Below are 72,089 nucleotides of genomic sequence, written 5' to 3' on the forward strand. Positions count from 1 at the left end.
AAAGCAGCCATCACATGTGAGAGTGAAGCTTCAGAAACTCCCTTTGGGAGGTAGGAGCAAGGCAAAGATATGCCCTTCTACCCTTTCTATGCAACCTCTGGTAGAGTTACCGGCTTGTGCAATAATGCAAGAAAATGAACTATATGTGGAACAATGGGTCAGGAATAAGAGGAAACCGTCATTCTTTAATGACACTATGAAAATCTACATTTTAAAAGGTCATAACAAATAAGAGAGTTCAACTGGACACAAGACCAGTAAACAAAACTATCGGCAGTACCCAACTCATAATTATAAAAAGCAAACGATTTCATTTGACATCAACAAAAGTTATCAGTTACCTAAGAATACATCAAGTAAGACAAGTGTAATAACTTTAGGAAAAAATGAAAATATCAGTGAAGAATATTTTTAAAGATGTCTATAAATGGGGAGGTGTGGTGAGACCTGCATAGTAGAGTGATCAAGTCTCCCCAAGGAAGGTGACGAGTTCGATGCAGTTCCCACCAAGCACACACCCATGGGGACACGTTCACATGCATCTGTTTACGTGTTTTTTAAAACTTGACTGGCTGACTCCAAAAACAATACCGGGCAAGAATAACCAAGATAATTTTAAGGGAGAAAAAGTAAGTTCAGGATACATTATACCAGATATAAACACACCATATAAATCCATTGCAATTACAGCCACATGATATCTTTGTAGAAGAGACAAATAGACCAACAGAAAAGAGTACAGAGCACCAAAGAAGACCCTCTTATGTGTCGAAACTTAGTCTATTAGAAAATAAATAAATTGCCCAATCGTTTGGGCAACTGGCTCTTCATTTGGAAAAAAGATACCTTTAGATCTCTTCTTCAAGACATACACAAAGGTTATTTTCAGGTGGACTGAGAAACTTTATAAATATAGCAAGACTCTTTATATGAAAGTATAAGAAAATATATTTTGAATACATTCCATGGATTTCACAAAATACATAGAAAAATCACATGATCAAAAGATTAATAAAATTGACTAAAATTTAATAATAAATCTATAATAAATTTTTAAAAAATAATAATAGAATCTAAACTTTCCCTTCCACAAATGATACGGAGACTAGGGTAAGGTATTTGTAAAACATCATGTGAACTAAAGATTTCTATGGAGAGCACTTAACGATTTGTAAGTGACGCTGGCTCCCGTCTTACTATCATCTGCTTGACGGTCAAACAGGTTTCCTCGTATGACTGAAGTGCTGAGTGCCTTTTGCACTCCCATTCTCTCACAAGTGTGCAGAGGCAGCTGGCGTGTGATGTCACTGCAGACTGAATACAGAATTCCACATGGGAAACTTGTTTCCCACGAGCCAGGCAGCAGGAGCGTTCACACATCTAAACGATGCTACTCCTGTCACCAGTTTCTAAAGAAAATATAGTTATTTTCATAACATGTTATGTTATGAACATAACATAATCCATTATGTTAATTAGCATAATGGATTCATTATTAGTTTTCGCTAATTAGTTAATTACTTAACGTAATGGTTAATACTGAGTGTCAGCTTGATTGGATTGAAGGATGCAGAGGATTATTCCTGGGTGTGTCTGTGAGAGTGTTGCCAAGGGAGATTCACATTTGAGTCAGTGGACCTGGGAGAGGCCCAACCACCCTCGATCTGGGTGGGCGCCTTCTAATCAGCTGCCAGCATGGCCGGGATAAAAGCAGGCAGAGAAATGTGGAAGGCTGAGTCCTCCAGCCTGCATCTTTCTCCCATGCTGGATGCCTCCCGCCCTTGAATATTGGACTCCAAGTCCTTCAGCTTTTGGACTCTTGGATTTATGCCAGCGGTTTGCCAGGGGCTCTCGGGCCTTTGGCCACAGACTGAAGGCTGCACTGTCGGCTTCCCTAGTTTTGAGGTTTTGGGAATCAGACTGGCTTCCTTGTTCCTCAGCTTGCAGCCTACTGTGGGACTTCACCTGGTGACCGTGTGAGTCAATACTACTTAATAAACTCCCTTTCATATATACATCCATTAGTCCTGTCCCTCTAGAGACTAATACTCTTAAGATTTTAAATTGTTCTCCATTTTCATCTTTAACATGGTAAATGTCAATAGATAAACAATATTCATTAGGGTTCTCAATTACTTTTTGTTATTTTTTTAGTTGACACAATATGGCACATATTCGTGGGGTTCACGGGGATGCTGCAGTACATAGAATGAATCAAGGATTAGATCACATCTATCGTCTCAAACGTGATCATTTCTCCTCCTAGCTATTTGAGACTATGAATTATAGTTAACTATGGTCACCCTACAGTGCCAAAGAACCATAGGACTTATTTTTCCCACCCAGCTGTAATTCCATATCCTTTAAAAAATCTCTCCCTATCCGTCCCCTCTCCCTCCCCTTCCCAGCCTCTAACATCCTCTGTTCTACTTTTTACTTCTATGAGATCAACATTTTTTAAAGTTTCCACATGTGAGTGAGAACATTCAGTATTTAACTTTCTGTTCCTGGCTTATTTCACTTACCATAATGTCCTCCAGTTCCATCCATTTTGCCATGAATGACAGGACTTTGTTTTTTTTACAGATGACTAGTATTCCACTGTGTGTATATACCACGTTTTTTATCCAGTCATCTGCTGTTGGACACCTGGGTTGATTCCATGTCTTGACTATTGTGAATAAACATGGGGTTGCAGATATTGGTTTGATATACCGATTCCTTTCCTTTGGATAAATGTCCAGGAGTTGGGATTGCTGTATCTTATGGTAGTTCTGATGTGGGGCAGGTGAGCCCCAAGGTGGAGTTTAGTCCGCAAGGGTTCTTGCCTTTGCCCAGGAAAGAATTCAAGGGCAAGCCAAAGGAAGAAGAAAACAGCTTTATTTATTTGGAGATGGAGTCCTGCTCTGTCATCCAGGCTGGAGTGCAGTGGAGCGATCTCGGCTCACTGCAGCCTCTGCCTCTTGGGTTGAAGCGGTTCTCCTGCCTCAGCCTCCGAAGTAGCTGGGATTACAGGCACGCACCACCACGCCTGGCTAATTTTTGTATTTTTAGTAGAGACGGGGTTTCAACATGTTGGCCAGGCTGGTTTTGAATTTCCGACCTCGTGATCCGCCCACCTCAGCCTCCCAAAGTGCTGGGATTACAGGCATGAGCCACTGCGCCGGCCAAAAACAGCTTTATTAAAGAGGCAATGTTACAGCTCTGAGACTGTTCCTGCAGAGCAGGGCTACCCTCTGTGCCCTGTAAGAAGAGAAGAGCAGCTTGGGGCAGTTCTGCAGTCAGGTTTAATCCACTTTTAACTTCACACGGATTAAGGATTCTTTATGCAGAAATTTCTAAGGAAGGCATAGCAACTTTTGGGTCATGGAGTCATTGCCATGGAAAGGGGCGGTACCTCCCGGTGTTGCCATGGCAATGATAAACTTCCACGGCACTGGTGGGCGTGTCTGATTGAAAGCTGCTTCCGCCCCAGCCCTGTTTTAGCTCGTCCTTAATTTGGTCCGGTGTTCGAGCCCCACCTCTGGAGTCGAGTCCCACCTCCTGCTTCAGTTCTGTTTGTAGTTTTGTGAGGAACCTCCACGCTGCTTTCCACAGTAGCTGTACTGGTTTACATTCCCACCAACAGTGTCACGAGTTCCCTTGGTTATTTTTTGTCTTTTTGATGAAAGCCATCACAACTGGGGTGAGATGATACTTCAGCATTGTGGTTTTGACCCTGAGAGGAAACAGTTTGAGCATCTGTGGTGCTGGGAAGTTCTTGAATGCCACCCTCAGGAGTTCTAGGATCACCCTTCTGAGGACGACAGGAGTCACGGAAGGGCTTCCAGCAAGGGGCAGACCTCACCAATGAGTATAACCTGGCAGCAAGAGGACGCACTCACGGCAGGTGCCCTACCTGCAGACGCTGCAGTCCTCCCCGCGCTCCAGACCCACTGCACCACAGGGCACAGCCTGGCAGACTTCTCTCAGCCACCGTCCCACTCAGCCCCTCTTGTACGTGTGGAAGGGGCTCCATGCTCTGCAGAGGAGCAGAGGAAGGGGGATGCAGGGAAAATAGAGGGAGGTGGAAAACGGGGTGGGCCACAAAAGGCCAGGATCTTCCCTCCACCATTGTGTGTGGGCTGAGTGGTCACAGTGTCCTCAGAGCCTCGACATCTGCACCTGTGAGATGACACCTGCCTGCCCACCTCTGAGCATCCCAGATGTGCCCACAGCCCTGGGTGAGGGCAGGGCCGAGACTTGTGCCCAGATTGCTGTACTGATGTTGAGTAGACCTGCTGGAAAGGGTTCCAGACGCCATCACACATGGAGTGGGACAGCATGGGCGTTCCAACATTTCACTTAAAGTCCTGTTTGTATGTAGCTGCCAAACGCCTTGGTGAGTGGACGGTTCTTCCAAGATGGAAACGGACTTGTCCCACCCAAAACGGGGCAGGGCTGTCGTTCAGCAGGAGGCTGTCATGCCCCCAACCCAAAGCAGGTGTGTGAGGAGGGGGTGGCAAAGGGGACGCATGCCCCTATCACAATGGGTTTTCATTCACAGCAGGACTCCCTGGAGGTCCTCAACCAGGTGGCACCTGAGTCAGGGCCTGGGGACCGGCTAGAGTCAGCTGACAGCAGCTGGAGCACACGTCAGAAAACACAACCCACTGGCCTAGAGCTCCCGTCCCTGCCCTGTCTCAATCTGGCCTTTGATGCCTTTTATTTTTCTTTCCTCAAACGCACATTATTAACTGCAGATGCCCAGCTGAGAAGATGAGAAAGTTAATGAAATTACAGGAATGCTTTGCTGAGTTCCCTTTCACACCACAGCTTGTTAAGTTAAAACAGCAGCGTGAAGGGTGTAGCTCTCTGTGAAGTTTCTGGATGTGGCCCTGGCCTCAGGGAGGCTTGTGGGGTGGTCCAGGAAGCCTGGCAGAAGGTAGTTCATGGCAGAGACACCAGCCACATGTGGGCCTTCCTGTGTGGGCATTGCCTGTGTGGGCCTGTCTTTCCCTTGCTGGTCTCCCATCTCAAGTTCTCCCATCCCTGCTCCTCACGTCTGTGGGGCTGACCACTCACTGCTTTGATACACCCAGTTCCTTGCCCTCCAGCTTGGGCTCAGGTGCACTCTCCCACAGGACTATAGGGTCACTTCCATGACTCAGTTCCTGGTTTGCACGTCACCCCCCCACCTCCCTTTCTGCAAATGCCTGTCCTCCCACCTGGTTTTATTTTCTTCATTTCCAGTTTTTATTTCTCATGCTTTTTGTTTATTTTCCCTATAGGACTGTGAGCCTTGCAAGGGAGGAAACCCCAGCTCGTTAGGCATTCATTAGTGTGTGACCTTCAGCAAGTTGCTGCCATCAGTCAGATGGGTAACGTGGTGCCTGCCTTTGGGGCTGTGAAGGGGATTGAATGAGCATAGCTGCGTGTTTGTGAGTGCCTAGATGTGAAGTGTGTTACTCTTAGAGCATCGCACATGGTAAGCACCATTATCGTGACCATTGTCAGCATTCACTGCTGTGTACCCAGCATCTTGCACAGGGCCTGGCACGTGGGAACCCCCAGTTGACAGAGTCCAGTGAAAGGAAGAATGAGTGAGTGAGTGGGTGAGGGATGGTGCCCTGCACAGGGGACCTTACCCAGCACGATGCAACCTGTGCTCTCAGGCCCAACCTCTGTCATTTAGTCACTTTTTGTTTCAAGTTCCCAGAGTCAGTAGTAAATACTTCAACCAGTCAGAGTTCTCAAAAAAAGTTCAGTGAACAAGTGTAATGATTCATTCGGCATTTACTCGGTGCCCACATAAAGTAGGCTGAGGCTAGAAATGGCAACTAGCACATGCACCACGCCCTGGGGATCGAAATACAACAGAGGAGACAGCCGTGTAAAATGAATTTTCAAAGGCATTTGAGACCTAAGAGCTCAGGGAAATGACTGTGGGACTGTGGGATCACTGGCGTTCCTTCCAGATGCTACAGATGATGCCCCGTGGCAGCTCTTCCCACAGTGGGTGACTTTTATGAAGTCTTCAGGGGCTGTACCTCAGCATTTGACAGCCCAGCTTGAACCCCAGCCCATTACTTCAGAGCTCTGAACCTCACTTCTTCAACTGTGAAATGGGAACAGGAATGGCAAAGCCTGCCTTGGAGGCTGCCTGAGGACTGAGGGGCCCAATCAATGCGTGCGGTGTGCGTGGCAGCGCGGGAAGCTGCATACTGTTCACGTCTGCTCCTCTTCTCCAACAGTCCTTATGTTGTCCATGGCATGGGCTGACCAGCACTGGACCTCAGTGCTTCTGACTGTGCCATTTCAACTTCACTGAGACTCATTTTTTCCCACTGACAGCTCAGGTAAGTCCCTTACCTCCCCAAAACAGCACCCTGTGAAATCGCCTTCTTGCAGCCGGGTCAGACAGTTCGCTTTGTAGGTTTAATGAACGATCTTCTGCATTTATCTCAGCTACTGCAGCCCAGTGTCTGGGGAAAGGCTGAGGGTGGTCTGAGGGCTATGCTGGATGCTTTTTCAGGCTGCCAGAGCTTGTTCTTGGGAGGCAGCTGACCTCATCAAAAGGAGTTCAAGCAAGGGGCTGAGGGGCCGCATCTCCCGAGCACAGCAGACCCGGGGAATCAGACTGGCCTTCCTTGTTCGGGTTGGGGACACCTCGCCCCATCACCCATCCCACCACACTAGGCTCTGCATCTCCGTGTCTGCTCCTTTACAACAGTTTACCAGGGAATGCCCCTAGGGATATAGGAGTGCATCCAGGTGAAGCCTGTGGGGGAAATCCTACCACTTCTGCCATTTGCTGACCTTCTCAAAGCTTAGCCTCAGGGCCATTAAGTCTCCCCTGGCTTTGGTGGGGATGATCAGCTTTATGCCCCATTCCCTCATGCCTGGGCATGCGATGGACAGGACACTGACCTCACCATTCCCAGTGCAGGCATCTGGGGGAAATACTCCCTGGCCACCTTTGATTCTCAGCCGGCTGCTCCATGTTGCCCGGGTCTTAAGACCAGGAAATAGTCCATATTTGCCCATTTCTATTGGCCTTTGCCTGAGTCAAGCTTAGAATATGCAAAACCCAACTATTACTGTAACATAATTACTCCTATCCCTATGTCACTGTTAATAAGATCTCCTAGGCCTTTTCCAGGTCTCAGGCCTAATGAAGGCGCTGGAAACGCAGGGGAGAAGTAAGATGCACTGTGCCAGCCTTTGGAGGCTGCGGAGTAAATGACCCTGGAGTGTTCCCTTTTCCGCACTGCGCTGGACATGCCAGTTAAATCACCCTCGGTATGACCTTTTCCACATTGCACTTGACGGAACACCAATTTGATCACTGAAAAGCGCTGAACTGACTCATAAATTTGGGGCAGGTTCCCTACTTTATTTTCGCCTTGGAGATGAGCACACATTTGGTTGGGAAAGCTTCAGAGAAATTTTGCAATAATCAATCATTGTTACTCAGGGTTTCCTGAAATTTCCTGATTATAGAAAACAATTTTTAAAATATTTTTTGTAGAATGATACTAACATTCCTCAAAATACTGGTAATCCACTAAACATGGATCATGGCTACTGTGGATTCAGTGTCAGAGACAAGGAAACCAGGGTTTCTGAGGCAGAATTCACTAGGTTCACCTTGGGAGTCAACTGCAGAGTGAAATGAACCAGAGTGCACTCTCACCCACTCTTACGTCTGGGCCTTTATGTCCCCACCCTGTCTCTGTTTTTACTGGTGTCTGCACACTGTATTTGTGTGGCGTGTCAAGGCACGAACCTGCAGGGAACGTCAAATCAGAAAAGTTCACTCTCTGCCTTGGTGCCTCTCATCTGCAGGAGTGTGTGTGCATGGGGGCAGTGGTGCAGCAAGTGAACACAGCACATTCAGCTTGCAGCACACTGAGATGAGGATGAAGTGACTGTCAAGGTCACAGGAGAGGAGGGCTGCAGGTCCAGTGTTCTTCATGGAGGACAAGGTGTTTGCATGAGGTCCTGGAGGAGACGCACGAGGACCTCTGCTTTATCCTAGTTTGCAGCAGGCTAGAAACACCCAACAGATAACTCCCCAAAAGGGAATAACATGGGACAACTTTGCCCCTTTGATCCTACGAGTAGGTTTTATTTCCAGGGTGATGAGTAAGCATGCTGAACTGTCTTGCAGTTGCCCGATGGGTTCTTCCCACCCACTGTACAGACAAAGCCAGTTCACCGAGACTGTGGTACTGCACTAAAGAAGCGGTTTAATTGATGCAGCTAGCCACGTGGGAGGAGGAGCTGCTACTCAAATCAGTCTCCCAGAAGAATGGGAGGGTTGGGTTTTTCAAGGATTATTTGGTGGGCAGAGGACCAGGGAGTGGGTGCTGTTGATTGGTTAGGGATGCAATCATAGGGTGCACAAAATGATCCTCTCACTGAGTCTGCCTCTGGATGGGGAGGTGGGAGTGCCTAGGACCAGTTGAGTCATGAGCCATGGGTCTGGGTAGGGTCAGTCGGCTGGCAGAATGCAAAAATCTGGAAAACAGCTGAAAAGACCAATCTCAGGCCCTACAGTAGTGATGTTATCTACAGAAGCAGTTGGAGAAGGCACAAATTGTGTGACTTCTAGTCATATGACTTCTGAACAATAAGGAGTTATGGAAACTATGTCTACATTTTAGCAGAGTTCTGGCTCCTCCCGAAGTCCTAATCACGTGGCCTTTCATCCGTTTTTGGTCCCCAAGGAAGGAGGGCTTTAGTTTTAGGGAGGGACTATTGTTGTTCTGTAACTAAATTTCTCCCTGGATCAGTTTAGCCTATGCCCAAGCGTGAGCAGGACAGCCCGCCTGTGAGGCTGGAGGCGAGGTGGAGTCAGTCATGCGTGACTCCTCTCGCTGTCATAAGCTTTGCAAAGGTGGCTGCAGTCTCCCTCTGGTCAGAACACATGGTGTAGCCATCTGAGATCTTTGCAAATGGACAGTAGCAAGAGGGGTGGAGAAAGAGGCCAGAGTGTGGTGGGTCCCACCTCACTGACGGCCAGCAGGGGGCGTGGCTTGGCAGGATCGTGTCCCGCGTGGAGCCCAGGAGGAGCATCAGCAAAGGGGAACCCGGTCGGGAGCATCAGCCATGTGAAATCATAGAGAATCCGTGTTCTCCCACCGCTTCCTGGGGTCTGCAGTCTCCCTGTCCGTCAGACGCTGGCCCTCCTCGTGGCTTGCTGACTGTGCTTTTCCCATATTTTCTGAAGCAGTGGTGAGTCCGGTTCTTGACTCGTTTTGTTTCCAGACGGGTCCCTTCTGTTTTTTTACTCCCCACTTCCAGCGGGCACGTGGGTTTCCCAGGGCCTCAGGCCTTCTGTCTGCTCTAGGGGAAGCTGGGGACGTCTGGACTCTCCTTACGGAAGCGGAGACGTTTTGCTGCGCCTTAGGGAATGGGGAGCAGTGGGAAGTCTTACGGAATCCCTGGTCTCTGCTCCACCCCCGAGCTCCTGCTGAGAGGCCTGCTGTGCGTGTGCCCTCCCTGGGGGTGGCACAGGCAGGATCTCCCCACCTGGCATCCTCGGGGCTCCTGCCTCTGAGACAGGCAGCCCTCTGCTTGCTGGCTGCTCCCCAGAATCTGTTTCTGACCCACTGCGCAAAAAGGACAGGAAAGTTGAGGGTTCCTGCCCAGTGTCCGTCTCCAGGCACAGAGTCTCAGTACCAGCTCTCAAAACTCTGTCTGCTCACCTGGGCAGCTCCAGGAGGCGGGGGAGGAGTCAGGAGCGCAGCAGCCCCTGAAACTTCCCAGGATGGCTGGTTTTGGGGGTTTATCACATTATTTTTCTCCCTCTGGTTTTAGCCACTGCAGGCCAGTTTGTTCACAGATTTTTACCAACTTTGGCTCATTTCATTGACTTATCAGAGGTGGGAATTCTGAGGTCCCTAAGCCAGAGGTTTTCATGGATGTGGCTCCCACTGCCGCTCTGGCAGGGAGGGTGCAGGAGCCCCAGGCGGAGCCTCTGACCTAGAGCCTTTGGCTGTAGCGCCTGGAGCCTTATGCAAGGCTGCCTCTGGGTTTGGCCTCAGGAAACAACCCAGCCTGGAGCCCAGGCTGCTGGTTATCTGGAGACAGGCTCCCCGTAAGATTTCTCTGAGACAATAAGCAATTATGCAAATTATCCTAATCCTGTTTTAAAGAATAGAGAGATTGATTGCAGAGACAAACCATTTATGCAGGCAATGTAGAAGGTGTTTCCATGGCTAATCTGCCTTCAAAGGAGAGGGATTTTGTTTGTAAACTTCAGACCCAGAAAATTGATTGTTCTGTCAACTTTAGATAATTACCTGTCCTGCCTGAGGCCCTAAGCTTAGCAGATATGTTCTTTCTCTGAATCAGTACTCAGCTTTGGATCTCTGTTGGGTTTCCTGTGGAGCGCTAAATCAGAGATTCCCGCAAAGCAGTGGATCAGGAGCCTTCCTCCAGCCATGGTGCCCATCCTGCCTGCAGAAGAATGGACAGAGGGATGGGAGGACTGTAGAGCTGGCACCATGTCCCTGGAGGGGCTGGTGGGGACTCACTGTTCAGGGGACTGGGGAGGCAGGGTCCACACTCGCTGCTGCGCAGGGGTGGGCATGAAGGGCAGGCAGGTCTGGCCTTGGCCTTGTGGTTTGTTTCCAATAAAGACTTTCAAGACCAGAAGGGACCAATGGGGCCGGACTATGCAGGGAGAGAAGAGGTTCTAGGGAACTGAGTTCCGAAGGCTTCGTCTTCTCACTGTGCAATGGGGTTTGCCTATAAAGCAGGCTGCATGCCCTTGGGAGAGCTCATTGCGGAGAAACATCACTGGACAGAGCCCCTCCTTATCTGCATCAGACTCCTCTGGTCTCCCCTGTTCCCTTTTTCTCTGCCCCTAAGGGCGCCTGTCCCTGGAGAGGCTCTCAGGACAGCATCCTGGACACCCCTTGCCTGGACACCCCTTGCCTGGCACAATGTCGTCAGACAGCTCTGCCTGCCCTTCTAGCCCACCTGGTCCAGTACTGCTGGTCCTGAGGTTTGGGCCCTGTGACCTGCCCAGATCCAAGCTGTGGGGAAAGTTTGCTGAGACCAGTTTGGGGAACAGAGGGGCCATGTTGTACCATTTGTTCTGGGCCCAGCGGACCTCCTGCGTCGTCTATCTCCTCCATGAGATGCTAGTTTCAGGGATTCCTTGGGGACACTGGAGAGTAGGGCTGGCTCAGGCAGGGGCCTGACCGTAGTCCAGACAGTGCAGAGCCTACCTGAGGTGCCACATGGGCCCTCATCAGTCTTCTCTTCACACAGTTGCATCACTCCTGCGCCTCCCCTGTCCGCACTCCGTTGAGCCGGGAAAGGCCTGCAGTGGCCAATGCCCACATGTGAGTTTCAAATGTGAATATACCCAGGGATTGCAATTCACCAAAAGGTGAAGGAAAAGGCCTCTCCCAGTACTTGGTCAACATTATTCTGTGGTATTTTTCAGATGAAATTAGCATTTAAGCCAGCATACTTTTAGTAAAGCAGGTTATGTGCCGTAGTGTGGGTGGGTCTCATCCAATCAGTTGAAGGCCTTAAAGGAAGAAATACTGACCTCCCGGGGAAGAGGGAATTCTGCACCTGGACAAGCCGCTCTTCCTTGGATTCTAGCCTCTGTAATCACACTGGACAATTCTGGACATCTCCTCCTCTCTTTTCTGTTTCTCTGGAAAACCCTGACTAATGCAATTCTTGTTAAGCTGCTTTCAAGAATTGTGAAGAAAATATTAAAAAGATGTAACTAAGAATTTTGAGTGGACGATCTAATTATTTCACACTGGCTGAGATCTCCCTGATGTTGACATTGCAATGACACTGTGCACTTCTTGGGATAAGAAAAAGTGCAGTCTCAGTATCCCTCCCACTAAATAGGAAGGCAAATTGCCATTTCCCAAAAAGTCCAGAATACTAAGTAGGTTGACCAGTAACTCTTGAGTTTACATAAGACAAATCAGTTGCAACAGAGGATCATAAACCCCTCGCGTACGGAAGGAAAACAAGTTTGTCAATGTGCAAACTGTAAGTCTAAGTTCCTACTTCTGTAAAAAGTAGAGGTTCCTCTTCAAAGATTTTCCTTCTCATCTCATTAGAAATAAATAGTAACTTCTCTTAGAAGCAAAAATTATTCAAAGACTTGTGCTAACATTCTTAAATATCTGCTAGCCCTAATAAAGAAATCAATGTACCTTATGTTCTTAGCTCCCACAATTTAGCCTAAATATTTGCCCTGGCATGCTTATACCAGTCCAAGCAAGCATTAGGTCATTGCCTGTTCCTCTTCCTTATCTGAAGGTGTTTTTACTTTTTTCAGCATTCCACAAGTTACTTCTTCCTTCCTTTGTTCTCTTCTGCCTTTTCCTCTTTAAAAAAGTTCTAAGTTGCTAGCCAATCGGGACAAATACAGAATGCGAGGTCCCATTCCAGCCACTGGAAAACAGACACAGCAGTAGGGTGGATGCGTCAGGTTATAAATGACCCTGTCTCCTTTGCTCGGTTTACTCTTGTGGCAAAACTGCTGGCGAGTGTACCCTTTCTGCAGAAAGTAAAAAAAAAAAATGGCCTTGCTGAGGAAATTAAATTTACGTTCAAGTGCTATTTCTTTATGGCACCGGGAACAAGCATTACAATTTCAACCCTGCTGGACCGCGTCACGTGAGGACCAGGACGGAAAAGTGGCCATGCCGAAGTGCCCCGGAAGCAGCCTCTGGAGCATGCCTCAGAGTTTCTGGCCATTTCAGCTAAGACTTTTCTTCTGACAGACTAGAAATGAAAAAAAGAATTATTTACTTTGTTGGGAAATGTGACAAAAGGTTAAAATTCTACTAGTTCATAAAATATTTGAAGCTAACTTTGTTTTTGTAAATAAAATTGTATTTACAATTTAAGTTTTAGTTCTCATCCTTGCTGCTATAAAAATTATTCTAAGTTATGTCAGTCTTTGAGGATAAATGTGAAGTATTTAAAATAGTTTATATTTGGAAAACTGAACAATTTTTGTTGTCATGATTCTACTTTGTTTCGACCACATTGATCCCAAAGAAAGTCAAGGTCTTCACCCACGGATTCAAGATTCTGTGGCAGCTGCTAAATTCTTTTCCAACAATGCTTGGGCCTCGTCAGCATCGTATTTGTGCACTACCCCAGCCCCAACCACAGACATGAGTAGGAGGAACGGAGCTCTACGCTGTAGCGTCACTGCCAGTAAGAGTCTGGTTCTCCAATGAAGCATGACTCTTCCTCTGCATGTATTTTAGAATTTCAAAAGCCATTTGGCCTCCCTTTCTTTAGATTGTGGATAAGATCCATAAACTTGTACTGGGGTCACTGTTCCTCCAGCCTCTTTAGCACATATCTGCAGTCTCATTTCCAGGCTGTTTCCTCCATGGCCCACTGCCTGCACAATTCCCAGATGAATCCATTGCCCATTCCCTGTAGCCACATCTCCAAATCCACAGCCGTTCTCAGCAGCTGCCTGCACACTCACATCCCAGAGGTCAAGTTGCCACAGCTGGCGTGTGTTTCCAGCCACTAGGCAACCCCAGGTCTTCATCTGAGCACCCAGGGCCAGAAGTCTCACCCTGTCTCCCATACCAGCCCTTCCCAGCCAGCCAGTTTCCTTCCTTCTGTTGCTCACACAGTGCTCTCAGCCCCAGATGCCCTTCCTGACACTTCCTCCCAAGGAAACCCAAGTCATCTGTCAGGGTCAACCCAAATGTCCACACCCTCTGGTAGCCTGCCCAGCCCCAGAGGCTCCTCTGAGCTCCCTTCCCCCATCACAGCCTACACAGGCAGTGCTGCCCAGTAGACATCTCGGCTCGGAGTCAGACAGAGCAAGGCTATTTTGGCCCCTCTCTTCACTCCATGTGACCCTGAAATGTGCCCTGGCCTTGGGAAACATTCAGCTACATCAGAGAACAGGAGTATGCATGTGGTTTGTATAACACAGAAAAGACATAGTTTTTAGATACATTCAGAATAGATAGTTTCAGAGAACATGCATGTTACATGTGGGAAGGAAGAGACACAAGGGCCAAGAGATACTTAATATGCATGAGGCTTCTGGGCACTAAATGTTCAATTTACAAGGTGCCTTTATACAAAAGACACCTAAACATGCAGAACCATGGGGCCTTTGTTCACCACCATTCCTGGTGCCCATTCTGGTCCCATGTGTCCTCTGCCCAAGAAACACGTAGAACCCATGGCAGTGCGACAGCTGCTTCTTGGCAGCCCCGCCACGATCAGGCACACTTGTCCCATGTCTGTCCCGTCGAGCCGGTGTGTGTCATAACCCCTTCAGCTGTGAGCACTCTTGCCCAGACCTCAGCTCTGGTCCTCTTGGTCACACCTAAGGGGGTGAGGTTGACTAGCAGAGAAAGAAGAGAACCGAAGAATGTTGACAGCACAGGAATCAGGTCGTATGGCCCTCCCATCTCCTTCCCTCAGCTGTCTGCTGTGTTTTACGAATGGATTTTATAAACCTGTGATTCAAGCATCCTAAGTTGCTCCTCGAGCCTTTCCGCTCCATGAACTCTGGGACAGCTTGCCTGGTACTGCAACTGGAGGACACCATTGCATCCAGAGAGCTTCCCACATGACAGTCTGTGAGCAAGGAACTTTGCCTCCCTGGATGGTGGTTTTCTTTTATGTAAAAGATGTGATTGTCGTCTCTACTTCTCAAGGGTGCTGTGAGAAACACACAGAATAAAGCCACGTGAAAGTGTGTGGCAGATAGCGGATGCTCAGTAATGTGAAGCCTGCCCTTCGTCCCGCAGCCTTTCTCTTCCTTCACTGGGTCTAGACTTCACATTGTCCCATGGTTTGAGATCCTTGGTTCATCCCGAGTCTTATCATCATCCCAGAAGCTTGGAGGGAGCTCCTGGGCAAATCCAGCTTCACAGTCCCACACTGATCACTTCCCCTGGGCGTGGCCTGGTAAATGCAGCTCAGATCCACTCCCCAGGCAAGTCAAGGAAGTTGCTGGCCAGAAACCAAGTGAGGACATTTACAAACAGCAGCAGCAGCAGCAGCAGCAGCAGCAGCAGCAGCAGCAGCAGCAGCAGCAGCAGCAGCAGCATTTGCTTTTTCACCAGAGTACCCAGATTTCCCTGTGGCCTCGCAAACAAAAAAGAAGGATGACGGAGCAGCACAGTCATCCCTTCGTGAAAGACGTTCAGGTAACTGAGTGACTCAGCAAGCCTGGGTCTTGGGGAAATTATGAATACCTGGTTGAAGGGCAGTGTGCTCTGCAGGCAGAGCCCCTGAGACCTGCTGAACTCTAGAGTGTGGGAGCAGAGGAGATTCATGGCCTGCCCAGGGGCAGTGTGCCCCCAGGACTCGCCCTGGCTCAGTTAAGGATTCCCCCAGAATCTGCAGAGGTGCAAGGCAGGGTGCAGCTCTGCCTGGACTGAGCTGGAAATGCAGCCATGTGGCTGAAGTGGCCACTTCCTGCTTTCTGTAAAGCAGCCACAGGGACCTGTGAACAGGTAAGACCTTTACTCTACATAACTGAAGAGCTAGAACCCAGGCTCCCTTGACCTTCTTTCCGAAAACGCAGACGACACGAGGACCCTCTCCCAGCTGAAGGGGCAGATTCATGCTTTAGAGTGTGGGGAGTCAGCGTAGGGGGCACGTGAGTGTTTAGCTTAGGTGTGGGCCTCTCGAAAGAGTTAAAACAAGTCAGCCAGGACTCCAGCAGCCTTCACTGTGTGAGAGATGCCAGCACCGTGGCCACAGCCTGACAGCTGCACAGGCCACATAATGTGTGGGGCCAAGTGGAAAATGTGGGGTTTTTTTGTTGTTCAAAATCATGAGCTTCCAGGGGCGGCAGCAGAACTTTAAACTACTCTGGGGCCCTTCTGAGCACAGGACTTGGTATGACTGCACAGGGATACCTGGCAGGCCAGGTGCATGGACAGAGCGGTCTTCCCAGAGGGCAGCAGGTCCCCAGTCAGTGTCTGGCACCAGCTCCCTTCATGACCTGGGCTGGCTCAGTTCCAGGGGACTCCCAAGGCTGGAGGCTTCCCCGGAACATCATCCTCAGGGATTTCCCAACAGGAGCAGCCTCTGGCTTCAGATCTGTCCTTGTTTGACTCACAAATTATCACTCAGACTGAGAAAATTAACACTCAGTGATTCCTGAAAGAGTGCCCAATGCAATAGATAATTTTCAAAGTGAGTTCATAGGGAGATTTAATAGCCAGGCAATGTCCATTAAAACAGCGACCAACATGGGGAGAAAAGGAAAAGTTCCCACTGGAAACTCATGCTGGCTTGACACTTGTTCTCAGGAAGCAGAACAGTAGTGGGCATTTTCATTCTGGTTACACCATCAGTGATGCCTCCACGGAGCCTCTCAGCTGGTTCCTCCTGGGTCTGGGCCACAGGCCTCCCCATATTGCCGGTCTCGGAAGACATCTGTGGGCAGGTTCCGTAGAGGGAATCTGACGCTGTGGGGGATGAGCTGCAGGACCCCATGTGGGGAAAGGCAGGAGGCAGCACCAGCTCCTTCACCAGGACCTGAGGGTACCGTGGCTCATCAGGGGCTATCGAGGACATGGAGGTCCTGTACGGTGTTTGAGGAGTCCTGCTACATCAGTTTATTCCAGTTTAGGTGGTTGAGGGGAGACTCAGTGAAGTCGGGGGTTCAGGGCTACACTGCCAGCCTCTGGGACAGCAGCCCCAGTGTCCCCCGACCCAGGCCTTGCTCCTCCGTGCTGACGAACGCCCACTCTGCTCCTAGATGCACACCTGTCCTGAAGACACCCGGTTCTTATGCTCTTCTCTGCAGCACCTGAACTGGGCATTCCTGGGTAAATCAGTTTAAGTTACTTTCCTTTTATCCACCTTGTTTCCGTTATTTCAACCATGCATGTCCCTTGTGTATATAGGGTAAAGGTGTCTAAGAATAAAGGACCATGATTTAAAGTTTTTTCCTCTTCTTTCCCTGTCCTGACCACCTGACCATGAACTTGTAGAACTAAATTGCATCTCATGTTGTGCATCTTTTGATGCATCTAGAGAGATGGTTATATTCATATAAATAAATGTGCACATCCAGCACATTATCTGTAGTTGCCATCTGCTAATAAGTTTACATCTGGTAAATGCCAGTGTTTCATTAAATGGCTGCATTGCACATGAGTCAATCTGTGTGACAAAGAATATGGAGGTTTTACACATCCTTTGTAAAGACACTGTTCAATGCTGCCTTTTAAAATAGAAATGTTAAATCCTGTAACTAACCAACCTATGCCTTGTTAGAGGGCTGACATTTTCAATAACTCCTTTACAAAGGGCAGTGAGATGCGTCAATCCCCCCAGTGGCCCCCAGGTAGGGACAGTGACGGTCAGCAGCTCTTTACGGACACCTGCTCTGTGGCAGGTCCTCCTCCAGCCCTGGCTGCGGGTGGCCCTCATCTAACAAGATGCTTCGGTCTGTGGGTGGAGGACAAAGGCCTGTGGGCTTGGGGAGCACGGTCTTCCGTCTCCTACGTGACCTTCATCTGCTCTCCTTTCCCATGAAGTGCATCTAGGTGGGAAGGAGATGGTGGTTTCCCACGGAAGCCTCGTCCCCAAGTGACGCCTCTGCTGCCTACATCAGAATCCCCCAGACTTGCTCCTCAATGGTCCCGTCACGTGGTGCAGAGGCAGGTGAGGTCTTGTATGTGCAGAGGCAGGCGTGGTCTTGTGTGTTCTTGATCATGCACCTAGTCACATCTGTTCTACAGTGTTGCGTTTTTCTAATTTCCATGCACATCTTTGCGTAGGCGTGTTCCCATGCCAATAAGTGGTCTGCAAGTTTCCAGAGTGCGCCAGTATTTCTGTAGTCGGTGTCATGCTGTTGGATATTCAGGCTTTTTAACCTAGTATAAATAACATTCACATTTCTAAAAACCAGAAGAGTGTTTGTGATTAAGATATCATCTTAGTGGATATTAAATTGCTGCATCTGATTTCATTTCTCTTTCCCAAATAAAGAGTCAGTTGTGTGGGCTAGTCTCATTCTGAAACTGCACACTCCCATCCCAGAGGTAGAAAGCGAGATGTGCCTGCCTTTCATGGGGCATGTGATTATGGAGGTGTCCAGTTCCAGCAAACAGACCCCGCATTCTTTTCCTTCAGTGACTCAGACGCGATATGTGGACAGTCCCAGACAGTATTGCTCCCTCATGTTCATTAACCTCCAGAGATTAAACATCACCTGATACACAGAACTGCGGGCTCCCCGTTCGGCTAAGCATCAGGTGCAGCCAGGTTCTTACCTATGTGCATGTGACAAGGTGCTGCCAGATGCCACCAGTGCAGACAGTCAGCGAGCCCACCTCATCAGAGGGCACATGAGATCCCCAAATGAGAAAGAACTCTAAGGAGCCAAAATCTGCCAAGATGGATACAATAAAGCTTGCAACTTTGCACGTGAGTGCACCCTCAGACTCAACCAGTTTATTCTCTTTTGCAGTCCATTCTGAAAAGTCCAGCCAGATGATGGCTAAAGAGTAGAGAATGGAAGGTGGAAGGCGGTTGCTGCTTGCAGAAGAGGCACGCTGGCGGCATTGGCAGGGAGGAAGAGACTGGAAACTGAGTAGCATATCCGAGAAACCAAAATGCTCAGCAAATGAAGGCAAGTGGCATGGAGCTACTTCCCTGGGTCCAAGAGCCTAATTACCTTATTGTTCCATAAGTTCATGGCCTGCGGTCATCAGGGAAAATAAAACGCTGACTGGGGGTCAGTCTTTTCTGTTTAGGGCAGAGATGTGTGGACCTTATTTTGAAATGTGTCTAGAGAGTGACTACCTGTAAAATACCTGTGCTTAAAACCGTGGCTGCACGTTCTTCCCACTGTTCACAGAGCCTCTCTCCCCAAGGTTTGGAAGAACCCCCGTGTGTGTATTCCCATAGTTCTCCCCAGATAAACAGGCAGACAGACAGACGCAGAGTTGTTGAACGGCCCTTCTCTGGTCCAGGACAAATGAAGTAATGCAAAATCAAGGCCTTCTGAGAAGCACCAAGGCTGTCTTGGAGGGACGCACTTTCCAGTCTCTGTGAAAAAGGCACCCTTGTATTTTCTGCAAGAATCTGCACTTCTGCCTGCCCAGCTTCCTTCCTTCTGTGGGTCACACATGATCTGCTTTTTCAAGGAGGACATCCCTGCTCCCTGTCCCTTCCAGCTAAGAAGTTTCAAAGGCTGCACTCATGACCTGAGCCAGACTCATCAGATGCTCTCTCCAGGAACTCGGATGAGTGGAGGTGGGAGCGTGCAGGAACTCGGATGAGTGGAGGTGGGAGCGTCCAGGAACTCGGATGAGTGGAGGTGGGAGTGTTCAGGAACTCGGATGAGTGGAGGTGGGAGCGTCCAGGAACTCGGATGAGTGGAGGTGGGAGCCTCCAGGGAGTGACCCTGAGCTGGCTCTCCAGACCCCTGCACTCCTGTCTGTCTCAGCCTCAACGGCCAGCTTGTCCTGCAATTCTGTGAGCTGCCCACATCCTCTAAATAATATTCTTCACTGAACTCTCTAGAGGCAGGCTCTGTCACCATTAACCAAATAAACCAGCAGACAAGGGACCCCTGGGAGCCACAAGGACAGGACTGAGTGGGCTCAGTGACCACCTCCTCTGCTGCTGGCTTCCCTGTGCTCTTCTGCCTGCACGCTGTGGAAGCACAGAGGGCCCGGGCCTCTTACATGCTAACCTGCTTGGTCCTTAGGAGGTTTCCTGTCTCTGCCTTTTAGCACCAGTAGTAACAAGAACATAGGCTTCTCTAACAGAGGAAGACAGACGGACTCTATTTCTAGGTCAAGATCTCAGGAGCTGTGATGAAAGTGGAGGGTGAACATGAGTCAGCACACCTTATCCTCAGAGAAGCCCTGCTCTGCACTCGGCTCTTTGCCCTGGTCCTGTACCTGGTCCTGCCCTGGTCTTTGCACCTGGAGCCCTCCCAGATGGAACATCCAGCTATCATCTCCTGCATGTCAGCACTTCTCAGAAACAGCATCCTCGATGTTTGCCCTCATCACTATGATCTATTTTATTACTCTATTTGATTTACTTACTGTGAATTTTATTATTTATGAATATATTTCAATTCACTCATGTTTTCACTAAAATCATTTGTTATAAGAATTACACAGAGACACACAGACACACGACCTGCAGGTGAGAGAATATGAAGCACAATCAAACATGTTGAGTCCTGCTGTGCAAAGACAAAACCTTGCCCCAGGAAGCCACCGGCATATTTATCCCGGGGTTTGCTGGCTCTCAGGGCACTTCTGCCCCACGGGCCTCCTCGGTTTGCTGGGCAGTGTGGGGACAATGTGCAGGGAAGAAAGGCAGGGGGCAGATGCCAGCCATTATCAGGTGGCCCAAAAGAGTGTCATCCATCAGCTGGGTGTGGTTGTTTAGGGCCTTAGTAACCCTGGTCTCCATTTAAAGGTGTTTGGGTTTAGGCTGAAAGATCTGGGACTTGGCAAAGGGACAAGTTCGAGAAAAGATCTGTCTTTTGGGGTGAGTCCTTCCAGGCTGTGGATTAATCCCTTGGGGAGGGAGTCCAGGCTGGCCCTGGTGGTGTGGAGAGGTTACTGGAAGTCCTGGGGCTCTAGCCTCTCTTGTATGGTCACGAGGATGAACGGGCCTAGCCTAGTGCTTCGCAATTGGGAAATGGGACATTCCCTGTGTGGGGTGGGGAGGCTCACAGGCAGCTTGAGATGGGGAGGGAATCCTTACTGGGACTTGTGCATGGCTACTGCCCCACTGAGTGCTACACCTTGGTGGGCATGCCATGGGCATTGCCTCAAAATCTGAGCCCTTGTGTAATGGAGACATTCATTTCCCATTTTTGTAGGTGAGGAAACTGCCACTGAGGATAGTGTATTAAGATCTGGCAGAGCAGGATTGAAACCTGAGTCTCTTCAATCACTTTGACCACTTTCCTCTCACCACCCATCTGAGGGTGGGTGATGACTCCAAGATTTGTGGGACACTTGCCTCCCCCCCCCAGTGCCAGGAGGTTTGAAGGAGGCTGTGAGGATTTTCAAACCAGAATAATGGAATCACCAAGGAAGGGCTCACGTGCCCCGATTGTGAGAGTTGAGATGTCTTCCAAAGTCGCTGAACTAGTCATGGGACCCCCAGAGCCCACTGCTAGGTCTCTTAATACTGACCAGCCACTCAACCCCAATTTCAGCTTCTTCGTTTGTAGGGGAGACCCTATGTTACCGCCAACAGAAACAGAATCTTGGGCTGGGAAGTCCTTCCTGGGTGTGAGGCTGGGCTCCCTGGTGGGACCACTGATAACATCTCAAAGCAGGGCTTTTGTAGAGAGAAACTTGTGTCAAGACAGTGGGAACACCTGGTCCTGGGGTGTCCTGGAATGGGCAGTGAGCTGAAGTATACTGGACATGCAGAGAACAGGAGTCTAGGGTAGGACTCTCCAAGTTTGAGGGTCCCCAAAGGCTTGGGAGCCCCAGACCTCCCCTTCGCTCCCTTGGTCAATTTTCCATGGTAACCTCTAGCCGCAACTCTCTCCGATTAGAAAGTAAAGGTGTGATTGCCACCTGGATGGCAAGTCACTTCTATCTCATGCTTCTCAAAACTTGCCACCAGACTGTTTCTAAATGTCAGGGTCCAGCTTCCTACTCAAGTTTGAATTTTTTTAGAAGCCTCATTCATCTTATCTTAAGAAAATGAATTCTGCATTTTATTCCATGATGAATTATCTTAATACTACACTTTAATTTGTTTACTAAGGAAAAAGCAAATGCTGAAGTCCAAGTGGTCAGTGGGAAAGTGCCCCAGATGAGCCCATGGCTGTGAATTCTCCTGGCATCTGCCACGAGCCTGACCTTAGACACAAGGGATTCCTTAACCCTTTCACTTCTGTGAACATACAAGTTGGATGGATGTATTCACTTATCTGGGAATTAAGTGCACAGCACAAAATTTAGAAGGGGTTGTCTTGGGAATATGGCCTGAGTTGGATGCAGCAGAACACAGTTCTGTGCTGGCGCAGAGGGTGGGTGGGGGGACTCAGACATCATCCAGTCTCCTTCCTGATCTTGCAGATGTGCATGCCAAGGCCCAATGAGAAAAGGGACTTGCCCAGGTCTGTCTGCTGTGTGCTTGCCGGCCATAAATCAACCTGATGCCTTTCTCACCTCCCTGAGACCAGGACATCAGTAGTCCCTGTAGACTGCACACCAGGTCTTCATAGTTTGCAAGGAGAGGAAACTAGAGAGGCAAAGCCTCCTAGTGCAGTCCTGTCTGACCTCATGGTGTCTCCCCATTGGTAACGTTTGTGCATTTTGGAAATGGTGCCTGATGTTTGCTAATTGAGCCTCATCAAAGTTAATAAGATCAAATTATGTGTGATCATATTACATCACTTGACATCAAATCAAGTTAGATATTTTTGAAAGTCTGAGTTGGCAGAGAAGGCAGCCCCTCAAAAGTAAGTTTTTCAGAAAATGAACATGACTTATATAGCAGCAAGTCAAAACCCCAGTGAATCTGCTGGTAGGTGAGGCCAACCTGTAAAACCTGTAAACCACCCTCCCATGGCTCATGACACACTCTCCTGATGCTGCCAAATTGGGATCAACCAGAATAGTGGCCTCCAAACCATGGCATTGTCAGAGCAACCAGATGGGCTGCTGGCCATGGAAGCTGGGATGGAGAACTAACAACATCCAAATCCAGACGTATTCCATGAGGAAACAGCGTGCAGAGCAGAGCACCCTGGCTCACGGCACTGATACAGAGAGATATCCATGGTGCTGGGACAACCCCTCACCTCCCACTACCCCACCTCCTCCTCCCACAAAGTCCAGCTAAACCAGAGGAGGGCTGGATGCCAAATGCAAGGCAGGTGCTGGTGGAAAGTGGGGTGTGTGTTTCCTGTTCCTGCAGGGCCCTTCACAGACTAAAAAGTCATGCACATCCTGGGCCAGTCACCTCCCCCAGCAGCCTCCCAGGAAGCTCAGAGCAGGGACCAGGTGGTCAGAGGCTGTGCTATTACCTGAGAGGCCCACCCTGTTGTCCAGCTGCCCTGCCCCTACTCCGATAATGCCCAAGGTGGGAAATTGAGGACTCTGGCCATGGTCTAGTCACAGCCAAGAGAGGCTGCATTGATGTTTTCTCTGAAGGAAGAGGCCAGCTTTGTGTTAGTTCATTCATTTAAAGGAGTTACCCAACTTACCTGCACCTCAGTTTCCTCATTTCTAAAGTGTGGATAGAAATAGTACCTACTGCATTTGATCCTTTGTAAGAATCTACTGAGATAATCCATAGAAAGTTCTATGCCTGGTGCCTGGCTCAGAGTAATTCATAGCTGTTACCATCATCATCATCATCATCATCATTTCTTAAGTACTGCATTATTAATTCATTCACTGAATTAAGCATTCAAATGCCCTACAAAGCTTACCTAGTGGTGACCATGTGCTGAGTTCATTGTTTTCATGGACTTAGGCCTCAGGGAGAATACACTGGACAGAGGAAGTGCAGGGGCTGTGTAGGAACAGAGGGGGGCCTGACCCCCTGGTTGTGCTGCAGTGATGGTTCTTTTTCAGAACAGGGCCAGGCTGCAGTGTGTACACTTGCATAATTCTCACGGGAGCGGGCTCACGCCAGGGCCAGCCTACAGTGTGTACACTTGCATAATTCTCACAGGAGCAGGCTCACGCCAGGGCCAGCCTGCAGTGTGCACACTAGCATCATAGGGCCTGAGTGCTCAGACCCTGAAGAGCATGCAGTCTGTGCCTGAGACCTCTGTTTGCCCTCTGAGTGACCCTGGGCACATCATTAACCTCTCTGTCCCTCAGTGAGCTCACCTTCATGAGGTGGACAACAGGGGTGTGACCTAATAGAGGTTCCATGAGAATTAAGTGTGTTAGCACCTGTGAGGTCCACAGGAGTGTGCCCTGACAGGGCCAGGCATTCAGCAGATGGGAGGATTTGTCACTGAGGCCTTCAGCATCAGCGTGGTCAAAAGCCTCCACCTCTCTTCAGCGCAGCCAGCCCTTCGAATGTGTGGCCGAGGCCTAGAGTAAGACTGTCCTAAAGGCGTGTCTGTGCCACTTGTGGTCAGAGCCTTCAGGGTCGTCATTCCAGGATTTGGGGAACTGGATGGCAGATCTCTATGTTATTCCTCAGGGACAATCCTTCATGTATGATGTGGCAATAACTTACAAATAAAAAATAACACAACATCCAGAACAATTAAAGACAGCAACACTTTCACATCTTAAAATGCACCTGATTTAGGAAGGAAATTCTGCAGTGCCTCTGCCCCACCCTGGTCTGCTCTCAGCACCCTGGAGGTTGTCAGAGTACACATTTTTATTTTTAATGAAGTTTACACTATCCATTTTTTTTCTTTCATCAACTGGCTTCTGTGGTTGTAACTAAAAACTCATCATGAAATAGAAGGTCATGTTCATTTTCTTCTAAAATTTTTACAGGTTTGCATTTTAAATGTAAGCCTATGAACTACTTTGAACAAATTTTTGTATAAGTTATAGGGTTTCTATTTGGTCCATTTTTCCTCATATGGTTCCCATTGTTCCATCACCCACGGTGAAACACACATTTTTTTTCTCCATTGAATGCCCGTTGTCCCTTTGTCAAAATCAATTTACTGTATTTACTTGGGTCTATTTTGGGCCAATTTTCATTTATCTGTTAGTCTGTTCCTTCACCAGCATCACATTGTCTTCATTGCTTTAGCTCTTTGATGTGTTGGGATCCAGATGTGTGAGTTCTTTGTACGTCTTCAATGTTGCCTATTCTAGGTTTAAAAACAAGGCTGGGGGCAATGGTTCATGCCTGTAATCTCAGTGCTTTGGGAGGCCAAAGCAGGAGGATCACTTGGGGCCAGGAGTTCAAAACCAGCCTGGGCAAAATAATAAGACTCCCTTGTCTAAAAATATTTTGAAAAAATTAGCAGGGAATGGTAGCATGTGCCTGTAGTCCTAGCTTTTTAGGAGGCTGAGGCAGGAAGATTGCTTGAGTCCAGAAGTTCCAAGCTGTAGTGAGCTGTGATTGTAGCACTGTAATGCAGCCTGGGTGACAGGGCAAGACCCTGCCTCTAAAACAGACAAACAAACAAAACCAAAACAGTTTTCTGAGAATTTGATTGGGACTTCACTGAATTTATAAATCAAATTTGAAAGAATTTTCATCTTCACAATAGTGACTCTACAAATCCTGAATAAGGAACATCTGTCCATTTATTTACATTTTGTTTGATTTCATTCAACGGTGTTTCTAAGTTTGATGAATGCATATTTCTACATTTATTTTAAAGATTTGTACTTAAGAACTTCAGTTGTGAGGGGTGCCATTGTAAATGGTATTGCTTTTCTAAAATGTCACACTCCAGTTTTCCAATTTTTTCATAATTTCTGATACATAGGACATCAATTGACTTTTGTCAGTTGGCCATCTACTTTGCTTCTTATCTCCCTTTTAGCTTGATTTTCTTTCTTCCTTTGCTTTTTTTTTTTTTTTTTTTTGAGATGGAGTCTCGCTCTGTCACCCAGACTGGAGTGCAGTGGCGCGATCTTGGCTCACTGCAACCTCCCCCTCCCGGGTTCAAGCGATTCTCCTGCCTCAGCCTCCCGAGTAGCTGGAACTATAGGCGCCTGCCACCACGCCCGGCTAATTTTTTTTGTATTTTTTTTTGGGGGGGAGACGGGGTTTCACCGTGTTAGCCAGGATGGTCTCGATCTCCTGACCTCGCGATCCGCCCGCCTCAGCCTCCCAAAGTGCTGGGATTACAGGCGTGAGCCACCGCGCCCGGCCTCAGCTGGTTTTTCCAAAGTCATGGCGTGTAAGTGTCAGAACAGCGGACTTCGGAGACTCACCGGAGGGGCGAGGCCACAGCTCGACCGCGAGCACCTGAGCATCCTGCACCGCCCGCGACGGCCGTCAGGGGGCGCGATGCCGCCTCACAGAACCTCAAGAGGCGCCCGGGTTCCGGCACATATGCCCTGCGCCTCCAGGGGGCGGAGCCGAGCCGCTTCCTCAGGACCTACCCAGGAGGCGCCGCCATCCCTACAGGGACACCTGAGAGGACCCAGCCTCCTCCTCCTCAGGACCCACTGGGGAGACGCCACTGTCTCTATAGGAACACCTGGGGCCGTGGCCGGGGACAACCCAGCCTCCTTCTCCTCCGCTCCTCAGGAACGACTGGGGAAGCTGTGGCTTCATGGCCCCCGAGGCTGCCTGACGAAAGGTGAGGAAGAAGCTTTCTGTCCCGGCTCAGCGCTGGGGAGGCCGCGCTGCCTTGCGCTCCACTTTCTCAAGTTGTATTTATTTTATTTTACAAAGTGGCCCTTCATTAAGTGGTTTTGTTATTCATCGTTACAGCATACCTGAGTTGTTTCAATTTTTAGTTTTTGACCGATTTGGGTTTGTTTGGGGTGGATCCGGGACAGAGAAGGGAGGAACCCTGAGGGCAACACGGGGAGCCCCAGGGAGACGCGCACCCCACGACTTGCTTTTATTTGCGTTCCAGTGGCTCGTTTTTCTTACAGTATTAAAGTACTCGAAAAATATCGAAGAGCAGATGTAGATGTGAGTTTTTACAACCGTATTGTAAGTGCAAATACTGGACTTTGTCTGTTAAAAGGATTTTAGGCAAAATAAATTTAAGCGGAGTTTATTTCAGCAAAGGAATGGTTCATGCATCACGCAGGAAGCCCCAGAACGGAGAACGGCTTGGGGCTTCGAGCTCTTAGGGGTGGCCCCTAAGTGAGGCTCCTCAGTGGCTCCAGCTAGGTGACCGCCTGTTGTGGGGATGGTTCCCTCAGCGTCCCTAGTCATACAGCAACTGGCTGCTAGGCTTTTTGGCGTGGACTGCGGTTGGTTTGTTAATTTTTTTAAGTCAGTTTAAATGCCTCCAAGTTCGGTTTCTGTTTGCTTAGGGAAGGCCTCAGGCTACCCCCCCGCCTTATTTGCTTTAACATGTCAAAACCATAATTTATTTTTCATTTTACTTTCCTGGCATTAATAGAAGTAAATTCACATTTGTGTGTTATTCAGAAAGTCGGTTTAATTGGCAACCTATTTGTGATGGTGCATAAAATAATGTCTTTTAATCATTGGCATCTTAGATTAGATGAAATATGTTAACTCTATTAAGCTTTGTTGTTAACCCATAACAAGAGTTAAGTTTCTTTTTTTTCTCCTAGGCTTTGACCATTTAAAATACACTCAAGCATCTTGTAATGATGTTATACTTTCTGAGAAATCTGTCCTTAGGTGATTTCATCTTTGTGCGAACACTGTAGAGTGTTCTTATAAAACCTAGATGGTGTAGCCCACTCCACACCTAAGTTACATAGTATAGCCTATTGCTCCCAGGCCACAAACCTGTACAACGTGTCTCTGTACTGAATGCTGTAGTCAACCATAACACCGTGGTGATTGTAGATTGTGATCCCAGAATATCTGAGACAGGTCTCAGTCAATTTAGAAAGCTTATTTTGCCAAGATTAAGGACACGCCCATGACACAGCCTCAGGAGGTCCTGACAACATGTGCCCAAGGTGGCCAGGGTGGAGCTTGCTTTTATACATTTTAGGGATACATGAGACATGTAAGATGTACAGTCATTTGGTCCAGTAAGGCAGGACAACTGGAAGCAGGAAGTGGGGGTGCTTCCAGGTCAGAAGTAGGTTAGAGACAAAAGGTTGCATTCTTTTGAATCCTTGATCAGCCTTCCACTGAATACACAATTTAGTCCGGCCCAATGAATCTGCATTTTTACATAAACAATAGGGCAGAGGAAGCAATCAGATATGCATTGGTCTCAGGTGAGAGATGACTTTGAGTTCTGTCTGTCCTTTCTCCAAAAGGAAATTCTTTGTGGGCAAATTGTGAGTGAGGTATGTAGCTTTTTATCTTTCTAGCTATCTTACTTAGGAATAGAATGAGGGCAAGTTTGCCTGACATAGCTCCCAGCTTGACTTTTCCCTTGGCTTGGTGATTTGGGGGTCCTGAGATTTATTTTCCTTTCATGGTATCAAAACACATAAAAGGTAATGCGTTGAGCCATGAGCTTATGACAAGATGGCTGGGAAGGAATTTTTCAGCTCCATTTTTATCTCATGGGACCACTATCAGATGTATGCAATGCACGAGTGTAAACTCACATTTAGTTAAGTCAGCTTACACTAAGCTATGGACCCAGATGGTCCTGGGGCCTTTTTCCACTGGGAGATCTTTAAGGACCTTTCCGAGCTTTTCTATGCTAATTGGTCTATTCATAGTTGCCTTACTTCAGTGCCCATTTCGTTAATGTGTATTTTTACTAGGAAATCACCCATTTTTTCTAGGTTTCCAGTTTGATGCAATTATTTGACTTTTAATTTCTCCTCTGTTTTTAGTTTTGTACATAGTTTTCCTATCTACTTTTGCACTCATTTTTCCATCAACAATATTTTAAAAATATACTTTTTAGCTTTTTTTGAAGAATTGTTATGTTTGACAATTTTTTATGACCTAATCATGACCGTAAATGATTTTTAATTAATTTCAGCTTAATGTCTTTTGCAGGGCACAACTGTTAAAACACAAAATTACAACAAATGTGGGTTTGCAGATCTTAATTGGCTTTTTTTTGTGGTTCTAGAATCAGGCAGCAATCCAGACCAAAAATGGTTCAGAATGATCTGCCACACAACATGTGTTATGTTTATAGCCAGAGAAAAAAAGTGACATACAGAAAACAGAAGTGAGGTATGGAGATGGCTGGATTGGTTACAGACCTGGTTACAGCCCAGATTTGCCTTCTTGGAACTTGTTTTGAACAGCTGGCTGCCTGCCATTGGCTGACACTCGGCTGATGTGATTGGCTGAACCTCCGCTATTTGTTACAATGATACATTCCCAAGTCAGATTTTCAGTTTGTTTGTATACTAAAGTAGGTTGCGATTCTTCTTCTTCTTCTTCTTTTTTTTTTTTTTTGAGGCGGAGTCTCGCTCTGTGGCCCATGCTGGAGTGCAGTGGCGCGATTTCAGCTCACTGCAAGCTCCGCCTCCCGGGTTCATGCCATTCTCCTGCCCCGGCCTCCCGAGTAGCTGGTTCTACAGGCTGCCGCCACCACGTCCGGCCAATTGTTTCGTATTTTTTTTTAGTATAGACTGGGTTTCACCTAGTAAGCCTGGATGGTCTCGATTTCCTGACCTCGTGATCCACCCGTCTTGGCCTCCCAAAGTGCCAGGATTACAGGCGTGAGCCACGGCACCCGGCCGCGATTCTTTACAAGGACTCTTTGGGATGCTTCTAAAGCCCAAATGTAGTTTGATGTAAGAATTCCTCCCTTTTGGCCAGCCTCTCAATTTTGAGATATTGATCAAAACTTTGGGCATTGGTGTCACTGTTTGTTATTATTGTAAATTGAGTTATTAGGACTTATTTGCTTTCAGTGTGGCATTTACAAGTTTTATTTGGTCTTAGTGCCTTCTGGGCAATAGCAGAACATGTGTTGTTTAAGGCGGAAACAGAGCAATAGAAAATAACAACTGATTTGTTAATATCAGATTACTTCAAGTTGCTTGTTTCGGTAAGAATTAAAGCAGAGGGGACTTCTTTATGCTGACTCAGGTAGATTGGAATCTCTTCAGGGAAAAAGGGAGCTCTTTTGGGATCTATCTACTTCCTTAAAGTTTCACCTTCGTTGTGTGTCATTCAGCATGAGTGTCTCCATTCTGGTTTGGCCTGCCCAGTGTGGCCTAATGCAGGAGTTCTGACCAAAACAGTGACCTCCCGTAATTTGTTCAACAGTTCTCGCCTTGTGGTTAGGTTCTTACCTAGGTGAGGGTGTGACTAAAACTTAGGGCATTAGCACTATTCTCAGTAACTATCATTTTAGGTTTTCGGTCTCAACACATCATTGAAGAAGTCAGTAAAGCTTTCTTCTATTGTGACAGCATATTTAATACTGAGAAAGAAAAGAAACTTTTTATTTTGCGAATGTGAGCTTCCTCTAAATTATCAGGTCCAGAGAGGCGTGGGAATGAGGCAGCAGTCACGTCCCATTTCCCTGCTTAGCTAAGTAATCATATCTTGAAGCTGCTTGCTATGTAGACTAGACTGACTGTCATCAGCTGTAGATTAACCTAACAGTGTCTTTGAATATTTTTTCCAGTGGCAAATATTTGCTTCTGTTGTATCGTAGCTGAAAGGAATGCTGGGAAACAAAGACAAGCATTCATTAGAATAAGTGATCCAGTCACAATGAATCAATTTGAACTTTTTTTTTTTTTCACGAAGTCATACTTTGAAAACGTCCAGCTGTAAATTGAAATAGTCTCCAAAATGTGAATTTTTTCCCTGGTTCTAAGATGACCAGCTTTCTTAGAGAGTGAACTACACCATAAGAAAAATGATATGAATATGTCTACACGTATGTGTTATCTTAACATAAAACATGTAAAAGGGGCATTTCTTTGAAATTATGTATTAGTCTGCATAATTTACTTTGCAGTATCTTGAATGCTCTTATTTTTAAAAGTAGCAGTAGTTAGTGTCAATTACTACTAATTTTTAGTACAAATAATTTAGCAGAAATCTGAAAAAATTACAATTTTTAAATAAAGGTTTTATTTTAAATTAGTTATAGATTCACACAGAAATTGGGAAGAAAATGCAGATTTCCCACGTAGACGCAACCTAGTTTCCCCTCTTTTTAACATATCAATATGTATCAGATATGTTTAACATCTTTTTTTTTTTTTTTCAGACAGAGTCTCACCCAGGCTGGAGTGCAGTGGTACGATCTTGGCTCATGGCAACCTCCGCCTCCCAGGTTCCAGCGATTTTCCTGCCTCAGCCTCCTGAGTAGCTGGTATTACAGACGCCTGCCATCACGCCCGTCTAATTTTTGTATTTTTAGTAGAGATGAGGTTTCACCATGTTGGCCAGGCTGGTCTTGAACTCCTGATCTCAGGTGATCTGCCCGCCTTAGCCTCCCAAAGTGCTGGGATTACAGGCATGAGCCACCACTCCTGACCAACATCTTATATCATTTGTTGTCATAGTTAATGACTGGATGTTACTATATTATTAAATAAGCTCACATCTTACTTGGTTTCCCTTAGTTCTTCCTTTTTCTCTCCCAGGATCCTATCTAGGATCCCATACGACATTTAGTCATCATTTGAGGCTCTTCTTGGCTGTGACAGTCTCTCAGACTTTACTTCTGAGGATGTGGAACAGTGTTAGGAGGATTGGTCAGGTATTGTGTAGAATGTTCTCCATTGTGGTTTACTTGGGGTTTTTCTCATAATCAGACTGGGTTTAGTGGTTTGGGGGAAGCAGATCAGATGTGTAGTGTGTCCGCAAAAAGAGTCGAAGTCTGTAAAATATTTGAAGAGATGTATTCTGAGCCAAATATGAGTGACCATGGCCCATGACACAGCCCTCAGGAGACCCTGAGAACATGTGTCCAAGGTGGTTGGGGTGCAGGTTGGTTCTATACATTTTAGGGAGATAGGAGACATCAAACAAGTGTATTTAAGATACATATTGGTTCGGTCCAGAAAGGTGGGACAACCCAATGGATTAGGGTGGGGTGGGGCTTCCAGGTTATAGGTACATTTAAAATTTTGCTGATTGGCAGTTTGTTGAAAGAGTTATTATCAATAGAAAGGTGTGTCTGGGTTATGATAAGGGGTATGGAGACCAAAGTTTTATCGTGGAGATGAAGCTTCCAGGTAGCAGGCTTCAGAGAGAATAGATTGTAAATGTTTCTTATCAGATTTAAGGTCATGTTGATGTTAAATGCTGATTGGCTTTTCCGGAATTCCAAAAGGGAGGAGGGCATAATGAGGCATCTCTGACCACCTCTTTCCCTTCATAGCCTGAACCAGTCTTCCAGGTTAACGTTGCTGTCCCCTGGTGGAGAGATGGTTGTGGGAAGGACCTTTGAATTGTATTTTTGGTTTGCAAGTGCTATTCTAGTCACTTCATGCTCTCAGGATGTGTTATCACCATTAATGTTAACTTTTATCACCTGGCTGAGGCAGTGTTCTCAGGTTTTTCACTGTGAAGTTCCTTTTTTCCCATGTCTATATTGTAGGTACGCTTTTGGAGGAAGTCATCATGCAGAGCCCATACTTAAGGAGTGGGAAGTTAGCCCCACCTCCTTGATGGCTGAGTGTCTATATCAGGTATTTGGAATTCTTCTGTATAAGAGATTTCTATTCAGCCCATTTGCATATCTATTTAATCATTTATTTATAGCAGTATGGATACTCAGATAGTCACTTTAATGTTTTGGTTGTTATCTAATTCTACAGTATTTTGTTGCTGTCTGTTTATACCTGTGGCCATTGGGAGTTCTTTCCACTGGCTCCTTTGACATAATTTCATGTATTTTTTTTTATAATTTCCTTCTGTTACTTCAAAAGTACCCTGGCTCGTATATTTTCTGTCCCAGTCCTAGTTTCAGCCATTTCTTCAAAGACCCCTGATTTCCTTTGTTAGAGAATGGTATGAAAAACTTACATCTGGCCACTAAATGTGCTCATTGCATCATGACCCTCACAGCTGACAGTGCAAAGAAATATATGTGTGTCTTCTAACTTATATGCACCCACTTAATTATAAAGGTTTCTATGTGGGACCATCTGTGTATATATTAAGCTAAATGTGAGTTTATACATATATATATGTATATATATATAGTGACTCATTGTCACAGAGATCATTCTAGGCTTCCCCATTTCTTATCTGTAACTTCTCACCCTAAGAGTGAGGAACCTGGCCCCTACTATCTGCCATTTATTTCATCCCTTGTTCCATTGGGAACAAGGAATTCGTTCTTGATCAAGATTCCAGGTAGGGACTTAATAAGAAATATATGTTTGGTCTCTGTCTGCAGTTCCTGGTACAGAGCTCCTAAAACTATTATAATTTCCTGAACAAAAGGGGTGCTAGGAGCATCTTGTGTTCTAATATTTGGTCTTTGGCCCTGGTTCCTGACACAGAGTTTGTAAATCCCTTGGAATCTCCTGGATAATAGGAATGGCTTCCGTTCTAATAAGGACACTCTGTGGGTTCCTGGATGGTTTCAGGATGGGCATGGTCCCCAGAAAGACCAAGCCATGATAAGAAGCTTGTAACTTTTAGCTTAACATGCAGTCCTTTGAGGGTGTGAAGGGACTGGAGATTGAGTTAATAATCTGTCATGTCTACATGATGAAACTTCCATAAAAATTCCTAAAATATGGAATCTGGAAAGTTCCAGATCAAGGCTGACAGATTTGATGTCTAGTGAGGGCTCAACTATCATAGATAGTGCCTTCTAGCATGTCCTGACATGGCAGAATGGGGAAACGGGCTCCTAGACGCTTTTATAAGGGCACTGGTTTCATTCATGAGGACAGCACCCTCATGATCTGATCACCTCTCAATTACCTCTGAATACCATCGCTTTGGGGATTACATTTCAAAATAGGAATTTGGGGTGGGGGGTGTATACACATTGAGACCATAATAACTAGTAAACATAAGTGAGTATTTCCTAGTTCCATAAGCCATCATAGCAAATTATCAAACCTGAAGAGGGGGTGTCGGAATGCCTAGTTTCTAGCCAAGTCATATAGAAGTTTGGGTAAACTGGGGATTCACTACTTGTCATTGGCATCTGAGGTTGGGGACAGTCTGGTGTTACTAAGCCCTTAACCTGTAGGGTCTATACTAACTCCAGGTAATCAGTGTCATAGTTGAATTATAGGACACCCAATTGTTTTCCAGAGAGTTGGAAAATTGGTTGGTGTGGGAAACACCCCCCACCCCCCACAATTTGCTGTTAAAGGTGAAGTGTTGATAGTATAGAGGAAAATCATGGTTATTTTTATTTTTACAGATATAGTGGTTTCAAAATTAACTATTATCTCTATGGGAAATAAGTTTATAAAATAGAGTCCACTGTTTGTGTATGGTACATTTTGTTTTTAGTCTATGGATTCTACTCATTTCCAGCTCAGCACCTTTGGCCCACCACTTGCAGCATACATTGGTAATACAGTTAGATTCTTGGTTGCAGTCTGTATTTTGTCCTTAGATACTTCCACATCCTAAATAATTTAATTTGTGTAGATTGTGATTTGTTCTTTGTGCATTAAAATTCTATGGGTTTTATCAAATGCATAGTGTCAGATATCCACTACTGGAGTACCATACGGAATACTTCAAATCCCCACCCCAGAGAGGCACTGATCTGACGATCATGTCTTTGGTTGTGCTTTTTCCAGAATGTCATATGAATGGAGTCATATAATGTAAAGCATCTTCATACTGCCACCCTTTACTTAGCAACATACATCCAAGATTCGTTCATTTCTTTTCATTGATTGACAGTTCATTCCTTTCTGTTGCTGAATGGTATTCCATTGCATGGTTGTACTTCAAATTGATTATGCATTCAGCTATTGTAGAACGTTCTGATTACTTTAAATTTTGGCCATTATGAGTAGAGTGGCTTGTATATAATTACATGCTAGTTTTTGTTTGAACATAATTTTTCAAAGCAGCTGTCTAAACATATACAATTTAGGGGTGCATTTGTTGGATTGTAAGGTAAGACTTGTTTATCTTTGGGAAAAACTGCCAAACTATCTCCCAAAGTGGCTGTACCCATTCATGCATTCTGCCAGCAATGAATGACCGTACCTATTGTTCTTCAATCTCCAGTTGTTATTGTTGAGCTTTTTTTAAGAGTCCCACAGTTCTACTAGGTGTGCAGTGATATCTCAGCATTATTTTAATTTGCAGTCTCCTAATGAGATATATTGAGCATCCTTTTGTGTGATTATGTGCTATCTGTATATTTTGGTTTTTTTCTTTTTTCTTTTTTTTTTTTAATGGAGATGGAGTCTCGTTCTGTCACTCAGGCTGGAGTGCAGTGGCGGGATTTTGGCTCACTGCAACCTCCACCCACCATGTTCAAGCCATTCTCCTGCATCAGCCTCCCAAGTAGCTGGGATTACAGGCACCCACCACCACGCCTGGCTAATTTTTTGTATTTTTAGTAGAGAGGGGGTATCACTATGTTGGCCAGGCTGATCTCAAATTCCTGACCTCAGGTGACTCACCCGCCTCAGCCTCCCAAAGTGCTGGGATTACAGGCATGAGCCACCACACCTGGCCTGCTATCTATACATTTTCTTTTGCTGGGTGTCTGTTCATATATTTACCCAGTTTTATTGGGTTTTTAGTTTTCTTAGTGTTCCTTTGAAGAGTTCTTTGTGCATTTTCAGTACAGTTTTTAAAATCTCGTTTGTATTTTGTAAATATCTTCTCAAAGTGTGTCTTGTGTTTTTGTTCTCTGAATAGGGTTTTTCACAGTAGAAAATTTAGTTTTATAAAGTCTGTGTTCTCAGTATTTTCACGAATTGGCATTTGATGCTATGTGTTAAAACTCAACACCAACTCCAGTGTCACTTAGGTTTTCCTTTAGATTATAGTTTTGCATTTGAAATTATAGTCTCTGGACTATTTTGAGTAGGTTTTTTTTTAATTTTTTTATTATTATACTTTAAGTTTTAGGTTTTTGTGTTTTAATTTGTGTATGCACTCATTTTATTCTATATGGCTTCCAAATAATTCTTCCATCACCATTTATGGGAAGGATATGGATATAGTGGCCTTTATTTCGGTTTGAATTTCCAAAATTATGACACTGAATAAACTGAATATTGAATTTTATAGGTATTTCAGGACAGCCAGGAGGGGGCGCGCATCCGCCGAGAAACTGTGAGCAAGAGCGTCTGTGCTGAACCATGGCGCCACCAGAGGGCGCGCGATCCCGCCCCAACCAACTTCCCGCTGAGGTGCCAGAAGCAGCGAGGAGCTTCACCTTCCTCAGGGCAGCACGAGGGTCGTGTTAACTTGGTGTTCTTCATTGGTGAGTAAAAAGCTTCCTGTCCACGGCCCTGAGTGCCGAGGAGTGAGTCTTTAGAGTACTCAGCAGAGGAAGAAATTCATCTAGAAAAATAAAACCCCCAAATCTCACTGTTTGGAGTACACCCTGATATCATTGTCAACGTCCAAGACACAGTGGCTGCTAATATATATTCTTACCGTGGCCTCTAATATAATAATCACATTATTACATTACTATGTAGTAATGTGCCCTACATTACTATGATATCCACACCGTGCCCTAACACCGGTATAATATCCACACCATGCCCTAACACTGATCTAATCCACACCCTCACTTCTAATACTAATGTAATAATATCCAAACCATGGTCTAACACTAATCTAATCCACACAATCGCTTCTAATACTAATGTAATAATATCCAAACCATGGTCTAACACTAATCTAATCCACACAATCGCTTCTAATACTAATGTAATAATATCCACACCATGCTCTAACACTGATCTAATCCACACCATTGCTTCTAATACTAATGTAATAATATCCGCACCATGCTCTAACACTGATCTAATCCACACCATTGCTTCTAATACTAATGTAATAATATCCACACCATGCCCTAACACTGATCTAATCCACAGCATCACTTCTAATACTAATGTAATAATATCCAAACCATGGTCTCACACTAATCTAATCCACACAATCGCTTCTAATACTAATGTAATAATATCCACACCATGCCCTAACACTGATCTAATCCACACCCTCACTTCTAATACTAATGTAATAATATCCACACGATGCTCTAACCCTGACCTAATCCACACCATCGCTTCTAATACTAATGTAATAATATCCACACCATGCTCTAACCCTGATCTAATCCACACCATCACTTCTAATACTAATGTAATAATATCCACACGATGCTCTAACCCTGATCTAATCCACACCATCGCTTCTAATACTAATGTAATAATATCCACACCATGCTCTAACACTGATCTAATCCACACCATCACTTCTAATACTAATGTAATAATATCCACACGATGCTCTAACCCTGATCTAATCCACACCATCGCTTCTAATACTAATGCAATAATATCCACACCATGCGCTAACACTGATCTAATCCACACCCTCATTTCTAATACTAATGTAATAATATCTAAACCATGGTCTAACACTAATCTAATCCACACAATCGCTTCTAATACTAATGTAATAATATCCACACCGTGCCCTAGCACTGATCTAATCCACACCATTGCTTCTGATACTAATGCAATAATATCCAAACCGTGCTCTAACACTAATCTAATCCACACCATCGCTTCTAATACTAATGTAATAGTATCCACACCATGTCCTAACACTAATGTAATATCTGCACCATTCCCCAACACCAATACAATATCCACACCATTCCCTAACACTTATCTAAATATCCATACCGTGCCTAACACTAGTATATCCACACAGTAGCCTCTAATACTAATAAATGTAATAATATCTACTAAGTGAAGTCTGTTGACATTGAGACTTTTTTAAGGGTTTCACAGTTTTGGCTGAACTATAGCCTCTGTAATGGATTTTGATGATGTGTCTGCTTTCCTGGCATGGTATTGATACGGTTGTTTTAAAAAGTAATTTACTTGCCAATAATGTCATATTTCTAGGAAACTTCCAGTAGCAGTACAAAGTATAACTTGTTTCTTCCCTTAGATTCCCCAACAGTTATCGCTGTACCAGATTTGCAGTGTCCCACAAAATACTCCAGTATGTTGTACGGAATGCATGGATACTATCCCAGGTAACTACCACATAACCCCTAGATCAGGAAATCAGCATTGTTCCTACATGATAATTCAGTCCACAAACTCACTTCACTTTTACCTCCTGACACACTTGGGAGTATAATGTGTTTTTTTTTTTTTTTTCATTCTGATCCAGTTTTCTTTTCCTGGAACTGTTCCCCAGACTTTCCTGCATATTTATGACCTTGACACATTTAAAGAGTATATAGGTTTTTGTTTGAACACCTGTTTTCAGGTCTTTGGGGTATATACCGAGGAATGGAATCATTGAGTCATATGGTAAATCTATTTGTAACTTTATGAAGACACACCGAATTATTTTACACATAGGCTGCACCATTTCGTATTGTCACAAGCAGTGTTTAAGAGTTCAAGTTTCTGCACATCTTTGTCAACAGTTGTTATTTTTTAGTATAACTATTCTTGTGTGAGTTAAGGGGTATGTCTTCATGGTTTTAATTATGATAATGATGTTAAGCATCTTTTCATGTGTTTATTGGTGAAGTGTGTATTAAAGTCTTTCGTCAATTTTTAGATTTGGTTGTCTTTGTTGTGGAGTTGTAAAAGTTATTTATACATTCTGGATAACAGACACTAATGAAGTATCTAATGTGTAGATTTTTTTCTTCCATTTTATGGGTTATTGGAACATAATAAGAGTTAATGTGTGGTCTTTGCCGCAGTGTCCTGAAACAGAGCGCTAAGCCTTGGGAATGTACGAAGTGATGTGTCTTTTGTATGCTAATGAAATGATTGATGGCTGGGGGTACCTGGACAGCCTCAGTGGGGCTAGCTGCCAAGGGAACCAACCTTGTCATTACAGGATTTGAAATTTCTTCCCCTCTCCCGTCTCTGTGAAGGGGAGAGGTGCTGAGGGTTGAGTTGATCACCTATGGCCACTGATGTAACCAATCTGCCTGTGTAATAAAGGACAGGGTTGGGAGAGCGTCTGTGTTGCTCTCTCAACACAGGAGATACTGGGAGGATCATATCTGGAGAGGGAATGGGAGGTGTGCATCCCTTCCACATACCTCACCCTGTGCATCTCTTCATCTGGCTTTTAATTTGTAGCGTTTAAAAGATCCTTGGTAATAAGTCAGCAATAGTAAGTACACTGTTTTCATGGATAACTGTGTACTGGTGAAGTCTGGGATTTTAGTGTATCACCTGAATAATGTACATTTTACCCATTAAGTAATTTCTCATCATCCACCTGCCTCATGCCACCAATTCTTTCAAGTGTGTAGTGTCTATCATTTCACATTCTATGTCAATGTGCACACATTATTGAGCTCCCACTGTTAAGTGAGTAGATTGCAAAAATTTTCTCCCATTCTGTAGGTTGCCTGTTCCCTCTGATGGTGGTTTCTTTTGCTGTGCAGAAGCTCTTTAGTTAAATTAGATCCCATTTGTCTATTTTGGCTTTTGTTGCCATTGCTTTTGGTGTTTTAGACATGAAGTCCTTGCCCATGCCTATGTCCTGAATGGTATTGCCTAGGTTTTCTTCTAAGGTTTTTATGGTTTTAGGTCTAACATTTAAGTCTTTTGTCCATCTTGAATTAATTTTTGTATAAGGGGTAAGGAAGGGATCTAGTTTCAGCTTTCTACATATGGCTAGCCAGTTTTCCCAGCACCATTTATATGTATATCCTTTCTCCATTTCTTGTTTTTGTCAGGTTTGTCAAAGATCAGATGGTTGTACATGTGTGGTATTATTTCTGAGGGCTCTGTTCTGTTCCATTGGTTTATATCTGTTTTGGTACCAGTACCATCCTGTTTTGGTTACTGTAGCCTTGTAGTATAGTTTGAAGTCAGGTAGTGTGATGCCTCCAGCTTTGTTTGGCTTAGGATTGTCTTGGCAATGCGAGTTCTTTTTTGGTTCCATATGAACTTTAAAGTAGTTTTTTTCTAATTCTGTGAAGAAAGTCATTGGTAGCTTGATGGGGATGGCATTGAATCTATAAATTACCTTGGGCAGTATGGCCATTTTCACAATATTGATTCTTCCTGTCCGTGAGCATGGCATGTTCTTCCATTTGTTTGTATCCTCTTTTATTTTCTTGAGCAGTGGTTTGTAGTTCTCCTTGAAGAGGTCCTTCACATCCCTTGTAAGTTGGATTCCTAGGTATTTTATTCTCTTTGAAGCAATTGTGAATGGGAGTTCACTCATGATTTGGCTCTCTGTTTGTCTGTTATTGGTGTATAAGAATGCTTCTGATTTTTGCACATCAATTTTGTATCCTGAGACTTTGCTGAAGTTGCTTATCAGCTTAAGGAGAATTTGGGCTGAGACGATGGTGTTTTCTAAATATACAATCATGTCATCTGCAAATCATGGGCTTCTTTTCTAAGTGTGGGAGAGCATGGCCTGCATGACTGCTGGCTTCTAGCACGTGGCGTGCAAACCCATGCCAGGGTGTGTAATTCACTGTAGCCCTTGACAGAATATCGGGATAAAGGTCGTTTGTAATCTTCTGTTTATTACCCGCAGCCAATTAACTTCTGTCTATAATAGAAGATATTTTGCCAATTTTTTTCAAAATGGAAAAATACCGTGCTCTTTAAAAAGTCTTTTAGAAGCACAGATTTCTCAATTTCATTACATTAAAATCACTAAAAGATAGAAAAAAGTGAAATTCACATATCTAAGAAATTTTCTTTTGGCAAAAGACTCTGTTTTGGTTTGAAATGTTTGTGAATTTTCCATGCATGTGTCCAGATGCATAGGGAGTTTATTCATTCAATTAAGTTAAAACATTAGATAACGTGGTAAATTCAAAAAGTAGTGAGGACACATTTTTTTCTGTCTCTTTAACTGAGAAAACTGGCTGATGCCTCCTGTGTGAAGCACCGTGTAGCTGATGCAGATACAGAAACCGAGGTTTTCTTACTTGCTGCCGCTGGCCCCGGCACTGGAGTTTTGCTCCGGGAGGGCAGAGTATCTGTTTTTATTACGACTCAGCAAGTGCCACACAAATACACATGGGTGTCTCTGCCTCTAGTGGATCCTGGCAGGAACTGGGAGCAAATGTGACTATAAAAAACATGAAAGATTTAAAAAATACTCATTATCTCCAGAGGGGATTTAATTTTAACAGGAGGCCTTTTTTTTTCCTTTTTCAAATGCGCTGATGGGTAAAAATAATACAAGACTGGAGATGTTGGAAAAAAGCACACTGCATTTCCCTTTTGGCATCCGTGGTGAATGAGTCCTTAGCGCTGCCACAGGGAGCACATTCACACGTGTGTCACACACATACCAGGGTTAGGTCAGAAAACCAAGTGTTACCTGGAGGGAGCCACAAAGGTTATGAGACCAAGCCTTCACCTAGAAGACACTTGATAGTTCAGAAGCTGAGATCCTGCGAGGTGTCTCGGAGAGCTCAGCTGTGACCCTGCACTATATGGAAGGGCTGGCAGTGGGGCCCAGGCAGGTGAAGAGAATTGTCCACTGTTGAGCATCATCAGCCTAAAACCCACATGCAATACTATTGCTGCAAAACCGCTGACTGTTGAAGCCACAAACCACAGAAACAGACTCCCTTTATGGTCCTCACTGTGTAACTGGTGACTTTTCAGAAGATGAAGATTAAACATATTTATCATAAATTCAAAGTATCAGAAGAAATTCTAGGAGATTTTCTAACCTCTGCTACCACGACTTTTCTTTTTTTTTTTTTTTGCAAGATTCGTGAATTGTTGTGAACAAGCTCACAGAGGCCAAAGTGCTCCCCTTAAGTCTCCAGAAAGAGGCAGGCTGCTAATCCCCACGTCTGAGACATCTGTGTTTTTTATGATGATACAAAACTTAAAGATAAGGGAGAGAGAGAAGGACAGAAAGAGACAGAGAGACAGAGAATTGGAGCTAAGAGGAAACACTTTCACGTTTTGCCCCCCAAAATTCCCAGTGGACATCCACATTGCCAGTGGGTGGAATCCAAGGCCCTGGCTCCAGGATCCTGCTCTTTGCTTTGGTGACTCCTGTGCAGATTTGGCTTAGAAAAAATATGGAACTTGTTACACTTCTCTGGACAAGTCATTATGCTTTTGGTTCACAGGCTCCACTTCCCCAGACACTCCTTCACCAGAAGCTTCAAGTAATTCAGCTTCACCCTCCAGAGAAGAGCTCAGCTGTCACTTCCTCTAAGGAACCCCCCCAGCCACCTCTCCAGTAGAAGGGCCCCCACCTTGCTCTTTGCACCTCTGTCCCTCGAGGTGCTGCTGTTCTCTGTGGAGGGTGGGACCCCGCGAACTAGAGCCCCTCTCATGCTGGAGACACTCGGCACTCAGTAAGTGTGTGCTGAGCGGGTACAAGTGCAGAGAGCTTGCACAGCCTTACAATGTGTACTCTCATGTCTGAAATAGATCCCCATTTTCATTCTTGGTAAAATGAGTACGCGGGGCTGGGTGACCCATACTCTCCTTTCAACTCAGAAGTCCACATTGAGCCTGACATCAAATAGCTTCCCAGCCAGCGCCAGGCCAGGACCCAGGTTGTTCAAAGTGCCTGTGTCCCCCACAGAGTGGGGAAAGCACGGAGAAATGGCACCAGCTCTGCTGCCTGCTGCCCAGTGCCAGCCGGCAACTCCAGGCTCACAAAGCCAAGGCAAAGGCACCTGCAGGAGATCTTGGTTATTCATTAGCTGTGATTGGGCTGGGAGGGGAGTGTGTTCACTTCCAATTTTCCAGGGACTAGCATGAGACAGTAAAGTTTGAAATGTGGAGTTTTTTGGTCTTGGCCAAAAAAAAAAAAAAAAAAAAGGCCTTTTTACCTTCTCATCCTTGGAGTCACTGGCATTAGCTATGGGCCTGATAGTTTAAGAAAACTTGAAAATGAACTATGTGAACCAGTAATCTTCAAAGTAATATTTTGATAAATAGTGTAATTCTTTATTACAGCAACGCCATTGTTTAAGTGGGCAAAACTCAGGAGGATAGGAAAACACACCCTGGTGATGCCCCGAAATTCAGCAAACTGCAGGGACACGTGTTGTTCTACCCCAGGTCAGAGTGTGTCAGTCATCACTCGATGCCACTCACAGACCACCAACTTCAGAATATCTAGATGTAAAGCTCTGTACAAAAGTCATAACATAATAATATAAATAATTTTATATTATTATTAATAAATTATTATTTTTATTACACTATTACATAATGTAAAAATGATTAAAACATGTTTGTCTTCAAAGAATAGCCTTTGTTTCTGTGGGCAGTGTCTCCTCATGGAAAGGTAGTGCGTTCCTGCTAAATCATGGACAAAACGGGCCTCCAGGAGCTGCAGGCTGCAGCAGCAGCAGCAGCTTCTCATCTACGTCCTTCACTGCATGATGCTGTTGTTGACTTTGAAAGCTCCGTTCAGTCTAGTTTTATCAACAGAGCTGGTATTTCATGAGGATCTACTACATACCAGGTTCCAGAAAGCCAAATGCCTTTTGTTATTACTCACTAAATACAAATCACAACTCTCTTCTCATTACTCACACAATAAAATTTAGCTGAGGGAGATTGAGTGACTTTTCCAGGGTCACACAGCTACGAAGAGCAGAGTCATGTTTAGATTCATGTGGGAATACTGAACACCGAAATGAACCAGCAGAAATATCCTATGTTCCAAAAGCCTACTCAAGCCATTTATTCTTATTTTAAGGAAAATCTTTATGCTAATTTTAAACTCCAAATACTTACGAATGGCTGAGATCTACAGATTTGATTCTGATGTAAGAGATGATGCTCACCAGCTGGTTACTGCTACCACCCCACAACGCTGAGCTTACTGGACAAATGTCTAAGCCTCGTGGTTAGTGGGGACAATGCTGGTGGAGTCTGAAGTTGTCATGCAGTGACTCACACAAGCTTAGGCAGATTTGGTGATATATGACACAGAGAGGCAAAGAAATGCCGTAGCTGGCACACACAGGCTGGCTCTTGGAGATGCAGAAGGAGCACGTCACCCAAAATGAAGCCAGACAGACATCCTTAAGGAAGGAGCAAAGGGGCTGCATCTTAAAGAATGAAGAAGAGATTTGTCATGAGAGATGGGACAGGAAGTTCTTGAGAGGCAGAGGGAAAGCATGAGAATGTCGGGAAGGGAGGAGAGATTCTCGCACATCTGGGAAGCTGACAGTCCATCAGCATGGCCAGAAGGAAAATAAGGAGAAGCAGTAGAAATAATAGATGAGGCTGGATATAGAAGCAGGGCTGAAGCTGTGTTGATTGTGGTAAAGAGTTGTGATTCTACCCAGAAGGCAATAGGTAGCATTCTAAACAAAGATCTTTTAAAACAAGAGTCAGCAAATATTTTCTGCAAAGGGCTAAATGTTAAATATTTTAAGTTTTCCAAGCCATGTGGTCCCTCTCTCAATGACTCAGCTCTTCCATGATACCATGAAAGTAGCCAGAGACATTATATAACACACGTATGTGGCTGTGTCCCATTACAACTTTACTTAACAAACGCAGACTGTGTCACCCATGGCCCATGCATGGTGGTTTGCCACACCCTGTTTTAGAAAGCTCAGGTTTATGATGTGTTGGAGAATGCCTACAAGCGCTCTTGTTTTAAATGGTAGAGTGAACACACACTGGAATTCTATCCTGCTTGACCCAAGCTCTTGATAGCGAAAGGTAGAAAAGATAGATAGTAAATAGATGCATAGATGATAGGCAGGCAGATTGATGATAGATAAAGAAAATACATAGCTGTTCCAGAAAACAGAAAGTGATAACTTCATGAACCAAAAACAAAGTAATATACTTTAGAAAGGAAGCAGGCCAGAAAACTCACAGTCGCAAAGCAAATAGAATTTCCAACTGCCTCTTGTAGCCCCTTCTGGAAGTAGTCACAGCCCATGGTGTTTTGACTTCTTCCTCTGTTTTTTGTTTGTTTGTTGTTTGCTTTTTTGTGGGTTTTTTGTTGTTGTTGTTTGCTTTTTTTAAAAAAAAAAATTCTCTTTTCCTGCTTTTTTGTCACAGCAGCATTTGTCACTTCAAACACCACAAGTGTTATTTTTTAAAAAATTATATCAACCTTTCAATTAAAATGCAACATGTCTGAAACTTGGTATCTAGGGAGGTGAGATGGACAAAAGAGCCCTTGTTACTGCTCATTTTCTTTCTCCAGACTTCACCTTGCACACAGTAACACACAATGCACAAAGTCACTTCTTTATGGACTGAAATTCTGAAATCCTTTTATTACTGGCCTTTCCATCCCTCAACTTCCCCTCTCCCACGCTAAGAATGATTGTATTGGACATTTTTGTTTTAATCTCAGTGACGGGAACACAGGTAGCTCTAATATAGCTGTGACCCAGATGCTTCTGTTTCTAGCATGTATTTATTTTGTAGCAAACATTTACATCCATCATTTTTCACTGTCTTTTGAAAATAATTAGGCAATAACTTATCTGAGGTAGGATGTTTCTAGTGGTTGTGTTCTGAGGGAGAGAAACTAATCTGTTCTCTTTTCACTGCATTACAGGAACAGTAAGAGGACCTTGTGCATGAATAATTTGTTTCCACACTACAGAGTGGTTAACAAGAGATTAGTAAAAACAATTCTGCTTCACTTCAATAACAGCCTCCTCCAACTCATTTTTTCTCAACAAACTTATTTTTCCAGCAGAAGAATCCCAGAATTCTTAGAGAACCCAGTGACTTTTTGCACCTTAAATCTGTGAAATCCTCATGTTTTCTTCTGCCGTATCCATAGTTGAAACAAAGATGAGGCAAAGCTAGACGCATTCCTGAAGGAACCTAAGAAATTCCTCTCTTTCTCTCTCTGGACCACCAGTTCTAACCTTCAAAAACCAAACCTGTTTGTGAGATCTCCTTCAAATACTACTATAGACTCCAGTGTTTATTCATTAAATTTTTTAAATATTTGTTTTATTTGGAATCAATTTATTTGTAATTTTAGTATTTGTATTAACACAAGGGAGAAGTGTTTAAATCTGTCTATGCCATATGTGCCTCTCCCTTATTGCCAAATTAATTGTAGCCTCAGGCTAAACTTTGGTTTCTGTCTTTATTTTTTTCAGAACAAATATAACTGATCTCAAAACATCTGCTTTTATTGCAGGGAATCATGCTGCCATCTCCATTACTCTCTCTTTTCTTGCAGTCTGGGTGGAAGTTCTTTAATATGAATATGTCAACCACCTCCATTCTACCGTGTCCACCATCAGCACATTCAAACTTATCCAGCCAAGGCTGTTACCTTAGGCCAGGGATTTTGTAGGAATCTATTTTGCTGTGATGCGGCTGGCACCCCTTTGACTCACTTTATCACCCCAGGGTTCTTTTCATTTTAGGAGCCCAAGAGGGCAGAAAAAGAAGTAGGTGAACAATTAAACCCTCTGAGTCAGCAGCGTCTCCCCTTGTGTTAAGCAATGTTGTAGAACATCGTATTTAGTAAGCTCCCAGCAGATGAGCCACGTGGCTGCTGAGCACACACGCCTGCTTGCTGCCGTGAGCTCAGACACCATCATCATTAGTCTTTTCCACCTCTGGAGGGAATTGTAAGGGCCACTTAATAACCCGTAAATCATAGAGAGTTAAAGGTGTTTCCCCAAAACACTGATGACAGAATGAAAGGTGAGGAGTGTTAGCCACAGGTCAAAAGTGCAGGAAAGTCTCTCAGCGTGGGTTGTTGAAGAAATGCAGGTCTTTTTTCTTGTGGAAGTCTCCCTAGAATGGGATCAAGGACTCTGTCCATTATTGGATGAAAAATTGGGATATTAGACACCCTCAGATATTTATCCCAAGCTTTCATTTTGGGCTCTTAATTAGTTTGTTCATCCATCACAATCTCAAATGCTAAGCAGGGCATTTGAATCTCTCCACAGTCCAAATCAGCACCGTCTTTTAAAGTTGCATTTCTTATTATTCTCACCTGATATACCTTATTTATCCCACACCCACCCCAATAACATACTGTGCTCACTGTTATCTTGGAGACTATACTTGAATGTTACTCAGCCTGGAGCGCTCTTCACATGTCTTGTCCAGATCCAGTTCGGACTTATTCTTCAGCCGTGCATCTGTCAATGGGGGCTAGGTTAAACTGTGGTGACAAACAACCTCCAAATTTCAGTGGCTCAAAAATCTTCTTCGTCATTTATTTACATCTCATCACGGGTCAGGTGAGAGGTAGCTCTGTGCTGTGTCATCCTAACACAGGAATCCAGACAGAAGGAGGGACCATCAATAAGATCCCCATTGCTATAGAAAAGAGAAAAAAGCATGCAGAATAGAGCTCTGTTTCTTGGAGATTTCTCCTGAAAAAGTCACATGTTATTTCTTCTCCATTGGCCAAAAAAAAAAAGTCATGTGGCCATGGGAAAATTTAAGTAGGTGGGATGGAACAGTCAGAATGCATTCATAAAATATGGACTGAAAATATGTGGAGAACAGCACCAATGACTATCATGAATGCCAACATGCATCCCTAACAACCCAGTGCTATTATTACCTTCCAAACTTTTTATGTCTTGCAAAGTATTAGAACTTCTTATCTGAAGCCATACCACTCAGAGGGAATGAAAAATACATAATGACATCTCCTGTAGGATGTTCTTAGACAATTCAAGGAAAAGAAGTGAAATAATTTAAAACTGCTTTTGGGTACAGCTATTTAGCACTAGAGGGTAAGATTAGAGATAGATCGCAAAGATAATGTTAGGGTTAGCATTAGGATCTGGGTCAGAGTCAGGGCTGGAAGTATGGTTAGAGGTGGGGTCATGGTCAGAGTCAAGATCAAAGTCAAGGTCAAAGTAAGGGTCAGAATTAGGGACCAGTTTAGGGATCAATCAGGGTTTAGGTTCAGGGTCAAAGTCTTGGGACAGGGTTAGGGTTAGGATTAGAACCAGAGCTTTGTTCTCATCAGGACCCACCCGAGGGTGGGTCACCATGGCTTTGGAGCACCTGGTAGTGTGGCGTGTCCACAGTGAAGACCAGAGTTTTGTTGTCCTTAGGACTGACCTGGGAGATGTGGCTGTAGGCCATTGAGGAATGTGAGGCAAAAGCTTCCTGTTTGCTCCCCGTGTGCTGAGGAGGGAGCTCTGTCATGGGCTTTACTTTCACAGGTTATATTCTAGAAGTCTTTTTTTATGAAATCATCCCTTCCTTGAGGCTTCGGCTGCTCATCACTGCTCATCATCATAGCGTGCCATAACATATGGTAAGATTTGGGTTTGTTTCTGGGAGACATCTTGGTATAGAGAAAGGAGAGGTGCTTAGAGCCACCATCAGGACAGTTAGAATGAAAGCTGGGGATGAGCAGAGGCTGGAGGAAACGTGCACCCACTGTAAACACTTTTATTAATGTTTTAATTACTCATTTTTCTTACAGTGTTAAAGTAGTAAAAATAGTATTGAAAAATTGAAAAGTAGGCATACTCAAACTTGCAACATTATTTAAGTTTAAATATATTTGTACCTCATCAACATTATTTTTTTGAGAAAGTCTAAGGTTAATTGGCAGCATATTTGTAATAGTAGATAGAATAATGTCTGTCTTACAAACACTGACATTCTACATTACATGTGTGAACCCTGAAAATCTGAGAGAGCTCTCAGATTTTTTAGAAAGTTTATTTTGTGAAGTTTGAGGATGCGTGCCCATGATGCCTCCTCAGGAGGTCCTGACAACATGGGCCCAGGGTGGTCGGGGCACAGCTTGGTTTTATACACTTTAGGGAGACACGAGACATCAATCAATATGTGTAAGATGTACATTGGTTCAGTCCAGAAACGTGAGAAGGCCAGAGAGGGGGCTTCCAGGTCATAGGTAGGTAAGAGAAAAATGGTTTCATTCTTTCGCGTTGCTGATTACCCTCTCCAAATGAGGCAATCAGATATGCATTTATCTCAGTGAGCAGACGGGTGACTTTGGATAGAATGGGAGGCAGGTTTGCCCTAAGCAGTTCCCAGCTTGACTTTTCCCTTTAGCTTAGTGATTTTGGGTCCCCAAGATTTATTTTCCCTTCATAAGGTTTTTCTATGAGCATTAATTATTCATTGTGTATTTTATTACACAAATAAGGCACAGATTTTTTAAAAATCATCAACTTCGTGGCTACCTATATAGGCATAATTACATAGAAACTCAACTAAAGTTTCAAACATTCCAGAGTTTGGGTTTCCAATAATTCTTTGTGATTCTTTAAAAGGGAAAGTATTTTTTTCCCATAACACATAGCAACATTTAAAATCACTCGTAGAATGTCCTGCCATTTTTGGTTTTCTAGTTTCCTCATTTTCTGCAAAGCCTCGCTGAGGAAATTGACTTTGAATATCCTTTTACACTCTTCTGTTTTAGAAAGCATTGTGGTAAAACATTGAATCGTCATGGTCATAAGTTCTGTTCACATTCTTTCTTTCTTTGAATGTTTTTTCCCAGTGGCCAATATTTGATTCTGTTGTATTATGGCTAAAATGTAGGCATGGGAACAAAATAAAGATAAGAAGTCTTTGGAATAAGTGATCCCATCACAATGAATCAATTTGCCATTGGAACATATTTTTACAAAGTCACTCTTGAAAATATTTAGCTATGAATTGAAACAGAGTCTGTAAGGTTATTTTTCCCGGTCTAAGGTGAACAGCATTTTAGAGAATGAACCCAGGACACAACCACAGCACAAGAAAAAAATATGATAATTAAGTTTACACATATGTGTTTCTACTGTAACAGAAAACATGTAAAGAACATTTGATTTATGTATCAGTCTGTACTGTTTAATTTTTTGTGTCATAAATGCTCTTCTTTAAAAAAACAGGACTAGTTAACAGTGTCAATTACTAGTAATTCATGGTATAAATAATTAAACAAGGAAGTGTTCAAAAAAACAGTGTTTTAAATAAAGTTTTATTTTACACGTTTTGTATTTACTTACACAGAAATTGTCAAAAAAAAGAGCAGAGATTTCCCATGTAGCCGCAACCTAGTTTCCTCTCTTATTAACATCTTCTATAGGTGTGTCTCACATGGCTTATTAATATCTTACATAATTTGTCACAGTTAATGAACCAATACTGATAGACTGTTATTAACTAAAGTTCATATTTCATTTGGACTCCCTTAGTTCTGTCTTACTCTGACCCAGGATCCCATCCAGGATCCCGCATGACATGTAGTCATCACGTAGGCTCTTCCTGGCTGTGACAGTGTGTCAGGCTTTCCATCTCATGATGACCTTGATAGTACTCAGGAGGATTGGTCAGGAATTTTGTAGAATGTCCCCCATTGTCACTTCATGTTCTCAAGGTGAACTGTCACCTTTGATGTTCACTTGGATCATTTGGCAGAGCTACTGTTTGTCAGGTTTCTCCACTGTGAAGTTATTTTTCCTCCTTGTCCACACTGCATGTGTTCTTTTGGAGCAAGTCACTATGCAGAGCCCACGCTTATAGAGTGAGGAGTTGGCCCAACCTTCTTGATGGCTGAGTGTCTACATCAATTATTTGGAATTCTTTTGCAAAGGAGATTTCTGTGCAACTCCATTTGCTTATTCACCTATGTATACAAATACAGACACCTAGATAATTACTTTAAGCTTTAGTTAGTATTCAACACTGCAGCATTATGTTGCACAATTCATTCCAGTGTTGGCCATCGGTAGCTGTTTTTATTGGCTCTTATTTTTCTTTGATATATTTTAATTTTTTTAGTACTTACTTACTTTCTGATACTTCAAGATTATCCTGGCTCCTATGTTTACTGTCCCGGTTCTAGTATCAGACATTTCTTCAAAGAGCCTGATTCCTTTCAGAATGGTAGGAAAACTTACATCTGGCTGCTGAATGAGCACATTCTATCTTGTCCCTCATTAGCAATGCTAGGAAGTGTATGTGTGTGTCTAACCTACCTACACACACCTAATTATAAAGTTTTCTATGTAGAACTGTGTGTATCTATATTAAACTAAACATAAGTTTACGTTGATGTCTCCACCCCTGATCTACTATCACAGGGATCATTCTAGCCTTCTCGCCTTGCTAATTTGTAACCTCCCACTTCAACAGTGAGAAACCTGTTTCCCACCATCTGCCACTTATGTAAGTCATTGTTTTATTGCAGATACAGATACTGTGGTTTTACAATTGTTCACAATTGCTTCTGTTGGAAAGAACTTTATGAAATGGAATCCATTGATGAAGTATAGTTCATTTGCCTTCAGCCTACAGATTCTATTCATTTTCAAAGTGACTTAGGCCAACAGCATTTTCCCTGCACCTTCAGTGAGTTTTTACCTACATTTGTGTCTCAGTCCATTTTGTGCTTCTGTAACAGAATACCTGAGGCTGGGTAATTTATAAGTAAAAAAGGTTCATTTGGCTCCCAATACTTGTGGCTGGAAAGTCTGAGATTGGGCAGTTGCATCTGGTGCGGACTCAGTCTTTCTCATCTATGGTGGAAAGTGGAAGGGGGGCAAGGGGTGCACCAGAGATCACATGGCAAAAGTGAAAGCAAGAGGGAAGCCAAGGAAGCCAGACTCTTTTTAGTTACCTACTCCTGCAGGAATTAATCCATTCCTGTGAGAGCAGAACTCACTCACCCCCATGGAAGACATTAATCTATTCATGAGGGATCCGTCCCCATGACCCAAACACTGTCTACTAGGCCCCACAGCCCCACACTGCCACATTGGGGGTCAAATTTCAACACTAGTTTTTGCGGGGACAAACCACATCCAAACCATAGTAATTTGTAGCATAAATTCTTTTTCACATGATGTATTCTGTCCTGGGATACTCCACATCCTGAGTAATTTTATTTAATTTGAATAGAGTTTGATTTACCCATTTGGCCATGAAATTCTGCGTATTTTGACAAATGCATTGTGGCAGATATCCCACTATTAAAGTATCATATGGAATGCTTCAAACCTCCACCCTATGGAGCCAATGGCTTCCCATCTGTGTAGTTTGCCTTCTCCAGTGTCTCATTAAATGAGGTCACACTGTGTGTATTCTCCTCAGACTGTCTTCTTCCACTTAGCAATGTGCATGCAAGATTCACTCATGTCTTTGTGTGAGCTGATAGCTTGTTCCTTTCTATGGCTAAATAGTATTCCATTGCATGAATGTACCACAATTTGGTTATGCATTATGGGGAGCAAAACCTTCCTCTTCTAACTTTGTTCCAGGGTTGGACACCTTCAAATTAACTGACAATAGATATATTAGTAGGGGAGACAATACTTGGCTTCTTATTCCACAAGTATCATTGTGGGACAAAATTCATCAGATGGCAGGATCCAGTTTACAAAGAGGTAAAAATAGCCCAAAAACAAGAAACAAGACTAGAATCTGATAGTCCACAATAGCTATAGTTTTCCTTGTAAAAAATGTTTTTTGAGACAGGGTCTGCCTCTGTCGCCCAGGCTGGGGGGCAGAGGTGCAATCTCAGCTCACTGCAACCTCTACCTCCTGGGTGCAAGCAATCCTCCCTCCTCAGCCTCCTGATTAGCTGGGACTACAGGCACATGCCATAATGCCCATCTAAGTTTTGTATTTTTGGTAGAGATGGGGTTTCACCATGTCGCCCAGGCTGGTCTTGAACTCCTGGCCTGCCAAAGTGCTGGAATTATAGGCATGTGCTGCCATGCCCGGCCATGTTGTAGTTTTCCATTGAAACATAAAACTTCTCTCTGTAGTAACCATCATTTTTGATCATAAAGTAAGACTATTCTTGTTTTAAAAATAAGTCTAGTTTTGTTAGATTTTGCTTGATTATTTACTTAAGTGCAGCAAGAACAGGAGACGACCACATAGGTGCTTTCAAGTTTCTTTGCTGGAAGTTTTCATACAGAATCTCAGATTTGACTTTTAAAGGTCTAATTCAGGCTAAAAGCCAAGCTAAGAACATACTATCAGATTTCAGCTGCAGTCCTTATAGCTTTGTGTGAATTCCGCTCCTCTTGAAGCCCCCAAAATATCCTTAAATTCCTGGGCCTACCAGGAAATGACCTTCTTTACTAACCTGTAAGGCTGCGAACCATGTAATCTAAGTATCAGGCTGGCTTTTCTCAGAGTGCTGTTGGGAATGAAGTTTTTGGTGTTCCAAAAAAAAAAAAAAAAAAAGAATTAACGTGGAAACAAATGATCTCTTAGTGAGGCAAGCTTTACTTTCTGCATAAATGGTGCTACTCAATAGCTGTCCAGCCACAAGAGCACACCAAACAAAGGAGACAGAGTTACTTATAACCTGATATGTCTACCCTAGTGCTGTGTCCAGTTTCCATTGGCTGAAATAGGACCTCACATTTTACACTTTACCTGATTGGCCGTTAGTTTAAAACTTTCTTAATTAGGTAAGGGGAATAGAACAAAGAAAGAAAAGGAAGTTGCCCAGGGATAGTTAAGGAATCATCTCCAAATAAGGAATGGCATGCACTATGGGCTGGGGCTTGTCTAGTTCTGTCCAGGCCTGCTGGAGCAAGCTAGGACAAGTGATTTGGAACACACACACACACACACACATAAAAATAGTGGATAGCTGTGACTTTATAATCTTTGAGGAAGAACTTTCCCATTTCTCACAGTGCTTTGTAAGCATTGTCTCCATAAAAGTCAACCTTACTTCCTTAAAATTGCTGGTCATAACTGATCTTAGGTACACTTCCTAAATATGATATTCCAGTAAAATAACCAAAATTTCCAATTATTTCCTGTTATAAGGTGAATAGATTCTTACTGGACTTTTGCTAACAACTATGTCATCGTGAAAATAAGAGTATTCAGTAAGGATTTCAAAATTCTGGAAAAATCAGGCAGGGAAAAAAGATAAATGCTTCATTTCTGTTTACAAAAGTATAATCTACTAAATTGTTGTAAGTTACAGTTAGATTAAGAGAAAGAGATTTCTTAAATCCAGAAACTAGAACATTAAAGAACCAGCAGTGCTCCAAAAAGCTATAAAATTATAATCAATTTTCATCACTTCATTCAGTGCCATGTAATCAATTCCAGTCTTGCTGGATCTTGGGTTAGCAGTGTCATGAACCCATCAATTTCTCAACCAGACTTCTGGAGATCTTCGCTGAGTCAAGTGCATGGTCTTAAAGTTATTTAAGCAATATCATCAGAAGCCTATAACCAGAGTACCTGTCATGGGCTTTTCCGTGAGTCTCAGAGGGAGTCCTGTGTTGGAGATGAACATTCTGACCTGTAGCTGATTGCAGGAGCTTTCAGGAAAGCATCAGGGGGAAGTAATATCTAAATAACATAGAGAATGAAATGGCTGTGATGAAAGATCTGATGAGAGTTCATTATACCACAACTGACAAGGATATTCGATTTTTTCTGTGGCATACAACATTCATTTATTTATTTAGAGACAGAGTCTTTCTCTGTCACCCAGGCTGGAGTGCAGTGGCGCGATCTTGGCTCACTGCAAGCTCTGTCTCCCGGGTTCACGCCATTCTCCTGCCTCAGCCTCCCGAGTGGGACTACAGGCGCCCGCCACCACACCTGGCTAGTTTTTGTATTTTTAATAGAGATGGGGATTCACCGGGTTAGCCAGGATGGTCTGGATCTCCTGACCTTGTGATCCACCCGCCTCAGCCTCCCAAAGTGCTAGGATTACAGGCATGAGCCAGTGCACCTGGCACAAAATTTAAAATAATAATTGGAATTATGACTCATTACTCTATACTGGCACATAGCACGGATAAGGAGGACATTGACACATTTCTGGGAATTTTATATAATTTCTGAAAACATAACATTTTACCCATACAAATATAACACAGGGAAGGTTAGGTATCTCTTTTTTTTTGTATCTTATGTATCATTTTCCTTATAAAAAATACATCCTACTTTACTTGTGAAACATGCCCTACTTTTCTTGCATGTTTTGCATAGAGTTGTTTCTAGTTATTCTACTATTTCTAGTAGTTTTATTTACATATATTGATTATAATTTTAATACTTACTAATCTCTTATTTTCCAGAGAAAACTAGGAAGTAGACAGTTATAAACTGTCGTATATTAGCATTCTATAGTAGGTTAGAAAATGTAGGAATATACCATCTCCCAACATCTAGAGGGATGTGTTTCCTCATAATACAATTTCTCACTGTGGCAGAAAAAAAGATGTTTATTAATGGGCCAAAATATCTTTAGTCTCTCTGTAAAAATAGGAAGCCAAAAGTATATAAACGTGAATTATTTATGTTCAGTAATTAACGTTTTAGTATTGTATCTTATTTATAAATGGTCTAGATATTTAAGGCAAATCTTTTACTTAGCTTAACTGTAAGGTTAAAAATTACCACAAGTACTTTGGAAACTACTGTTAGGCAGATTTACTGTAAACAGATTATTTTTGAAATAATGGTTTTCGCTTTTCACAAGATGGCACCAAAAGCGAAGAAGGAAGCTCCTGCCCCTCCTAAAGCTGAAGCCAAAGCGAAGGCTTTAAAGGCCACGAAGGCAGTGTTAAGGTGTCCACAGCCACACGCAAAAAAGAAGATCCGCATGTCACTCACCTTCAGGCAGCCCAAGACACTGCGACTCCAGAGGCAGCCCAAATATCCTCGGAAGAGCACCCCCAGGAGAAACAAGCTTGACCACTGTGCTGTCATCAAGTTTCCACTGACCGCTGAGTCAGCCAGAAGAAGATAGAAGAAAACAACACGCTTGTGTTCATTGTGGATGTTAAAGCCAGAAGCGCCAGATCAAACAGGCTGTGAAGAAGAAGCGCTATGACAGTGATGTGGCCAAGGTCACCACCCTCATTTGTCCTGATAAAGAGAAGAAGGCATATGTTCGACTGGCTCCTGATTGTGATGCTTTGGATGTTGCAACAAAATTGGGATCATCTAAACTGAGTCCAGCTGGCTAACTCTAAATATATGTGTATCTTTTCACCATAAGAAAATAACGTTTTTCATAAGAATGACAAATTAATTAGAATCAAATCTATAAGCTTTAAGATTTTACGTTTCTAGTGAGTATAATATTAGCTTATTGGACTGGAACTCAAGCAGAATAGGAATTTATGTTTGTTTTATATTCAATAGTGATAACTTTGAAGATGTAGTTGTTTTATTACACCAAAAATATTATATTAATCTTATTTAACTAAGTTTTATCCAAATCGTGTTAACTTAAAAAACATTTGATCATTTCCTATATTTCTAGGGTTTGGTGAATATTTCTTTATAAATGCTTATTTTTTTCCAAGCCAAGTTAGAATAGAGCACTTTTAGAGGATTTTATAAATGAATTTTGCAATGCTATCTGGAGTTAAGAAAATGTCACATATATATAAGATACATTAATAGATATACAAACACAAATAGAGATTTCATAGCTTTCATCCTGAAATTTCAGCCATGAATCGGGCATAAATATTCTGATGGTTAATTTTAGATATCTACTTAATTGGATTAAGAGACACACATAGCTAGTAAAACACAATTTCTGGGCATATCTGTGAGGGTGTTTCTGGAAGACACTGAGATAACCATGACCCAATGTGGATGGGCACTGATGTGATTTGGCTGTGTCCCCACCCAGATCTCATCTCGAATTGTAGTTCCTATAATCCCTACATGTCGTGGGAGGGACCCAGTGGGAGGTGATTGAATCACGGTGGTGGTTACTGCCATGCTGTTCCCATGACAGTGAGTGAGTTCTCATGATCTGATGGTTTTATAAGGGGCTTTTCCCCTTTGGCTCAGCACTTCTCCTTGTTGCTGCCATGTGAAGAAGGACAGCTTTGCTTCCCCTTCTGCCATGACTGTGAGGCCCCTGCAGCCATGTGGAACTGTCAGCCCATTAAACCTCTTTGTTCTTTATTGATTGCTCAGACTCAGGTATTTCTTCATAGCTGTATAAAAATGGATGAATACAGGCATCATCCAATTGGTTGAGAGCCCAGATAGAACAACAAGGAAAAGGAAAAGGAAAGGTGAATTATCTCCTTCTGAAATGGAAACATCTTTCTTCTCCTGCCCTTGACATCAGAACTTCAGGGTTTCAGACCTTTGGCCTCAGAATCAGAGTTACATCACTGGCTTCCCTGATTCTGAGTCCTTTGTGTCTGGAGTGAGCCATGCTACCAGCTTTCTTGGTTCTCCAACTCGGAGACAGGCTATTGTGGAACTTCTCAGCCTCCATAATTATGTGAACGAATTCCCCTAATGAATCTTCTCTCATCTGTCTATCTACATATATCCTATTGATTCTGCCTTTCTGGAGAACCCTGACTGATGTGATTATAATAACTACAAAATTCACTAGTTTATATAGAAGAATTGGTTTTTGTCTTTGCCCCATTTTATATTTGTATTATAACTCTGTATGTGGAAAATGGAACAAGTTTTTTTCTTCTTCATATGAGGGCTAAAGCTTTTCTCTCACCGGCATTTTTGGAGATTTTTAAGGTTTTTTTTTTGTTTTGACGTATAATCTTATGGAGGGTGAGAAATTATTTTTTTTTTCTATTTTATTTTTCAGCCCCAGGTGTTTGCTTTTGCAGATTCTTCAGCACATTGAGAGCCTCCAAGGCATGGAGCGGGGTGCCTAAAATTTCAGTGATTATAGGGAGTTGAGAGACTCAATTGGGAAAGGAAAGGTCTAAAAGGAGGCAATTTTGAAGATAAAAATTTTCTCAAAGGAGCCATTAAAGTTTGAAATAATTCTTAGTAAAGTCATCCAAACAGGAAAGGAAGTAGAATTAATTCCATATTGGTGGAACACATAGTCAGCAGAAGTTTGAGAACAGAGAATTTAGTCAATTTTAAATTAGTCAATTTAGGCTAATTTTTTGTATTTTTAGTAGAGACAGGGTTTCATCATGTTGGACAGGCTGGTCTGAAACTCCTGACCTCAGGTGATCCACCCGCCTCGGCCTCCCAAAGTGCTGGGATTACAGGCATGAGCCACCGCACCCAGTGAGAGATGTATTTCCTATAAAGGGTTGCAGCCTGCAGGGTTGTCCTTCTGACAGGCTGGGAAGCATAGCCTCCAGCCAGAAGCCAGAAACAGATGCTTCAAGGAGGAGGTAAAGGAAATAGTAATTTATGCTGAGTGGAATGGCCAAATACATTTATTTAATAAGCTCTAAGAGGAGTCATGAATATTTATGGAAGGAGAAATGCATGCATGCACAATTGAGTTTCTTGCTTCTTCATGGGTCCCATGTACAAAAAAATGGTAGTGTTAGCATGATCCCAGGGTGGAATTTTCAGCCCTCTGACATTAAAAGGTGAAGCAGAGGACATGAAAACTCGCTCTGTGCATCCTCTGTACACTGGCCAGAACCTCTCCGTCATGGGTGGTCTCTTATCAGACAAGAAAGGAGAGGCTGACATCAGTGGTGGAGTCTTTGAAAGGGCTGGTTTCTGTTAAATCCTTAGGGAAGAAAGCCTCATCATGGTTAGCAAAGGAGGGGGTATAACGATGTGCATCTGACCCCCATCATCCCATCCTAGCAAAGCTGAGAACTCAGTTTTGAAAGTTACTCTGGGGTCCCTTCAGCCAAGAGTGGGTCTGTTCAGTCAGTTGGGAGCTTAGGATTTCATTTTCATTTGTCAGTGTTCATGGGAAAGAGTATGCTGCCTCCATGGCAGCTGAATTTGCAAGAAACTCCTTGGACGGGGTTAATGGCAGTTGTATTTTTCTGGGAGCTCTGCTTTAATTGGATAAAGTAAGTTCTGGTAAGATTTCTTCCTTTATCTTTGGTATCTCAAATGTTTTCATTTACATAATCTTTATAACAGCTTTTAATGTCTGAGTGGATTCCCACACAGTCATCCATTGTAAGACTTTCTGATTCCTTTTTTTTCCTTTGGTTATTATGAATAGGGCTTCTGTAAGTAATTGCGTGGTAGCTTTTGTTTGGAAATAACATCAAAGTAGTTGTCAAAATACTTAGGAATGTGAGTTTTGGATTGTAAGGTGAGACTTGTTTAGCTTTAGAAAAAACTGCCCAACTTGTAATGGGGAGGAAAAAAATTTTCTATGTTTTTGGAATTCTTAGATGGGACCCTCTGTAAAAACTGACAGATTAAAATGAGAAAAACAGAAAAGTTTAAAAACATGTATACCTTATGGATACATGGGAGATACTCACAGAAAAATGAGTAAATCTCCCACAAGTGACTTTCAATTCAAGCATAAATACTATCTTTAACTTAAAGAAAGAAGATTTGAGGTGCAGTAGTTAACCAGCAAAAGCACAGTAGACAAGGGTGAGGTTTGTTATACAGAGTTAAGTCCAGGCGTTCTCCATTGATAAGACTCTTTAGTGATTTAGTTATCCTTCTCTTCTTGGTGTCAAGAGAGGTAGCTTTTAAATGGGGATTTCCTTGATAGATGTAAATTTTCCTTACACAAGTGTAACTTCTACTTTGTTTTCAGAACTTCCTTTGTTAGAATTTTTTTTTCAAAATAATCAGCTTGGAATAATTCTTAAGCCGAAGGGACATATATTGGGGTTGCATATTCTGGTTTCCTACCATTATATTTTGGGGTGGCATATTTTGGTCTTACACACTGTGTTCCACCAGCAATGAAAAGAGTTCTTGTTTTTTCTCCAGCAATTTGTCATTTTTTAAAGAGTTTAGCAGTTCTAAGACATATAGACCAGCTGTGCTATCTCATTGCGCTTTTCAGTTCTCTATTATGTTGAGTATCTTTTTGTATGTTTACTTGGCATCTGTAGATCTTCTTTGGTGAGGTGTCTGTTCAGATCTGTGTGCATTTTTAATTGGGCTGTTTAACTTATTGTTTAGTTTTAACAATTTTTATATATTTTGAATACAAATTCTGAGATCTGTATTTTGCAAATATTTTCTTCAATATGTGGCTTTTCTTTTTGTTCTCTTAACAAAGTGTCTTCCAGAGTATAAACTTTGAATATTAAGAAATCCACATTGTCATTTCTTCTGTGTATATCAACCTTTTCTGTCAGTTGTTAAAATTCATTACCAAACCCAAAGGCACATAGCTCTTCTTCTATAGTTTCTTCTAGAAATGGTATAGTTTTTGATTTTTAGTGTAAGGATGATTTTGAGTGATTATTTGTGTAAGTTGTAAAGTTTTCATCTACACGGATGTCATTTCTTATGGCTTCCAATTAATCATTCCCTCACTATTTTTGGGAAGGACACAGGATAGTGGGCTCCATTAGAATAGATAGCTAGACATGAACAGGAGGGGGAGCTCCTGAAAAAGGGAAAGCCTGGGAAGGCTCTCCTGGAGGGACCACCAAAAATTCACGTTAGTAGCATCTCTAGTGCTGGAGTGGATGGGCACTTGTCAATTGTAGGTAGGAGGGAGAAGAGGTACCTATGCAGAAAGAAACACCCTAGAACTCTTCTTAAGATGCCCCAATCATCATTCGTTCTGCAATAAAAATGTCAGAATATTGCTAGGTACATGCTGATAAGAACAACAAAGGGGACATTCTTAAGAGAAACCTGGCACCATAAGTACAGATTAGGGCAGAGAAGGACATTCAAAAGAGATGGGCAAGTGCAGTAGGTACAAACGTGACCGCTGTCAGCCGGCCTGTGATGGCGGGAAAGAGGCTGGTGCCAGAGTGGATTTGGATTGATCACCACACATGTACCTCAACCAACAGTGAGGAGGTCCCACATGCCTAAGTGGGGCAAGTCGGGGACCTAAGGCAGTAGCAGGAAAACCAGACAAAGAAAACAGGTGGAGACTTGAGACAGAGGCAGGACTGTGAAGAAGTCTAAAATAAAATTCCCTGTACAGGACTCTTAGGCTGTTTTCATGCACGATCAGTCCACTCCTCCCTATTTTTCTACAATAAGCTCTTTACACTGTATTTCTTTTGAATGAAGTTATCTGCTGTCTTTGTACTGCCTCTTGGTGAAAATCTTTCTTCCAAGTTAGACAAGAACTGGGACATCAGCTCTCCCCAGTAATAGCTCCATTTCAGTTTGAATTTACAGAACTGATGGGGCTTAATAACTGGCGCTCTGACTTTAAGTGGTGCAGGAGGTGGCCAGTAGTGGACCCCAGCCATCACACCGGGAGCAAGAGGGCCCTGCATAGTTCCCATCTGCCTGCAGGTGGCATGCTGCCACGGCATTGCCAGCAAGAGGGCCTGGCAGTCCCCAGCTGCCAGCAGGGCTATACGACCACTACACTGTGAGCAAGAGGGCCCTGCAGTGTCCTTAGCTGCCAGCAGGTGGCGCACGGGTACCACAACATGAGCAAGAGGATCCTGCAGTGCCCTGGTTGCCAGCAGGGGGCGTGATGCCACTACACTGGGAGCAAGAGGATCTTGTAGTGTCCGCAGGTGCCAGAAGAGGGCTTGCCTGCACTACACTAAAAGCAAGAGGGCCCAGCAGTGTCCCCAGCTGCCAGCAGGGGAGCCAGTCGCCACTACACTTGGAGCAAGAGGGCTCAGCAGTGTCCACAGCTGCCAGCAGGCGAGCATGCTGCCACTACACTGTGAGCAAGAGGGCCCTGCAACGTCCCTAGCTGCCGGCAGGCGGCGTGCTGCCACTATACTGTGAGCAAAAGGGCCCTGCGTGCCCCGGTGCCAGCAGGGGGCGCTGGCCACCAGTGTAAGCAAGAGGGCGCTGCAGTTGCCGTAGGCGCCAGCAGGAGGCGCAGTGGAACAGCAACGTGAGCAAGCAGGTCCTGTAGTGCCCGGCTTTTCAGATTACTGAGGTTCCACCCGTCTCTGCGCCGCACCCCCGGCGACGTGCATCTCTCTGCCTACACCGCGTCCACCCCCGCCCCCCGCCCGGCGGCGTGTGAATGTGCACCTGTGTGCCTGCAACGCTCCCCCCAACCCCCGGCCCGGCGGCGTGCATGCCTGCGCCTGCGCCGCACCCGCCCCACCGGCGACGCGCCGCTGTGCATCTCTGCCCTGCGCCGCGCCTCCCCACGGGGGCCGGGCCGCCGCACATCTCTGCACCTGCGCCGCGGAGCGACGGCCCGCCGCGCCTCTCTGCGCCTGCGCGGGCGCAGTGCGCCTCTCTGCGCCTGCGCGGGCGCGGTGCCTTTGCGAGGACGGAGCTGCGTTCGCCGCAGCACAGACCCAGAGGGCATCGCGAGGGCGGAGCTGCATTCTCCTCCGCGCAGACTCCGGGGTACTGCGAAGGCGGAGCAGCGTTCTTCTCAGCACAGACCTGGGCGTGCGGGCCAGGGGCACCGCGAGGGCGGAGCTGCGTTCTGCTCAGCACAGACCTGGGGGACACCGCAAAGGCGGAGCACCATTCTCCTCAGCACAGACGTTGGGGGCGCTGCCTCGCTTTGGGACAACTCGGGGCAGCATCGACGGTGAGTAAAATCCTTCCTGTTTGCAGCCCTGAATAATCAAGTTCAGAGACCAGTTAGAAGGGTTCAGTGTGCAAAATGGGAAACCAAAAGCCCCTCTGAATCCTGCCCACCAAAGTTCTCCCAAGCGAAGGCAAGGGGCCACAGTGCCAGCTCCACACTGCAGCCTCGAAACACAAATGCAGCACTGCTAATGCAGACATGACACCCAAAATATGACACCCACATTACTCCTGTCACAAGCACCTGTAATGCTAATGCACTGCCTCAATAAAAAAAATTAACGTAAGATTGGCAATCCCCATGCTGCTGTGCAGTCCTCACACAGTAATCGTAATAATCCACATTAACAAAGTACATACAAACTTAGTAAGGAACCTAGGGTTAGGATTAGAGTTGTCGTCAGGGCCCAGGTTAGGGTTAGGGTTGGGGTTGGGGTTGGGGTTAGGGTTAGTGTTAGGGGTTAGGGTTAGGGTTGGGTTAGAGTTAGGGTTAGGGTTAGGGGTTAGGGATTGGGGTTAGCGTTAGGGGTTAGGGTTAGGGCTTAGGGTTTGGGTTGGGTTAGGGTTAGGATTAGGGGTTAGGGTTGGGGGTAGGGTTAGGATTATGGTTAGGGTAGGGTTAGGGTTAGGTTGGGGTTGGGTTGGGGTTAGGGGTTAGGGTTAGGGCTAGGGTTAGGGTTAAGGGTTGGGGTTGGGGTTAAGGGTTAGGGTTATGGTTAGTGTAGGGTTAGGATTAGGGTTAGGGTTAGCATTCTAATTGCAACGTGGGAGAGGAGGACGTGACACCCAATATCTCAAGGAGTAGAAACACCCTTCTGATACTGTTCTTAATCTTCAGGGAGGAAGAGGATGATATTACTCGAATACAGACAGGTGTACATCCTCTGTACAAAGCCGGTGTACACCCGTCTGTGCAATAGTTGACAATTTCCAGAGGGGTAGATGATATTACTCACAATATGGTAAACAGGCTGTGAGTCCACCGCGGGTCCTAAGAGCCAGGGTGGCAGAGGGGCTGGCTCTTACACTTCGCCCCTCTGCGATGGGGGTCCTAAGAACCCTGGGGGCAGAGGGGCTGGCTCTTATGCCCCGCCTCGCGGGGGGTGCCTCGCCCTCCTGTGATGGGGGTCCTAAGAGTTCGGGGGGCAGAGGGGCTGGCTCTTACGCCCTGCCTCGCGGGGGGGCACCTCGCCCCCCTGTGATGGGGGTCCTCCACCCCCTGGAGATTCTATTCGGATCAATATTGGCAGGTGGGTGTACACCTATTGCGATATTGAAAGTAATACCATGCTCTCTCCGTCCCTGGACATTAGGAACACTATCGCAGGTGGGGGTACACCCACTGCGGTATTAGGAGTCATATTAGTATTACTTGTTACTCATTTACGAGTCACGTTAATATGAATTACCAATATAAATGTTAAGAAATAATTGCTAATGAAAAGTTTTCGGGTTATTAATATTAATTATTAGGAGCTAATATTACTGTGTTCTAATGAATATGATCAGTCCCAGTTATTAATATCAAGCGTTATTAATAGTTAATATTAATAATTTATTGTTATCGTCAGTATGACTCTTGAATATTAATTATCATTATTATAGGTATTGATTTTAAAAATTATACGATCAGTTATTCATATTGATAATTATTAATATCAATTAATAATTGATATTATTAATTTTGATAAGTAATATTGCGACCTTCCTCACAGTATTATTGGGAGTCATATCATCCTGTGGCCCTGAGGAGAGAAGGCATTTCTCTTTCTGTCTCCTGTCTCTGAAGAGGAGGAGGAAGTAAAAGTTGAAAACCAAGAAGATTGAAGTCAGTGGCAAGACCAGCCGCTGCCACTGATGAGCCGGCCTGAGGTGAAAAGATGAACCCCACTCCCCCACTCTAAGCACATGTGCTCTGAATCCATCGGGACCCTTTCACGTGGAAACTCTTAGAGTTGTAAGCCCTGAGAAAAGGCCTAGGAAGTCTGTATTACTTCGGGGCGCTCGGCTCTTAAGACGCGAGTCTGCCGACGCCCCCGGCCGATTAAAAGGAACCTCTTCCTTCTTGAATCCGGCGTTTGAGGGGTTTGTGTCCACGACGCGTCCTGCTCCACTTTTTGGTTCACATGACCAGGAATCGAACCTGGGCCGCAGCGGTGAGAGCGCCGACTCCTGACCACCAGACCACCTGGGAACTTCAAACTTCATGGGAAATAGATTGCCCAAAATTAGAAGTGGGTTGGCCGTCAGAAGGAAGCCTGGACAGGTCCCTTGTTTCTCAAGTGTGGCACAAGGTAACTGGGAAAGGATACCTAGACTGCTTCCCATACATAGACACTTGGTGACAGCTAGTGCTAGAACCCCCACAGTGGCTAAGAGGGCAGGCAGCAGCAATACTGGTAGCCAAGGGACAGACAGCTAAGGAAGGATCCCGCTCCACCCGCCCAGGGAAATCAACTCCTCAAGTTCTGTTCGACCCAACGTCAGAAGATGCATTGCAGGAGATGGCCCCAGTGATCCCAGTGGTGCCCTCCCCTTACCAGGGAAAGAGGCTCCCCACTCTTGAGCCCACAGTGCTTGTGCCTCCGCAAGACAAGCGTATCCCTAGGCCACCCAGAGTAGACAAGAGAGGAGGTGAGGCCTCGGGAGAAACCCCTCCCTTGGCAGCTCGTTGACGACCCAGAACAGGGATACAGATGCCCCTGACAGAGCAGCGGTATACTGGGATAGATTGAGGATGGTCACGTGGTGGAGAGGCGTGTTTTTCTCTACCAGCCCTTCACCTGTGCCGACCTTCTCAACTGGAAAAACCATACCCCGTCCTATACCGAAAAGCCACAAGCTCGAATTGATTTGCTCCAAACTATTATCCAGACCCACAACCCCACCTGGTCTGATTGCCACCGGTTGCTCATGTTCCTCTTTCACAGAGATGAAAGGCAGAGAGTGTTCCTAGCAGCAACTAAGTGGCTAGAGGAACATGCACCAGCTGATTATAAAAACCCCCAAGAGTATGGAAGGACCCAGTTACCAGGAACCGGCCCCCAGTGGGACCCAAATGAAAGGATATGCAAAGGCTAAACTGAGACAGGGAAGCTCTCTTGGAAGCATTCAAGAGGGGAGCTCAGAAGGCCACAAACGTTAACAAGGTCTCTGAGGTCATTTGGGGAGAAAGTCCAGCACAATTCTTTTTTTTTTTTTTTTTTTTTTTTTGAGACAGAGTCTTTCTCTGTCCCCCAGGCTGGAATGCAGTGGCGCGATCTCGGCTCACTGCAAGCTCCACCTCCTGGGTTCACACCATACTCCTGCCTTAGCCTCCCAAGTAGCTGGGACTACAGGCGCCCGCCAACACGCCCAGCTAATTTTTTTTTGTATTTTTAGTAGAGACGGGGTTTCACCGTGTTAGCCAGGATGGTCTCGATCTCCTGACCTTGTGATCCGCCCACCTCAGCCTCCCAAAGTGCCGGGATTACAGGCTTGAGCCACCGCTCCCGGCCAAGTCCAGGACAATTCTATGAGAGATTGTGTGAGGCCTATCGTATGTATACTCCCTTTGATCCCAATAGCCCTGAAAATCAGCACATGCTTCACATGGCTTGAGTCCGTCAAAGCACAGAAGACATGAGAAGAAAACTGCAGAAACAGTCTGGGCTTGCAGGGACGGATACATCACAATTATTAGAGCTAAGCAGGTGTTTGTAAACAGGGATGCAGTAAGCCGTAAGGAACACCGCACAGAGAATGAACGTCAGGCCCGGCGACACCGACCTGCCTGTTAGCTTCAGGAATCAGAGGGGTCCCCCCAAAGAGGCAAGGGAAGGGGGGCCCTGGGAAAGAAACTCAGCTTGGCTGTCAGAGTTGGCAGCGTAACCAGTGTGCTTATTGTAAAGAAATAGGACATTGGAAGAACAAATGCCCTCAGCTTAAAAGAAAACAAGATGACTCAGATCAGGAGGCCCTGGACAAGGAGGAAGGGGCCCTGCTCAACCTGGCAGAAGGGTTCTTGGACTGAGGGAGAGCGGGCTCAAGTGTCCCCAAAGAGCCTATGGTCAGAATGACCGTCGGGGGTAGAGGCGTTGATTTTCTCGTAGATACCGGTGCGGGAAATTCGCTAGTAACCGCTCCGGTCGCCCCCTTCTCCAGAAAGACTATTGACATCATCGGAGCCACGGGGGTTTCAGCAAAGCAAGCTTTCTGCTTGCCTGGGACTTGCACTGTTGGAGGACATACAGTGATTCATCAGTTTTTGTCCATGCCTGACTGTTCCTTGCCCTTGTTGGGGAGGGACTTGCTTAACAAACTGAGAGCCACTGTCTCTTTGACAGAGCACGGCTCTTTGCTGCTAAAGCTACCCACCCTCTGCGATATTGGGAGTAATGTCATCCTCTGTTTCCTTGGATATTAGACACAATATCACAAAAAGGTGTACACCCCCTGTGATACTGGGAGTAATATCATACTCTCCTTCCCTGGATATTAGAAAACAATATCATCAGGGCTGAACACCCCCTGCGATAATGGGAGTAATATTTTCTTTTTTTCTTCTTTTCTTTTTCTTTTTCTTTCTTTCTTTTCTTTTTTTTGAGACAGAGTTTCACTCTTGTTGCCCAGGCTGGAGTGCGATGGCACGATCTCGGCTCACTGCAACCTCTGCCTCCCGTATTCAGACGATTCTCCTGTCTCAGCCTTCCAAGTAGCTGGGATTACAGGCATGTGCTACCACGCCCCATTCAGTTTTCTTTTCTTTTTTTTTTTTTTTTTTGTATTTTTAGTAGAGACATTGTTTCTCCATACTGGTCAGGCTGGTCTTGAACTCCCGACCTCAGGTGATCCGCCCGCTTCGGCCTCCTAAACTGCTGGGATTACAGGCGTGAGTGACGGTGCCCATCCACCACTTAGCATTTTCATTTTACATTTGTTGAAGTCACAGATCTCTTCACACATTGATTGCTGCTTTATTCTACACTTATGTATAAATAAAATGGGAAATAGAAAAGAATAAAATGGGCACAGTATCCCTAAAGTTTCACATTCCGAGACATTTTAAAAATATTTGCTTTTTTGAATTTTGTTTCAATGAACAAACTGTGGTATACACACACTATGTAGTATTATCCAGCCTAAAAAGGCATAAAATCCTCTCCACTGCAGAAAAAATAGATGCGACTGCAGGGTCTGTATGTTAAGTGAAGTAAGGCAGGCACAGAATGACAAATATTACATGTCCTCACTTAGATGTGGGAACAAAAGAAAATCTTGGCCAGATGTGGTGGCTCAGGTCTGTCATCCCAGCACTTTGGGAGGCCAAGGCTGGCGGATCATGAGGTCAGGAGATCGAGACCATCCTGGCTAACATGGTGAAACCCCGTGTTACTAAAAATGCAAAAAATTAGCTGGGCGTGGTGGTGGGCAGCTGTAGTCCCAGCTACTTGGGAGGCTGAGGCAGGAGAATGGCGTGAACCTGGGAGGTGGAGCTTGCAGTGAGCCAAGATTGTGCCACTGCGCTCCAGCCTGGGTGACAGAGCGAGACTCCGTCTCAAAAAAAAAAAAAAAGACAATGCAAAAAATTAGCCCAGCGTGGTGGCGTGTGCCTATAGTCCCAGCTACTCGGGAGGCTGAGGCACAAGAATCGCTTGAACCCGGGAAGCGGAGGTTGCAGTGAGCCCAGATTGTGCCACTGCACTCCAGCCTGTGCGACAGTGAGACTCCATGTAAACACAAAACAAAACAAAATGAAACAAAACCAAAAAACAAAACCAGACAGGCACTTCTGACACAGGCTGCAACATGGATGAACCTTGAAGACATTATCGTCAGTGAAATAAATCCCAAAAGGATAAACACGACCAGGCTCAGTGGCTCACACCTGTAACCCCAGTGCTTTGGGAGGCTGAGGCAGGTGGATCCCTTAAGGTCAGGAGTTCGAGAGCAGCCTGGCCAATATGCTGAAAGCTCGTCTCTGTTAAAAACACAAAAATTAGCTGGGCGTGGGTGCGCACGCTTGTAATCCCAGCTACTCGGGAGACTGGGGCGCAAGAATCGCTTGAACCTACGATGTGGATGTTGCAGTGAGCCGAGATCACGCCACTGCACTCCAGCCTGGGCGACAGAGAAAGACTCTCTCTCCAAAATAAATAAATAAATAAATAAACAGAAAAACAGAAAAACTAATTCAACACGGTATGATTCCACTTCTATCAAGTGCCTAGAGTAGTTAAACTCATAGAGTTGCAAATCAGAATGGTGGCCCCCGGGGTGGGCGAGAGAGAGGAATGGAGAGTTTGGTGAATGGGTGCCATTTCCATTTTGAAAGAAAAAACTGTTCTGGAGATGACGGCGGTGATGGTTGCTAAACAATGTGAACGTACTTAATGTCATTCAACTGTCAACTGAAAAATAGTGGAAATTGTCAATGTTTATACCGGCCATTCTAGATGAAATCATATCTATTTACAACTTTTAGTATTGATACGTGGTATATTTTCCCATAATAAAAGATGAAAGTGAAAGCAGTTGGATCTTTAGAAAGAAAAGAAAGAAGCGAAGAATACACACAAGCTTCCTCCTGATTACAGGAAGAGCCCAAAGCTTCTATGGACACTCCCTTTTCTCTTCTTCTTCCTGCAGTCTTATGAGGAAATCTTTAGAGATTGGGGAGCTTGGCCGACTTTGGCTAATGAGGAGCTCTGTGCCTTGAGCCCCCCAGGCCATAGAATAGTCAATACTCAGTCTGTGCCTCCAGCCCTGCAGTCTGAGGTTCCAGTCCTGGGGGCTCCACACCCGTCACCTGTATCAGGAGGCTCATGTCTCACCCTGTCTTCTTGCCAGCCTTGAGGACGGAGTCTGAGCCTCCATCATGCACCACGCAGGGAGGACCGTGGACCTGTTCTTCACGGTCATGGCCTGGCAGGGGGGAAGGGCAGTTCAGCTGAGGGACGTTCGGGAGCCTTGCTTTGTTTCCTCATCCTCAGGACAAACAGGACAGTGCGGTGGGCAGATGGGAGGAGACCAAGCTGCAACCTGTCAGCTCAGCAGACTGTGGAGTTTCTGTTCTTGTTTGTGGTGAGGGGGCCTCAGAAATCTTATTCAAACTTTTACCTTCCTCCCCCACTGAGTTGTCCTTTTCATAGACACCTCACCCAAGATAGCAGGGCATGAGTCCCTCTAAACTATTCCCTAAGAACAGCAAAGATGATGAAGGTGATGATGAGGACAAAGAGGATGAAGACAGACACCAGGGCATCATGAACCCTTACTGAGGGCTTCCTAAAGGCCAGGCTCTGAGCTCTGTGCTCTATGCAGCTTGTTTCATTTCATCTGTGTAGTTTCCCAGTTACGAGTGCACATTTCATGATGATTTTACGGACTAGAGAAGGAGCAACGCATTTTCATAGGACTTGTACCAGATCACGAAGTCGAAAAGGGTGAAGTCCAATTTGAACCAGGCAGTCTAAGTCCGGACACATGGCATTTGGCCAGTCCTCTCCCTGCATCCAACCTGCCCTCTCAAATCCTTGTCACTCAGGCCGATGCCCCTGCTCACTGTGCCCTTCCCTTTGGGGGTTCCTTGTAGACCACAGCTAGACCAGTGGGTGCCACAATCACTGTGTCAAGTAGAGAAAGGGCAGCTGAGATCACATCAAAGGTTCCAGAAAGAACGGGCACAGGATCACTCGGGACGCATCTCTCCCTTGCCCCTGTTCCTGGCTTTCCTTACAGCTCTCGGCTGCCTCAAAGGAGTCATCGATTTGGAGTTTGGCTTCCATTCCTACTGAGGAAGCTGGAAAGCGTTTCAAAAAATGCTCCTAAGACGTGCCCATGGTTAAGACCTCTGAGCTCTGCTTACAACTTTTGGAAGCTGGGCGCGGTGGCTCACGCCTGTAATCCCAGCACTTTGGGAGGCTGAGGCAGGCGAATCACAAGGTCAGGTGTTCGAGACCAGCCTGGACCACACGGGGAAACCCCGTCTCTACTAAAAATAGAAAAAAAGGAGCTGGGCATAGTGGTGGGCGCCTGTCCTCTCAGCTGCTCGGCAGGCTGAGGCAGGAGAATAGCTTGAACCTGGGATGCGGAGGCTGCAGTGAGCCGAGATCACTCCACTGCACTCCAGCCTGGGCCACAGAACGAGACTCCGTCTCAAAAAAGCAAAAACAAAAACAAAACCCAAACCACAACGTTTTGAGAGTTGGAAGACCATGAAGTAGAGTACCTGGGACTTAGAGTCTGGCCATGAATTTGGAATACCACCCTTTCTACTTCTCTGTATGGCAGGCGGTGAGATGTCCATCCTCTGAGACTCAGCACTCTCATCTGAGCTGATTTCTAGGTGATCTAATGGAAGCGAGCGATGATGAAACCGATCGTGGGTGCCCGCTGCGTGTTCTCTGTGTGATTCATGCGGAAAGTCAAGGCAAAGTAAATCTCCCATACATTCGTTACTATTTTAAGCTTCAACTCCATAGAGTTCAACAGAAATATCCCCTGACCTGAAGTTCCGGTTTCCCTGTGTTCCAGACAGGACATTTTCTTTTGTCCTTATCTCAGTAAGTACTGAGTATTGTGAGAGGAACAAGTGAGTCCCTTTTGTTTCTGATTCCCCAGAGCCTGTATGTTGCTTGGCACAGAAGAGATAGCAAAAGTCAAAATCTATGTTAATTCTTGAATTGACACTTCCTTGGTTCACAACAATTGGCTGTCATCAGTGTGACTTTGACTTACTTGATTCTTTTTGTTTTTTGTTTTTTGAGACGGAGTTTTGCTCCCATTGCCCAGGCTGGAGTGCAGTGGTGTGATCTCGGCTCACCGTAGCCTCTGCCTCCCAGGTTCAAGCCATTCTCCTGCCTCAGCCTCCCGAGTAGTTGAGGCTACAGGCACCCGCCGCCATACCGGGAGAAGTTTTTGTATTTTTAGTAGAGGCGGGGTTTCACCATGTTGGCCAGGATGGTCTTGATCTCCTGACCCCATGATCCGCCCTCCTCAGCCTTCCAAAGTGCTAGGATTGCAGACGTGAGCCACCGCGTCTGTCCGAACTTTCTGATGAAAACTCTAAGTCCACCTAAGCTAAGGACAGGAGTTGTAGCTGACGTGAATTTTCAAAGAAGACCCACCGATTTGAGGAAGCAATTACTCTCCTGCTGAAGGTGAAAAGTCAGAAAACGGAACGATGAAATCACTAGGACCTAACCGGCATGTGGAACTATTTTCTGCTTATGAACTATCAGCTTTCATTTCATTTCCAGCTGACATGGTCTCAGCTCTTGTTGCCCAGGCTGGAGTGCAATGGCTCGATCTCGGCTCACCGCAACCTCCGCCTCCCAGGTTCAAGCAATTCTCCTGCCTCAGCCTCCCGAGTAGCTGAGATTACAGGCATGCACCACTATGCCCGGCTAATTTTGTATTTTTAGTAGAGACGGCGTTTCCCCATGTTGAGGCTGGTCTCGAACTCCTGACCTCAGGTGATCTGCCCGCCTCAGCCTCCCAAAGTGCTGGGATTACAGGCGTGAGCCACCGTGCCCCGCCCGGTCTCAGCTGCTATACTGTGTTTATAAATGTTCTAAATCAAGGGAATTTGTATCAATCTAGTAGAATAAAATAAAATATTTGAGTTCTTAATTTCCTTTAATTAGGATAACCTTTTTCTTCAAGTGAAGAGAACGGCTTTGTTACGTATTTTTCTTCGGACAAGATAGGCTGTATTTTCTAGCAGTTATGCATTTGTTATATATGATGATCTTGTTCTTGGAACATTCTTGAATCTAGTGTCTCTAAGGCAGGCGTGTACAGCAAGAAGTGAAGAACACAGAAATCAATGATGAAAGCATTAGAAGACAATTGAGTTTGTCAGAACTGCAAAAGATTGCTGAGCGTGGATTGCTCTGAAATCTTAAAACATTACTTGTGAATTGCTTCTATCCAAAATGCAGACACAATGCCGGGTGTTGGTTTACTTGTTTCCCATTTTTCAAGACCCTTTTCTTGAAAAGGGCAAAAGGTGTCCAAACCATGCAGACCCACAGAATCTAACCGATGTCTCTAGATTCCTCCTCCTAGAACTCTCAGGGGATCCAGAACTGCAGCCAATCCTCGCCG

At 44.8% G+C, this 72,089-nt stretch overlaps 1 long non-coding RNA gene and 1 pseudogene across 3 annotated transcripts; both read left to right on the forward strand.

Annotated features, from left to right (window-relative positions):
- The first annotated feature begins 26,058 nt into the window (after positions 1-26,058).
- Positions 26,059-42,774, forward strand: LOC129472453 (uncharacterized). Of its 3 annotated transcripts, none has more exons than XR_010118769.1 (5): positions 26,059-26,230; positions 30,747-30,949; positions 35,716-35,911; positions 37,627-37,714; positions 42,618-42,774. It is a non-coding gene; the product is annotated as an uncharacterized lncRNA (long non-coding RNA). The 3 variants fall into 3 exon arrangements; XR_010118771.1 differs by having other exon boundaries at positions 30,747-30,847; XR_010118770.1 differs by lacking the exon at positions 42,618-42,774 and having other exon boundaries at positions 37,627-38,074.
- Positions 42,775-55,083: 12,309 nt separating this feature from the next.
- On the forward strand, positions 55,084-55,665 carry LOC129472291 (large ribosomal subunit protein uL23-like; annotated as a pseudogene).
- The last annotated feature ends 16,424 nt before the right edge of the window (positions 55,666-72,089 follow it).

This window comes from Symphalangus syndactylus, chromosome 22, assembly GCF_028878055.3.
Source record: "Symphalangus syndactylus isolate Jambi chromosome 22, NHGRI_mSymSyn1-v2.1_pri, whole genome shotgun sequence".
NCBI classification, from domain to species: Eukaryota; Metazoa; Chordata; class Mammalia; order Primates; family Hylobatidae; genus Symphalangus; species Symphalangus syndactylus.